The 71,568-nt window shown below is 50.3% G+C and overlaps 2 long non-coding RNA genes across 2 annotated transcripts; both read right to left on the bottom strand.

Annotated features, from left to right (window-relative positions):
- Window positions 1–37,222: 37,222 nt before the first annotated feature.
- LOC113884662 lies at window positions 37,223–50,998 on the bottom strand. Its single transcript, XR_003508964.1, has 3 exons — window positions 50,793–50,998; window positions 47,124–47,317; window positions 37,223–38,426 (listed from the first exon to the last, which is right to left on the bottom strand). It is a non-coding gene; the product is annotated as an uncharacterized LOC113884662 (long non-coding RNA).
- A 9,111-nt stretch (window positions 50,999–60,109) lies between these two features.
- LOC113884656 lies at window positions 60,110–68,249 on the bottom strand. The gene is made up of 5 exons (XR_003508957.1): window positions 68,065–68,249; window positions 67,451–67,551; window positions 65,906–66,202; window positions 62,838–62,943; window positions 60,110–60,589 (listed from the first exon to the last, which is right to left on the bottom strand). It is a non-coding gene; the product is annotated as an uncharacterized LOC113884656 (long non-coding RNA).
- Between the last annotated feature and the right edge of the window lie 3,319 nt (window positions 68,250–71,568).

Below are 71,568 nucleotides of genomic sequence, written 5' to 3'. Positions count from 1 at the left end.
ATGGACTGCAGCCTACCAGGCTCCTCCATCCATGGGATTTTCCAGGCAAGAGTACTGGAGTGGGGTGCCATTGCCTTCTCCAAACACTGTACTTAGGAGATCTGTACCAGGATCTGGCTTTGAAGATCAGCCCTGTACGAGCTTGCTGTGTGACCTTGAGTAACTTACTCAACCTCTCAGCTTCTATCTGTGAAGACCAAATTGAAATAACATGTGTAAAATGCTCAGCAAGCACCAGGCACACAGTAAGCTCTCAAAAACTATTAGCTGCTGTTGTTCCTATTATTGTTTTATCAATATTATTTGTGTTGATGTACACACTGCTATGTTTAAAATGTATAACCAACAAGGACCTACTGTACAGCAGAGGGAACTCTGCTCAATGTTAAGTGGCAGCCTGGATGATAGAGGAGTTTGGAAGAGAAGGGATACATATATATGTAAGATTGAGTATGTATGTATATATGTATATATATTTGTTGTCCACCTGAAACAAAAGATGCTTTACTCCTTGGAAGGAAAGTTATGACCAACCTAGACAGCATATTATAAAGCAGAGACATTACTTTGCCAACAAAGGTCCATCTAGTCAAGGCTATGGTTTTTCCAGTGGTCATGTATGGATGTGAGAGTTGGACTATAAAGAAAGTTGAGCCCTGAAGAATTGATGCTTTTGAACTGTAGTGTTGGAGAAGACTCTTGGGAGTCCTTTGGACTGCAAGGAGATCCAACCAGTCCATCTTAAAGAAGATCAGTCCTGGGTGTTCATTGGTAGGACTGATGTTGAAGCTGAAACTCCAATACTTTGGCCACCTGATGCGAAGAGCTGACTGATTTGAAAAGACTCTGATGCTGGCAAAGATTGAGGGCAGGAGGAAAAGGTGATGACAGAGGATGAGATGGCTGGATGGCATCACCGACTCAATGGACATGGGTTTGAGTGAACTCCAGGAGTTGGTGATGGACAGGGAGGACTGGCGTGCTGCAGTTCATGGGGTCACAAAGAGTTGGACACGACTGAGCAGCTGAACTGAACTGAAACTATCACACCATTGTTAATCTGCTATGCTCCAATATAAAACACATAGGTAAAAAAATATTATTCCAGCTGAGCAAAGACTACACAACCCAGGTCAGAGCTTTGGGTCTGCTGCTCATTAACTTCAGAAGTACTTGGGCTCCCTGACCAGTGCTCTCCCATCTCACGGTTACTGATGTAATTTGGGGATCACTGAACTATAGGGGCCATTTTCTGATCACAGAGATGAACCTGTAAAGCTAAATCTAGTTTAAAATCTCACTCCCTCTCTCCGTGCAGCCAGCGACACTGAGCGTTTCCACCCCAAAATGGAATCAGGAGCAGATTCTTCAAACAACTTTCCTGTTTGCTCTGCACCAGCAAGAAGCCAGACGCATCTCAAGAGCCAGGGTTCAGGGTTTTGCTGGATGCCAACCTTCCTCCATCAGGGAAGGTTCCTCCTTCTGTTCAAGCTGATGCAGATTCCAGACTTAAATAGAAACGATAAATTATTGACTGTTGTGGTGATTGATTCTCAGACTGTCTGCTGACCACCAGATTGCTCCGATCGTCTCCAGAGCGAAGATCACATAAGTCATTAGCGTGAGCCCACCAACATCCGTCATGTTAACTACGTGGCTGCCAGCATTCCTTGACGCTAATTACCTTTCCTGACTAATTCTGAATGTGAAATTTCACTAATGACTGAGACCTACTGTAAAAGGCCCATTTTCTCCACGAGTTCTGTAATCTATGGCACCTTCATGCCCACAATGTAATTATTAACATTACACCCGATTCTGCCTCCTCACCAGCGAGTGTTGTCAGCCTTTAAGTAGAAAACTCTTCATTCTAATGTCCTTGACATAAACATGACTCTATCTCAAGAGTTCCCTGAGAGTGAGCTTCTGGAGAAATGGAGTCTGAGTGGAAAAATATCTAACTCCTAAAGATAATGGTGATTCAGATGGCACAGAATTCACCTGCAATGCAGGTGACCTGGGTTCAATCCCTGGTTTGGGAAGATCTCCTGGAGAAGAAAACGGCAACCCACTTCAGTATTCTTGCCTCATGGACAGAGGAGCCTGACAGGCTACAGTCCATGAGCTCCCAAAAGAGGCAACTTAGCAACTAAACAGCAACAACAAGTGAGTGGCCCTGCCTGACCTCAGTTCATCAACACGTTAGACTGGATGAGATGGCCTCAGGGTCTCTTTCTGCATGAGTTATAGGTTGGCTTAGTGTCACTTTGAGGAATCTGCCTCCACTGTCACTGTCTGTGGGGCCTTGAGCAGTTCTGTTATCCTCCCAGGCAAGGAGATAAAGTTAAAGCTCCTTTTTAGGTACATGTTTGTTAGGCACCTAAATGAGCCAGGTGGGCTTCCTAGGTAGCACCAGTGGTAAAGAACCTGCTTGCCAGTGCCCAAGATGTAAGAGATGCAGGTTCGATCCCTGGATTGGGAAGATCAGGAGAAGGACATGGCAACCCACTCCAGTATTCTTGCCTGGAGAATTCTGTGGACAGAGGACCCTGGCGGGCTACAGTCCACGGTGTCACAAAAAGTCGGACATGACTAAAGCAACTCAGTACACACGCATGCACACAGCGAGCCCAGTACCAGGGCCAGAGATGAGCTAATTCACTCCCCACTCCACAGATGTTCAGAGGCCAGGAAGGGGAGGGAGGCAGGCTCCAGCAGTGGAAGCTTGGAGAATGCTGATGGTCCCCACCAAGGCAAGGGGTGCAGGGCGTGGGGTTGGATGCAAGGGTCATTGAGTGCTATTTTGAACTCTCTGCATCAGCGCACACCCAAATACAAGGAAGTGTCCTTGTCTCACTCAGTTCCCCAGTGCCTTCCATTTGAATGTGGAATCAGGATTGCATTGACATTGATTCTAGAATAGAATTTCTAGAGTCTACAGAAGGGGACCTTGTTTAATCCACTCAAAATCAACAGCCCAAAAGGAAATGAAGGTCAAGGGAAGATACAGTCCCCTAGAGAAAACTCAGATTTGTTTTCTGTTGTAGGCAAAATGGGGGTGAGATAGTTCCTAATGGAGTTACAAATGCAAAAAGTCTGAATGGTAACAAAATTATGAGCAGTGTTCTACACAATGGAAAATAGAGATCTGTGGTTGAGATTTGCTTAAGCTTGGCAGAAAATGACCTAAATTTGAAGCATAGTAAGTACTCAACCAGTGAACTTGGTGTCTCTAGATTTATCCTGCTCAAGGTGTCGTCTGCAGACCAGTAGCTTCAGCACCTCCTGGAAACTTGTTAGAAATGCAGAGTCTCAGGCCCCACCCCAGACCTACAACATCAACACCTGCCTCTTTAACAAGCTCTCCAGATAATCTGTATTAACATTTAGTCCTGGGTCCTGGTTGACTGGAGTAGGAAGATTTGCATGACTCAATCAGGACTTTGGGACCTTTGGAGAACTAGTGATCTGTGACTTCCTAGCTCATTACTCTTAGAAGTTAGTGACACGTTATGGTCATAATTTTTGGACTCAGCTTGTAGGCATTCTGGAATCATTAGCAAAGACTGGAGGTGGTCTAGAGGCAATGCTGGGAGCTGACCCAGCCACGGAGGTGGACACAGAGGGTCAGTCTACAATATATGATGGGCATGACAAGCTCAGGCTTGGCTGTGCTGGCATTAATTCTTGGGGTGAGTCTCCAGACTCTGGGAGAAGGTTCAGTATTGATCCAGCTGTTGCTGGATCTACTTCTTTCTTCACCCTCAAAGAAGAATGAGGGAGAGAGAACGAGTTGCTGCAAATCGCTAGGCAATGACCGTGTGAAGACCCCTAGGACACCAAAGTAACCAGGAGGGGCTCATTTAATCTCCTCTTCTAAGGTCAGAAAACCTTGAAATCATATTGGCATCAGCTACAACCAGCCGGAAACCTGGCTAGGACTGGACATATAGACCCTCTTGAAGGTGAAATCCCCCTTCCCTTGTCTTTCCTGGGCAAAGACCAACACCCATTCGTCCTCTTCTCTCCTGGCAAATTGATCAAATATGCCACTTACATACCCAACAAGCTCTGAAATAGGAAACACATTTGTGGCTGCAATTGTCACTTATTCATTCAATTCTGCAAATATTTATGGAAAGCTGGAAGAAATCGTCATAATAGAGGTCATGGCTGTAGTCGCTGCCACATGTTGAGCATTTGCTCTGTGCTTCACCCCTGCTCTCTGAGTGGTCTTTCAGAATTGAGGGGGTGCTCTGAACCCTACTACTCACCACCTCGGGTTCCTGCCAAAGGCACAACTCACGGGAGAATGCATTGGCAAGGACTCACATTGCCAAATGAATATTGATTTTTCAACAGCTGGCCAAGCACCTTTCAGCCCCAGGTACAGAGCTCCCTGGGAGGGATGAGCTAATGCCTGGGATTGGGGCCTGGAACGGGATTCCTGCAGGGCACTCCTTCAGGACTAGTGTGACCAGGACCACGGGGCTGACACTGAGCACGCTGATTCGGCAGGCCCAAGGATGAAGATGACTGGCTTGCCACCTCACCTGGCTACAGGTGGACCAGAGTGTGGTTGTGACCTGTACTACCTATCCAGAGAATGACTGTGCCTGCCAGTGAAATCCAAAGGCAGCCAATGGCTTCCAAGCAGACCAGCAACTTCTCGCCTTCAAGGAGAGAGGAGTATGTGGATGGGCAGAGGGGTCAGAATCCTTCCATCGTGTCCCCAGCTCTTTGGGAAAAGATGAAAATATGTTGGGATGAGGGACTTCCATGGCAATCCATTGGTTAAGATTCTGTACTTCCACTGCAGGGGGTAAGGATTCAGTTCCTCATCAGGGAACTAAGAGTCTACATGCCAAGATCTTAGTTCTTAAAAAAAAAAAAAAGTCCATGAAAAGTTAAGAGGCTTCAACAGAGTAGGTGGGCCAAGGATGGGGTGATGGTCACTCTTCAAGTTCTGCTGGAAGGAGAAACCCTGGTGATCTGGGGGTCTTTCCCCAAGAGGTCCAGGAGAGGATACCAGGGTTCTGCTTTGCCTGCCAGAAGAAAGACCCTGGGAGTACCAGGGGCTTCCAGAGATGTTGGAAGACCTGGCAGAGCAGGGAGCCAGGGATGAAGTCCAGAAACACTGTGAGTTTCCTGGGGCTGCTGGGAAAAAATTACCCCAAGGTTGGCACTTTAAAACAATAGACGTTTACTTTCTTACAGTTTTGGAGGCCAGAAGGCCAAAATCAGTATCACTGGGTCAAAATCAAGGTGGGGGTAGGGCTGTGGCCCTCGAGGGGCTCCAGGAGTTCCTGCCTCCTCTGGGGCTGCTGCTGCCGCATTCCTTCACTCATGGCCACATCGCTCTGATCCCTGCCTCTGTGGTCACATGATCTTCTCTTCTGGCCTCACATACAACTTGTCTCTCTTAAAATGATGGTGTTGTGGTGGTGGTCTAGTTGATAAGTCATGTCCGACTCTTGCGATCCCATGGACTATAGCCCACCAAGCTCCTCTGTCCATTGGATTCTCTAGGCAAAAATCCTGGAGTGGGTTGCCATGCCCTCCTCCAGAGGATCTTCCTGAGTCTCCTGCATTGCAGGCAGATTCTTTAACAACTGAGCTATGAGGAAAGATCCCTGGGTTGGGAAGATCCCCTGGAGAAGGAAAAGGCTACCCACTCCAGTATTCTGGCCAGGAGAATACCATGGACTGTGGTGTCCATGGGGTCACAAAGAGTCAGACACGGCTGAGCTACTTTCACTGTCACTTAGAAGGATACTGTGATGGCAAGTAGGGCCCTCTTCAATAATCCAGAGTAATTTCCCTATCCCTAGATCCTTAACTTAATCACATCTGTAAAGGAACTTTCTCTAGGTAAGGTAACATTTAAATATCCAGGCCTTAGGATCTGGATATTAAGAGATCTTTAGGGACTGTTTTCAGCCTTCACAGCCATCGATCTTGGATCTAGAGAAAGAACTTTCCAGCATCCAGGAGTTCAAGGTCAGAATGACCTGCTACGCAGCAATGAGCCTCTGCAGTGATGCAGAGACCCACCTGAAGCGAGTTTAGTCCATGAGGAGCTAAGAGAATGAAAAGGTGGAGAGTGAAGGCCCCCAGAAGCCATGGCTGATGGGAGTTGGAGGCTAAGTATCCCAGTGCCCACGCCCCTCTGGGATAACTCTGAACTATGTTCTGTGCAGACAGAGTTAAAGGGCTCCAAGCTGGGAACTGGCTTAATAGCCCACCTTTTGTGGGCTCTGTATCTTTTCTCTCTCACCCACTTTGGGCATTCCCTAAGATCACCTCCCAAATAAACCGCTTACTAGGATCTGCTTCTGGGGGGTCCCAGCCCACGAAAAGTTGTGTAAGAAATGGCCTTAGGAAGGAAACTCTTAGGATGGAATTCTGAACTTGGATTATTCCCCAGGCTGATAGCAAAAGGGCACCATTGTGAGGGGTCAGATGAGCCCTGCTGTGCCGTGGGTCACAATTGCAAAGACTCTTGTGCCTGAATGCTTAGTCACTCAGTCGTGTTAGTCTCTTTGTGACCCCATGGACTGTAGCCCACCAGGCTCCCCTGTCCATGGGGATTCTCCAGGCAAAAATACCGGAGTGGATTGCCATGCCCTTCTCCAGGAGATCTTCCCGACCGGGGGATCGAACTCAGGTCTCCCCCAAATTGCAGGTGGATTCTTTACTGTCTGAGCCACCAGGGAAGCCCAAGAATGCTGCAGTGGGTAGCCTATCCCTTCTCCAGGGGATCTTCCCGACCTAGGAATCGGACCAGGGTCTCCTGCATTGCAGGAGAACTCTTTACCAGCTGAGCTACCAGGGAAGTAATTCGGGAGAAGGTATAAGTGAAAGGGGATGCAGTAATAATTGCTAATCATTATTATTGTTATTGATAATTTATCAATAGCAATTATTTATAACCAACTACAACATAATTATTAAATAATTGTATATTAATAATAATGGAATATTATAATAAGTATGTAATTATTATTTGGTGGTTATTATAGTAACATACTTCATTATTTGTTTCTTATTCATTTTCATTATTATTATTCTGATATGTATAACTATATATATATATAATTATATATTTTTATGTTATAATAATTGATGCTTTTGAATTGTGATGTCTCAATGGGCTGGAGCCTCATCATGAGATTTGTTAGTAAGGCCAATAAAGTAGGAGCAGCTGGATATAAAGCGTTGTTTAATCCCCACTTTCCCAGGGGTTGCTATTCAGCTCAAGCCCCTTCAGTCCGAGAGTAAACCACAAGCTGCCATCCCCAGGCCCCGCTTGTCAGGAGACACATGGATCAGCAGCGGCCACCCTGGGGCCAGCCTGGGCACCGTCCCGAGGTCGCTCATGCCAGGGAATCAGCAGGTCAGTTTGGATGAGTTCTTGAGGTTGTTCCAGGTGACGATCTACTCCCACACCCCCAGATCTCAAACATCCTTAGATCTGCCTGCATTTCGGTCCTGAAGGGATGACCCCCAGTCTGAGATTCACCTTCATTAGCTGCCAAAACCTGTTGGAGGTGAGCTGCCAGCTGCGCAATAAAGCCCGTAGTTGGCTGTGAAATTAATGAATTTCCCTCCTAACCCTCCTATGTGCATAATTTACCTGGTCGGGGAAACAATCAGGAGCCCAGAGGAAACATTATTGCAGTAAACACCCAGGGTGGATCAAGAATCCTGCCTTCTATCTGGATGAACACATTTTTTAAAAACCTACATTTTAAAACCAAAACCATGCAGAACAGGACTGTATCTTCCTGGAGAAGCTGAGAGACTGAGATGAACCGCTCAGGGCCTCTCTGATGGAACCAGGGCAGGATGCAGGACTGTGCCATGTGATGACCTGAGGCCAAGTGGATGCTCTGACCTTTGCCCCCTCTCACTCCACCCACCAGGCCAGCTGCAGCCCTGCTTCTGCCCAGGGGCCTCTGTGTGTCTCTCTCTGCGTTCTCCTCCTGCTTTTTCCCCCTTCCCTTCTCCACTGCTCCCCGCCTCCCCATCTCTCTGCCTCATAAAATTCCTCACTATTTCCTCATGGATTAACTCAGAAATAACACCGACTATAACATAGCCCAGGAAAACGATCCTTGATGGAAACCGTGGCCACTTGCAGTGGCAGAAGCCGCAATTAGTCAAGTCTGAGATGGATTTTTTTTTTTGAAACCTGATTTATGAAGCAAATCTCCACTGTGAAATTCTAAATGCAAAAGAATTGATCTCTAAGAAAATAATTCCAGCAAAATGGAAACGGAAACAACGGAAATGGCTTAACTGAGCTGTATAGAAAATTGACATAGGGATTAACTTGGCTTAATGGAGTTCCCTGTGGAATTCTGGTACTTTCTAGATGAACACTCATCACTGTTGGGTAATTCTGATTAAAATGCTTACGTTAGAAATGTCTTTGGGGTCAAAATGTCCACAGGAGCAGAAGACTTGGGTCAAAATGTCCCCTGGCCCTGACCGAGGGGTTGGGGTTTTATCAGCAGCTCCAGCAGAAGTAGGGGGTGGGAAAAACCAGTGTCCCCGAAGGCAGAGCAGTGGGGGTTGGTGATAGTTCTAGAAAAACACTGTGGAGGAGGGAGTGGGAGGGTGCCGCGCAGACACATCAAACACAGGTCTTCTCTGCAGGCCCCTCCGGAGGCCGGATCGTGGGCTGGTTCCCGCAGGCCGCCCAGCCCAGGGCCAAGCCCAGATCCCAGCGGAGCCTGACCCCTATGGCCCAGTGCCACCCACTACCACATGGACGCCTGAAGCCCCCCGCAGAAGTCCTTCCAACCTCCCCTTCAGGGCCTCTGAGAGCCCCAGTCAAGATCAGAAAATATAAGTGCTCAGCAAAATCTAATTTTTCCTAAATGGCGTTTATTGTTTCAGCCTTTCTGACCTCAAATACAATGCAGCCCAAGGCAGAACTTTGGGAAAACACAGAAAAGTGAAAGGGAAAGACATGGGCTCCAATGTCACAACTAAAGGCATCCTCTGCGGACCGTCTGGGATGTGGGGCCTGCCAGCCTGAGGGCACATGGGGCCAGAGAGCCCGGCAGGGCAGAGCGGGGCTGCCAGCCAGGCTCCATGCGCTATGTGGGCCTTCGGCACCAGGAGAGGGGGCTTCAGAGGCAGACTGTTTCCTGATTCTTCTGCATCATGACTCTCTGAGCCTCATTGCCCTCGTAGGAGATAGGAGAGTAATCATCTGACTGCTATTACTCCCATTTTACAGATTCAGAAAATGAGGCCTGGGAGGTTGCGTTCCTCATAGCTGCAAAGGTAATCAAACTGAGACTCACTCCTCAGTTTCTGAGACCCTGGAGCTCTCTTAACCAACTGGTTATACACTAGCAGGGAGAGAAGGAGCCTAAAGGGTCAAAAATAAGAAGGCTGTGTGTGTCACTGGTCACTGCCCCCATGGGGCTGTGCGTTGTGGCGGGACACCCGGCAACCACGCCTGGCCCTCGGGGACTTCCAGGAGGAAAGCGAGTGGGACCCTGAGCTCGTGATCCCACCCACTGGGTCCGACCCTCAGGTCTTGCTGACTCCGCTCAGACACTTGCCTTCCCAAATCAGGAAGCCGGGCTCCACTGCCTTTAGGAAGCAAAACAAAAACAGCTGCTATTTTTGAAAGGATATTTTTGTAGAACAATCTCTGGTTTCCTTCAGGAATGTCAGCCCCAAGCCCCCCAGAGATGGGATTTCTGGAGGAGTTTACGAACATCCTCTTGGGCAGCCCCCCGGGGCAGCTGACTCCTTCCTCCCCTCTCCCCAGTTTCTGAAGAGGCTGACTTCTCTTCCGGCAACTCCTCAACTCCTCCAACACTGTCAACTGGAGCCATTGTCACCAGCACCGATTCAACGACACAGAGAAGCGAGTGTGTGTCTCCCAGAGCTCAGGGTCCAGGTGGAGAGACCCAGAGGCTCACATCTGTATTCGCTGGTTAACCCGCTGCTGGGTGCCCGCTGAGGGGGTGTCCGCTCAGCCCCACCAGCCCTCAGGCTGTGCACCATCCAGGGGGGCCCAATGCAGGTCCGGTGGCCCAAATCAACAGAACCCCTCCTACAAAGAGCCTCAGAGGAAGCCCAGGAGGGACCCGGGCATTCACACGGAGCCTGAAGGGGCAAGGTCAAGTTCAGCAGGTGTGACTCGTCCAGGCAGGGGACAGCAGGAGCCAGGACAGAAAACGCAGAAGGGCTGGGCATTTGGAGAACTCTGGGTGGTTTCGCTCACCTGGAGGGTGTGGGTGCAGGCTGTGTTGGCCAGAATTGCCCATAACGCCATTTGAAAATGTTCAGGGATGCCCTCCTTCCCAGTTCCTGAACTCCACATTCGGGAGACCTCAAATCCATCCTGTTAGCCAAGAGCTATAACGCTGACTGTACCAAGGACCACAGGCAGCCAGGATTTGCCCACTTTCATAGCTTCATTTTAATAGCTAAACGTGTCAAGGGGTTAATTTATGCAAATCCCTCCTTCAAGCTAGTAAGTAGCAGAGTCCAGGTTCAAGTCCAGGAGTCTGTCATCCTAGCCTACCTATATTCAAAACCCAGGGTGTGCCTGTATGAGTGTTCAGGTTGTGCACTGCACAAGGGTGCCTTATCTGAGGGGGTCTCACTCACATTGTGGACATCACACACAGAAGGCACAGGTGAGTGTGGAGTTCTGGGCATCCAGGCTAGTCTGGGGGTTGGGGAAGGGGCTGAGGGGCCTTGTCTGTCCCATCCCAGCTACAGCAGGAAACAGCTTCAGACATGACATGACTTGGGGGTACCAGTGATGTTGCAGAAGCCAGTAGCATCCCCGCACTAACACGGATGAGATCATGTGCCCGGCACTATGTGAAACCCTGTACCAGCATTCGCGCATTTGCTCCGTCATCCCATGAGGTGAGGGTTTCCCAGGCGGCTCAGTGGTAAAGAATCTGCCTGTCAATGCAGGAGCCGCAGGAGACGCGGGTTCAATCCCTGAATCAGGAAGATCCCCTGGAGGAGTAAATGGCAACCCATTCCAGCATTGTTGCCAAGATAATCCCATGGACAGAAGAGCCTGACCAACTACAGTCCATGGGGTCGCAGAGTCAGACACAACTGAGTGCCCAAACAGGCCGCCTATGAGGTGAGAACCACTCCATCCCCATTTCACAGATGAGAAAACTGAAGTTGAGAGCCTGAGGTTCTTGTCTTGAGCTGCAAGGCAGGGATGAGCCAGGTTCCAGCCCAGGCAGCAGGGGTCCAGGGCAAGGTTCCCAACATCTGGCCATCCTCCCCAGCTGGAGTCCTGGAGGGCAGAGGAGGAAGCCAGCCAGCCTGGTGTTGATGGGGGAAAGCCAGATTGGGCCTCCTCTCTTGAAGACAACTAGACTTTGGCAGAATTTTTTTCCGGCCTTTCTTGCTTCGCGGAAGTTGGACGCTTGACCTGGGGGATTTTGCAGATGGCAAAAATGATGACACATTTCCGCAAATTCCCATGGTCCTGAGCCAGCCAAGAACACTCTTGAAAAGTTCAAGGAGAGATGCTAACAATAACCCTGTGTACAAGACAGCAAAAGAGACACTGATGCATAGAACAGTCTTATGGACTCTGTTGCAGAGGGAGAGGGTGGGAAGATTTGGGAGCATGGCATTGAAACATGTATAATATCATGTATGAAATGAGTTGCCAGTCCAGGTTCGATGCACGATACTGGATGCTTGGGGCTAGTGCACTGGGACGACCCAGAGGGATGGTATGGAGAGGGAGGAGGGAGGAGGGTTCAGGATGGGGAACACATGTATACCTGTGGCGGATTCATTTTGATATTTGGCAAAACTAATACAATTTGTAAAGTTTAAAAATAAAATAAAATTTAAAAAAATAAAAATAAATAAAATAAATAAATAATTTAAAAAAAAAAAAAGAAAAGAAAAATTCAAGGAGTAATTCCAGGGTTTGGCTAAATCTCCTGGCCAGAAAGTTCCAGTATGTATATGGGATGAGGGCTGGTGAGGAGCAGACCTATCTATACAAAGAGCACGGTTGACAGAGCCTCACTCGCTCAGCCCGGGTCAGCTGAGGTACTCGCACCGTGACGGTGAGAGTGCTCCCACCCTCCGTGTGCCTCCACGCACCGGGGCGTGAAGGTGGGAAGTGCAAGACAGGCCCACGGAGCTGTGAAGTCACAGGTGACCCGCCGGGAGGCGTCAGAGCTTCTGACGGGGGACTTACAGTTTCTCCTTCCCTCCTCCTGACAACTGAGAAATCTAGACTATCTCCACAGAGTTTTCACCTCATTTGCCACTGTTCCCCACCCCTACTTTAAATTCTCCTCTGACACACACACACGCACACGTGCGCATGTGCACACACACACACTCCCATACTCATGCTCTGGGCTTCTGGAGCCCTGTCTACATATGTCAAGTTAAACGAGTACTTTTAATGGGAAAACCTGATTTCCTGGAGTAGGGTCCAGCCCTTGGTCCATCAAGAGAGGAGTTTAGTGACTTCCCGAAAGGGCAAGATTCTCCCCGGAGCTTTTGTGCTCCAGGCTGTCGATGAAGGTGGTGTGGGCTACTAACCGGGCCGGGGTTGAGGGGGAGTGTGCCAGGAGTCAGTCACAGCCTGGCTCTCTCCATACTGCATGGGGCATCTCCCTTCTTCGTGTGGCTGGAATGCTGTCAGAGCGGTGAAGTGCTTATCACACCATGTGACCGGGATCGGCCTCCAGAGTCAATGCTGAGAGAAGACGGGTGGCCCCGGAGGCTCCCCCTGCCTGCATCCCCCAGACTCTGGGCTGGTACCTGCTCCCAGAAAGAGAGACTGAGTGAGCACAGACTAAGGACCAGAAGACACAGCCCCAGAGGGACGCCCAGGCTGAGCAAGAGCCTCTGGGTCTACGTGTCCTCCTCCCAGTGATGGTTGGGATTCCAGCCTCATGCACGTGGACGCATATTTGGAAGAGATGCAGAATGGAATTCTAGGAGGCTTCCCGGAGTCACATCCTGAGGTCAGATGTGGCCAGAATCAGAGTGTCCCCAAAGTTCACAAGCCACCCTGTATCTTTCCTGAACATTGAAACTCATATCTGTATGGGCTGAGGCCGTTTCGTCTGTACTAAAGCACAGCCCAGCAGCTTCATCTAGAGAGAAATGTGCAGATGCACACAGCTCAGAAAATAGGTCAGACCCGACTCCTGCATTCACAGCACTGTCTTTCCTAGCGTTTCCCTCGAAAATTAAATTAGCAATGTATGCAAATGAGTTGCAAGAATTCATTACACTAATTCATCTAATTTTAGAGGCAAACCTGAAGCAAACGGCACCTCATTCCCCAACACTTAAGGCCTCACAGAATATTGATTTCTGAGTTCTAGTAGCCTTGCACCAAAGCCCTTTTTATAGCCCAAGGCACACGATTGTCAATTTCCTCATGAATACAAATGGCCCTACTCCCAGGCCCCGAGATGGTTCTTCCAAGGTCATTTCCAGGGGTAACCCGCATGTCAGACCCCCAAAGCTCAGTCTGGCTTGGGGGGTTGGGCTGTGGCAAGTGCCGGCAGGAGCTGAGCCATCCATCTCAGCAAAATCAATGGCTGCAAAAGTCAGGCAATCCTCGCAAGGTCATCTGTGGTGCTGGGCCGTGGAATGAAGTCACCTACTGAGCATCTCCACAGCCAAGGCAGCCAGTGGCAGAGCGATGCTCTCAGCGGAGGCAACCTTGTTGAGCAGTGACGACTTCTTCACCTCCTGCCTCTCGGTGGGCCCAAGTGATGTCTTCAGCCTGATCCATTTCACCATTAAGAGCCACAGTTTAGGGACTTCCCTGGCGCTCCAGTGGTTAAGACCCTGTGCTTCCAGTGCAGGGGGTGTGGCTTCAATCCCTGGTTGGGGGCTAAGATCCCACGTGCCATGTGCAGCCAAAAAATTTAAAATAAAAAACTGCAGTTTACCCCCATGCTACTCCAGAGCCAGCCATGTTAGCAGATCCTGGGGAGGTGGCTGAGGATGACTTTCGTCCTGCTCTTGAAAGGTTACGACCCCTATTTCTTTTGTGGAACTCAAGGAGCCCTCTCTGCCTCCACATGCCTCTTTGAAGACTTTGAAGCTGGAATCTCCTGCCCCCAAGGGCCCACGCCTTCAAGGTCAGCACCGGGCAGAGCACAGACCTTGGAGCACAACAATACTGCCCTGGAATCCTGGCTGATGGGCTAGGAAAACTCAGCAGGTATCTCAAAGACTCAAATCCCTCAACTGGAGACTACAGTGACACTACCACTTGGCAGGGATGATCTGAGGATTGGCAATAATGTCTGTGACCCAGAAAGCAAAACGGGAGTGGTTGTTTGTATGATAGAAACTCTCAGGGCCACAGAGCATGTTGCTGAAGTGAAAGTGAAGTCCTCAGCCATGTCCGACTCTTTGCGATCCCATGGACTGTAGCCTACCCGGCTCCTCCGTCCATGGGATTTTCCAGGCAAGATTACTGGAGTGGGTTGCCATTTCCTTCTCCAGAGGATCTTCCCAATCCAGGGATCGAACCCAAGTCTCCTGCATTGTAGGCAGACACTTTTACTGTCTGAGCCACCAGGGAAGTCATGTTACTGAAGCTTCATGGCAAATGTATGCCCAGACGTGTAAAGAGAAGCTCTCCGGCGGGCCCTCACCCTAGTCCCCGCTGCCTGTCCAGGCTGGAGTATGATGCCGAAATGGATTCTGGTTCAGTGATCACTCACTGCCCCCATACCACCCGCTTAGGATCTGCGCACTTTCCCACTCCATTCATATTAGGCTTGGCCCATGGCTTGCATTGGCCATGGGCGTGGAAGTGACAGCCTTAAGGTACACGGCAAGTTTCCACTTCCCGCTTAAGGAAAGCATGTCCTAGCAAGCCACTGCTTTTTCATCCTTGACCCCAGAACAAACCTAACCACTGCCTTATACAGGCACCCCGTTAAGCCGGGCAGCATCCTTTCATCGAGGGATTAAAGACTTGCTATTGGAGGCCACTGAGCTGGGGAAGGGGGTTTTGCAACACTTTGAGATAATAACAGCTCAGTAGACGCTTGAGCGCCCTGGCTGTGTCTTCGGCCCCAGCCACCACCTACATTTTGCCTCCAGTGTCACTCTGCTGGTTGCGCCTCCCCATCTTTGGGCTCTGCTGGCCGTCTCCACTTCAGCTCCTCCGGCAGATCCCAGACCCAATGCACGGCTACTCCCTTTCCCTCCAGCTCTGACCTGACAGCTGCGGGCCACCTTCCTGCTCAACACCTCATGCCAGGGACAACAGAGCCAAAGCAACAGAGCAGAGCCAAGGCCACAGAGCAGGGGCCCTCAGCACAGAGGGCAGGAACACGGCTGGCCAGCCTACAAATGTTCCTTCGTGAATCCTGGGGGTGGTGGGGCCAGGATCTGAACCCAGGGCCTCTGAGCCCAGAATCAGAGCTCTATGCGCTCTGCCTTGCAGTGGCTGAAGTTCTGACTCCCTGGACAGATCTTCACAGCAGTACAAGGCCCTCATGTTGGAAAGAGATTAAGTAGCTCCCTAGTCCAATAAATAATAGGTGAACCATACAAAATGGCCATTTTTGTAGGCCAAAGCAGTCAGATATTGGCAATTTTACAGAGTTACCAGATTTGTGGCTGATGGAGCAACCAAACTCAATCCTACCCTATCTGCCAACATTCAGTTTGAATTTCCATCTGTGGTTCATGGAGTTTTCAAGCGGGGCTCTCAAATGCCCAGACAAATTCTAAAATAGCCTACAAGCAGCATATCTTCCTGGGACACCCATAGTAACCTCACAGCCAAAGGAAAACAGCATCACCCTGGATTGAGGTCAGTTCTCTTACAAACCTGTGGATAGAGCATCAGCCGTCTTCTCAGCTGTGTGAGTAAACAAATAAACAAAGTAATAATCAGCAAATCCGATTTCTTCAGGAGCACCATTTTCTTCTGTGGTTTATAATGTCTCAGACTTCGTGCCAAGGAGGAACTTGATCAAAAATACAACCCATCAGCCTCAGATTTTGAGAACTACCCTTCTTCTTTCTTATGTATCAGGAGATTTGTCAGTCACCACTCCTGCTCTGACCTAATTTGAAAAACCATCCCCACCTAAATTCCTCCCCACTGGCCTCCACCTTCAGGCCTGCGGATTTCACACTGACTGGAGGCCCTGAAGATAAATTCTCCAGTCCCATCCCCGTGTTTTCACCCCGAGATGCCCTTATTATGGAAGGAAGAGACAGAGGACGGACTCTGTGCAGAGCCAGGCACTGAGTTGGCCCCGTATGTGCTCAGTCGATTCAGTTGTGTCCAACTCTTTGTGACCCCATGGACTGTAGCCCGCCAGCCTCCTCTGTCCATGGGATTCTCCAGTCAAAAACACTGGAATGGGTTGCCGCGCCCTCCTCCAGGGGATCTTCCCTATCCAGGAATCAAACCCAGGTCTCTATGTTGCCTGCACTGGCAGGCAGGTTCTTTACCACTAGCAGCATCTGGGAAGCCCCAGACATCTTGTTATTAATATTTCCACAAATCCCCACGTGACCTTGGATAGACAGATCTGGACCCATCAGACTTCAAGCCCATCCCCATCCTTATAGGAGGCCCAAGTCACTCATAACGTGAGGGTTCTTTTGCAAAAGTATAAGAAAGTGCTTTCCATCCCAGCTGGATCTGGCCTCTGCTCAGCCAATCCCCTCCCCTCTTGGCCTGACTGCCTTCAAGTAGGTGGGGGCGACACCATCTAGCTGCCAAAAGCAGTCTGTTCTTGACGGGACAGGGTTCAAAAAGTCATGTGGCCATGGTTTCCTCCTCTGGTCCGGCTACCTAAATGCCCTTCCTGCCTGCCTTCCCACGCTGGGAGCACAGCATCCAAAATTAAGCTGCCAGAAATAGACGCAGTTGGACCAGAAGTGGCAGGAAGTGCTCTGGGCCTCCTGGAACCTCAGTGCAGCCTGGTTCACCGTGGGGACCTACAGACGGCTAATTACGGGCAGCTCGGACTAAAGGCAGAGAAGGAGACTAGGGAGGTGGCTGCCAGAGGCAGAGTCTGTCCTCTGCTTCCCTCTGCTTCCCATTCTTACCCTCCAGACTTCCTGTTGCTTTATAGGGTTGCTCAGCCTTCCAGCTTCCAGTCAATTTAGCAGAACTGGCTGTCAGGGTCCAGCGGTCAGTGCCTGAGCATCCATGCCCCCCAACAGCCTACATCCCACCCCGGGCAGCCAACATCACGATGCGCCTTCTGTAGCCACTTGCCCCAGACCTACAGTCAGAAAGAGACTAGTTCAGGTGGCGATGAGGCTGGAGGGGTGGGAATGCTGGCACCCCAGCCAAGGGTGATCAGCCAAATGGCAGGTCAAGGTTTGGAGCAGGTAAGAGATGGCTGGATGGCATCACCGATTCAGTGGACATGAACTTGGGCAAACTCCAAGAGACACTGAGGGACAGGGAGGCCTGGCGCGCCACAGTCCATGGGGTCGCAAAGAGAGGGACACGACTTAGCAACTGAACAACAACCACACACGTGTGTGCTTTCAGAAGGCTGCCCTGTTCTCAGTTGGAGGCGGCAAGGAGGGACGTGAGAAGGGGAGGCAGGTGGGGGCTGAGTGCAGGGGTGGCAGGGCCGTGCGGGGCTCCCCCGCTCTGGGCAGCCTTGGTCAGCCAGGGGAAAAGAGGAAGAAACACCCCCCCAACTCCTGCAGGGCTTCCCATAAGCCCTTCCCATAAGCCCTCAGCCTGCCAGGCCTGCCTGAGACCTGGGTAGGCAGCAGCTACAGGCGAGGGCTCCATCTGCACAAGCTCACTGGGGGCAGGCCACCTCTCAGGCCTGTCCAGCTGGAATCAGCACCCCCAGAGCATTACCCAGGGGGCCCCCAGAGTTCTGGAACAGCCACGGTGGTAAAGGAGAGGGAGTGATGACAAGTGGACAGGGGTGGTAGGAGCTGGGTACTGGGAGCTCCAAACCCTGTAAATCGCAGAGGGGAACACAGAGCTCGGGCCGGCCCTGGGGCTTCACACAGCGCCTTCCCTGTGCTGGAAGCTCTCCTCCGCCTGGCTCCCTTCCCCACCCACGGGGCTGCTGGGTGAGCCTATGCCCTGAGCAAGCGCATAGGGTCCCACGCTCAGAGGCCCTCCTGCTCACAAAGGCCACGCACTGGACTTCAGGCTCTCCATTGTCATCTTGAAATTCTTCACCGTTTTATCTTTGAACTTGTATTTTGTAAGTGATGTCAGATGGGACAATAGTGCATGCGTGTGAGCAGAGAAGGTACACCCGATGTGCGTGTCCACCAGGGTTCTGTGCGACTCACCCTCCTGTGGTGCTGTTCACGCCCGCTGCCCGGCTTCTGTAATCCCCTCACCCTGCACCTGGACCACGCTCAGGCGGGCTCCAGGCTTCATTTAATATTCTGCCATCAGCCTCTTAAAATTCTCAATAATTTCCTCTCTGAACTTGTGTTTTGTGAATGAAATCTATCGGGACGATGCTCACAAGTGGAGCAGGTATACTCAGTGTGTGTCTGCGTTCCTTGGGCTCCACCCACACGGGATTCCAGAGAACCCATGACATGTAGAAGGTCAGTGGGACTCAAAGTGAGCTGGAGATGAGCACGTGATGTGTGAGAGTGAGCTCTCCGGTCAACCAGAACTTGCTGCAAACACATGCGCTCATGGCGTTCTGAGACACATGGACCAAGGAACCCTGTCTCTTCCTTCCTAAGACATGTCTGGTCCCTGTGTTGGGCAAAGGATGATGCTGAAAAGTGGCACAGAAGATACGGGAGAGTCAGGCAACCTCAGTCCATTTCCTTTTGGGTCCCTCTTCGCTCCGCAGGACTAAGGCAGAGAGTTTGCTCAGTGGTAAAGAATCCTGCCCATGCAGGAGCCACAGTAGACAGGTTCCATCTCTGGGTTGGGAAGATCCCCTGGAGGAGGAAAGGACAACCCACTCCAGTATTCTTGCCTGAAAAATCCCATGGACAGAGGAGCCTGGAGGGCTACCATCCATGGGGTCACAAAGAGTCAAGATGGAGTGAGCAACTGAGTACGCACAGACGCATCCCTATGAATTCAATTCTATCAAAAAGCAAAGTAAAAAATAGTTGAGCATTGCCACTTTTCTGGTAAGAATGAAATACATGTGCATGCCAGAGCTATGAAATAAGACTTGTGTCATTTCAGTGGTTCTATGTATGAATTAAATGCTCTTATATTTCCATTTAAAACTGGCATTACACATTACAAACATGAATGATAAAATGCATGCCAACGATTTAAATTTTCAATTTTTTTTAGCATATCATTAAATATAAAATTAAAAAAAAAACATTGTAAGTCAAGAGAGAGACTGGGGAAGAAAGGAAAGAGCTTTATATTTTAGTACTTTCCAATGGCACTTTCCCTGCCTTTTGAACAAGAAGCCCTGCATTTTCATTTTGCACTGAGTCCTGCAAATTATGTAACCATCCCTGCCTGGCCAGTTCCTCCTTGTTCATCCTCCAGGACTCTACGTAGGCATCCCCTCCTCCAGGAAGCCCTCCCTGACTTCTCAAGGAAAGGTGGGCGTCTGCCCTGTGTTCCTCCACCGTGAACATTACACCTCCCACCCCTGTGCTGTCACTACCTGTCTACCTGATCAGCTCCTCCACTGAATAGAATGGCAAGATTTACGATCCTACAGAGCTTGCTGCCTATCCCAGAGCCAGCCTAGTGCCTAGCACGTAACAGGTGTTCCTTCCTTGTTTGCTGCATGAATGAATCAGTCAATCCATCAACCAAATAACCAGTTAATCAGTGAATGAAGGAATGAAAAGAAAGTGCCCTGTGCCAGGCACCGTCCTCAGCGCTTTGCACGAATTGCCTGGGCAAATGAAGGAATGGTAGCATTGAGAGGGCAGAGAGGCCAGTGCTGCCCTGGCCAGTGAGCTTCCCCTGTGAGACCCTGTGTGGTTCAGAGCTTTGGGCTCTTGGCCACAGCACTGCTCCTGACTCTTCTCCTGTCCTTTCCCCCATCACGTGTGGGCATAGATGCTGAGCATTTGGCACGTTACTTGAGGGTGAGAACCCCAATTCATCTGTATCTGAGCCCCACCCAAGTGTGGCCCAGAGTTTTGCACAGCATCAGTACCCATGACTGCGACAAAAAAAAAAAAAAAAAAGCATTTAAGAGAAGACAAGCTGGGACTTCCCTGGTGGTTCGGTGGTTACAAATCCACCTGCCAGTGCAGGGAGTTGCATCCCTGGCCTGGGAAGTGATTTTCTCAACCCAGGGATTGCACGCGCATCTCCTGCTTGGCGAGAGGGCTCTTTACCACTGAATCACCAAGGAAGCCCTGTGTTTGTTATAGCGGCTAGCACGATTTGTCCTGACTAAAACAGTATGCCAACATATCTCTTTGTAGGATTGCATCCAAACCCAAGTAACTGAAAAGCCAACCAAAGAGGCATAAACTGTCTAAAGTGGTTTTTCTGCATAACAAGAAGTTTGGGGATAGATAGCCCAAGGGTGGATCAGCTGCTCAAACACAGACTCTATCATTGCGCCTGGCCATCCTCGGTGTTGGCTTTTGTCTTCATGCTTATCAACTCATAGTCACAAGAAGGCTGCCATAGCTCTAACCTTTCGTTCACATCCCAGACCAGAAGAAAAGAACAGGGCAAAGGGCTAACGAGTCATGCTAGCCAAATCTGTCCCATCTACCCAACTTTGACTCACATTTCATTCACCATAGCTGCATCACATGCCCACTTCTGACCAATGGCTGGCCAGTGGGAATGATATTATTAAGCCTACGTTAGTCCAGTGGTGATTCATTTCCTGGGGCTGAGGTTGCAGCTCACACTTCCTGTGAGCAGTGAATCTACTCAACTGCCTGAACAAACTGCAGCTTCTGTCTATGGGAGAAGGAGAGGAGTGAAATAGACGTTAGGTGAGCAACAGTGGCCTCTCCGGTGGCTGGTGTCCTCCTATTCTTCCTTCTTGCTATCACATCCTTTTCTTCAAACATGGCTGCCATTAAGAGAGAGCCAAGAGATGCCTGGCTGGATCCTTTGGCCTTTAAATCTCTGATAACAGGCTAGTAGCTGGGCTTCCCTGGTGGCTCAGATAGTGAAGAATCTGCCTGCAATGCAGGAGACCCAGATTCAATCTCTGGGTCAGGAAGATCCCCTGGAGAAGGGCGTGGAAACCCACTCCAGTATTCTTGCCTGAAGAATTCCATGCACAGAGAACCCAGGCTACAGTCCATGAGGTCACAAAGAACAGGACACAACTCAGTGACTAACACATTCACTTTCAACCAATCAGACAGTAACATAATTCACACTGCAGGCTAGAGCTTTCTCAGCCCCTAACACTCTAGGGCATCTCCTTTCTTTTCTAAAATATTACTGATTATCTTAAACTGGTGTCACAAATTAATGGAGCTATTTAAAAATTAGATCACTCAGCATTTGAGAAAGGGCAATGAAGCAGGGTTGATCATAGGCTGCCTGCAGGAAGGTGACTGCCGCCATACGTTTGGAAAGCAATCTGGCGTTAAGTATCATGAGCCTTAAATATATTCAAACCCTTTAATCTAATAATTCTACTTCTGGGAAATCTCTCCTAAGGAAATAATTTGAATATGGAAAAAGCTTTTTGCACCAAGACATTCCTGGCAGGATTACTTATAATAGTGAAAACCTAGAAACAGCCAAAATAGCCAGCCATTGGAGAACAGCCATTGGAATATATACACAAATTCTGTATAGAATATATTCTACGAAGTGCAGATGCAATAGACGGATGGAGGGATGGATAGGCTCAAAGAATGGATGGATAGATGGATGATAGGGAGAAAAAGGGAGAAAGAAAGGGAGATTCAATTCAATGAACAGACACATTCATTAAAAATGATGACTGCATGGACTTCCCGGGCGGTCCAAAGGTTAAGACTCTGCACTTCCACTGCAGGGGCCAGGATTCGATCCCTCAGCAGGGAACTAAGATGCCCTGCAGCATGGCTCAGAAAAGAGATGACTGCAAAGGGTTTATAATGGGAAAAAGTATTTGGATAAAAGACATGACTTAAACAATGGGTACAATATGATTATTCGTATATGAAAAAAGGCTAAAATGAAATACTCCAAAGCACAGATGATTTTTGTTCCTTCTTTCTTTCCTACTTTATGCCTTTTTAAATTCTTCTCTTTTATAAGCTTATACAGTTTTATAATAAAAATTACTTTAGAAAAATGTGAGGGTTGCTAGGTGAACGTGGAAATTGGATGGGGTTAAGGGACAGTTTGTTCAGCTGGGGCAGCGTTTGGCAAAGTCTTTGCCCAGCTCTGGGCTCCTCTCTGATGACCGCAATACTTGTTCGGCCAACTTCAGGTTCCTTCTCTCCAGGGCCTCCCTCGGGAGCCGGCTTCTCTCTCTCCAGCTTTGGCAGAGCCCTCCCCACTTCACCCCACCTTCCTCACCTACCAAGGGCTCTCTAGGTGGATTATGACTTTCTACAGGTATTTTCCATTCTGTTCATCTTGACTCAACTTGTCCGTGCCCAAAGCTCCAAAGCCATCCTGAGGTGGTCCCCCTGCAAACAGAGACCCACCCTTTTCTGTTGACTTTTGCTCATGCTGTTCTCGAAGGTGGTGGCCTTTGGCCGAACTTGCCCCTAAATGTTAGGACAACTCTTTGAATTTCCCTGGATACTGACTAGGGAAAAAAAAAATCTCAGACTTTTTATTTTCATTCAAATTCGATTGGTAAGAGTCATCCATCTTTTTGTTTGCCTGTTGTTATTCAGTTTTACGGCTCTGTAATATCCCCACATGCAAATATACCCACACGCAATGTATTTATTTATCTACTTTTGTTGACAGAATCTGAGCTGTTTCCAATGTTGATATTAGTGTTGCTAAGAATACTTTTGTACATACCTAGGAGAAGAATTGCTGGTATGTAAGATTTGTGAAGGCTCAACTTTCATGAAAATGCCAAACTATTTTCCAAAATAGCAATAAAATTCTGAGAGGGGGAAAAATGTCCAAAACTCTCTGTATTATCCTCTCCATTTTTCTGTAAATCTAAAATGGTTCTTCTTAAAAAAATAGCCCTTTAAAAAATTACAGTGTGTATTACCCTTTCTAAAGTTAAAAATGACTCCAATTTAAAATATTTGGGAGGTACATTTTGATGTGATAAGATGAAAAGCAAAGGAAGGACAGACACAAGATTTATGGAGTTGGTCCCCTTGGGAGGGAGGGCAGAGCTCCTGGAGGAAAAGAGGGTGGCAAACAGCCCTCGGCGTCCAACTTCCTTGTCGGATGACGATGGACTGCTGTTTATTAGCTGACAATAAAAGAAGGGAGGAAGTGAGGGAGGCAAGAGGAAGAGGATATTTCGGGGAGAGCTCTAGGGGAGCATCATAAACAAGGATTATGTGCAATTCAGTTCCATACACCTGGGGCCAGTTAAACAACAGGAAGCAATCTGAAAGGCATTCACGCTGACTTAGAGAGAGGAACTGCTTTGTCAGATGGGCTGCTTGGCCTGTGCTAGAAAACCGAACTTGCTCATAAATGTTAGGACCACTTTTTGAAGTCCCCTGGATACCAACTAGGGGAAAAAGTCTCAGACTATGTTTTATTTTCATTCAAATGTAATTGAGAAGGTTCATCCATCTTTTTGTTGTCTGCTGTTATTCCGTTTTAGGGCTCTGTAATATCCCCACATACAAATATACCCACATGCAGTGTATTTATCCATTTATCTATTTCTATTGCCCTGGAGAAGGGAACGGCAACCCTCTCCAGTATTCTTGCCTGGAGCATCGCATGGACAGAGGAACCTGGTGGGCTACAGTCCATGGGGTCACAGAGAGTCAGACACGACTGAAGTGACGTAGCACACACTCTACTTCTTTTGACAGGGTTTGGGCTGTCAGATGCCAGCCCAAATGCCAGCCCTGCTGGCCACGTCACCCAAGGCGACCGTCTGCTCCCTGAGCAGCATGGGCGGGGCTGCAGGTCAGCACTCAGATGCCGGCTTTAGGATCCATCACCAGCCACGCCTATTGTGAGCTCTTTCCAAAGCTCAGCATTCTCATCTGTAAAACGGGGGAAAACAAGTAAGATTGAAGTGCTTACTCAGACAGAAAGTGAAAGTGAATATCACTCAGTCATGTCCAATTCTTTGTAACCTCATGGACTATACAGTCCATGGACTTCTCCAGACCAGAATACTGGAGTGGGTAGCCTTTCCCTTCTCTAGGGGATCTTCCCAACCCAGGGATCAAACCAGGTCTTCCACATTGCAGGTGGATTCTTTACCAGCTGAGCCACCAGGGAAGCCCAAGAATACTGGAGTGGGTAGTCTATCCCTTCTCCAGGGGATCTTCCCAACCCAGAAATCAAACCAGGGTCTCCTGCATTGCAGGAGGATTCTTTACCACCTGAGCCATGATGGAAGCCCTACTTAGACAGAGAAAATAGTCATGCGTCTATCATCTCTCCCTCCCCACCCCCAGGTGTGCGTGCGTCTAGATTCCCAGGTCCTTGCCCTGCTACCTGTCCCATACCCCACTCCTTCTGGCCAGGATGCAGCCCGCCCCAGCCAGCTGGCTTGAGCATGGATCCCTGGCCTTGAGCCCCAGTGGGGTCTGAGGCTCTGACTCTGTTCCTCCCATTCATCTCCACCCACCACCTCTGGGACAAACCGAGCCTCTCCCTCAGTCCTCTCAATCCACAGCTCCTGGAGATACGTTGCTCTGACTGAATGAGTATTTCTCAAGCCCTTTCCTCTCCCTGGCCTGGCTTTCTTGGGACTCACATCACCGCTCACTTGGACCATCATCTCTGCCAACCACCTCTCCCTCCAGTCCCCCGCCTGCAGCCCCCCACCTGCAGCCCCCCACCTGCAGCCCCCCGCCTCCTGCCCACCCTATTTCCGAGGCATGAGTCCAACCACCTCACCCCCAACACTGGAGTCCTATAGAGGCTCCCATTGCCCCTCTGCTGTGCAACCCTCGTGACTCAGCTGATGTTCAAGGCCATCACCTCCCCTGGCTCCACTTCCACCTGGCCCCACTCTGACATGTACACCCAAAGTCCAGTCCCACCTTCTCCCCAACTTACCCCTGTCCCCTGCTCCTGACTCCTCTGCAGACTGATGGAGGCTGCTCCCCTGCAGGGAATGCCCTTCTTACCCTGGAGAGTGCTTAGTCCCCTCTGAGGTTCCAGCTGGGGCAGGAGGAGCCTTGCACCTTCATCCCAGCTGCCTTTAGTTCAGTGTCCACCCCCACCTTCATGTGCCCGGGAGACCGATCTGTAGTCAGTATCTCCCTCCACTGGACTCTGAGCATCCTGTGGACAGGACCCCCCCGCCCCCAGCATATCCCAATGCCACACTCAGAAAGTATTCATCGAATAAATGCACAACTTGTTCCCTTTAAAGGGTAAAGATGTTTGACTTCCCACTGCAATTATATTTTCCCTCTCCTGATTCAAAACCTTGCCTTGCCTGGTTGGAGGAAGGACAAGTGGAAAACATCTGTCTGGTGGGTTGATCCGCGTCAGGATGAAGGATGGAAAGAAATCTGGTGTCTCCTGTTTACCATGAACGCTGAGCCTGGAAAGAAAAGCTGCAGCCACAGCAGGACAGATGAGTGGAGACAGCTGCCCCACTGGGGTCATCCCAGGGCTGACCCCCCAGATGGGGACTCCGGGGGACCAGGGGTCTGCGGGCCCCCCACCTTCTCTGGCCACCATGGGGAAGGGCTGGTCCAGACCAGCAGTTTGCTCAGAGACTCTTTTTTCTAAAGGACGTACATAACTTTCCCACCTTTCCAAGAAGGGATGGAAAGAGGACCTGTGTGGGTGAGTCTCTGCTGCCTCCCTGAGTAAGGGAATCTGGGGGCAATGTCCTGTTGGTGGATCACTGTATGCGTAAAAGAATAATAGAGGGTTTGCATAAGGATGGCGCCTGTCCCAAAGTCATCTTACAAAGAGAAAGGTGATCATGAAGAAGCTGGGAGTCCTAGGGGTCTGAGTCTGAACCTGAGATCCCTGGTCGGTGCCCATTAGCACTGGAGCTGCTAACACGGGGCATCTTATTAATGGGGTTATGCTAGTCCTTTGAAATGCTAATTGGAGCCAGGACAGCCCAGGGCAGCCTTAAGTAGTTCCCTGATCGTGTCCTGATTATGTTCCTCCCAAAAAACGCTCAGACCACAAATGTGGTCCCGAGGCCCCAGGGGGAACCTCAGCCTCGCCCAGGACCTGCTGGGTCAGAACCGCGTTTCAAGAAGCTCCAGGTGATTCCTGCTCACAGTCAGGATGGAGAAGCTCTGCTGGAGATGACAGGCCTCCTTGTGGGGTGGGAAGAGGGACATTCAGTCAGTGTGGCTCAGAGAGGGGAAGTGGGCCCATTCTGGGACACAGCAGAACGCCGTATGCTGGAACCAGAACCCTGGTCTTCCGGTCCCAGGTCCACTGCTCTTCTGGGGGAAGTGGCCCCAGAGGAGGAGGAGGCCACCCAGCCCAGGCTGCTGCCTCCTCCTGGCTGGGACCATCACTGTGAGCTCAGGAAGCCGGGAGCCCGTGTGGGATGGGCCGGGGAGGCGTGCCTGCCTTCTTGCCCGCCTCCCTGGAGGGGAAGGTGGGCAAGCACCCCCTCTCGGCTGTCAGCTGCTCACAGGACCAGAAGATGGATAACTGCGGGGGATGAGGGTGTGGTGGTAGGGGGTTTCCGCCTAAATCGCAGGCTCAGCTCCAGAGAATTAACAGGCCATGACCACAGCAGACCCAGGGCCTTTCCAGATAGACATCTCTCGCCTCCATGGAGCCATGTGCCCCTGGAGCTTCCTGCCAGGGGAACCCCCTCAGCCTCGGGGCTGGGATGAGAGGTTTCCAGGCCAAAACAGACCTCCTCGGGCTCAGTGTGGTAGCTTCCTGTGTGTGTCTATCAGGAATGTGTGGGCCTCCCCTGGCAGTCTCGTGGGGACTATATTGGAAAAAAACTCTCCCGTGTTTCTCTGTGACTCACACACTCAAAACGCATCTGACACGAGAAGTATGGGTTTTCCACACATCAAGCAATCATCTGCTACCAGTTTGGTGTGGAGTGGGGGTGGGAGGGTCCCATGATTCAACTCCAGCAGTAACCAGAGTCAGTCCAGACCCCACAGGTAAAGGGCTCTGTTCCACAAGACTGTAACCAGAGTCAGTCCAGACCCCACAGGTAAAGGGCTCTGTTCCACAAGACTGGCCCCACTTCAGAGACCAACTGCCAAGTCCAAGGTTGGCACCCGTCTTAGTTGCCTGGACTAACCAGCTATAAATCGGGGTCCCAACCCCTCCTGGTTTAGACATCTGCTAGAACAGCTCTCAGAACTCAGGGGCACGCTCACACTTACGTTGGCCAGTTTATTATATGATAAAGGATACAGATGAACATCCAGATGGGAGAGATGTGTAAGGCAACATTGGGGAATGGGGCAAGGAGCTCCCATGCCCTCTGGGCACACCAGGCCCCCCACTCTTCCACGATCTCAGCATCCCAGAAGCTCTCCAAACCCCTCCCACTACTAGGAATTTGATGAAGGTTTCATCACATAGACGTGATCGATTGTTAACTCACACTCCAGCATCTCTCCCCTTCCTGGAGAATAGGGGGAGCAGATGGGAGCTGAAAATTCCAAGCGTCACAGCTTGGTCTTTCTGATGAGTAGCTCCCATCCTAAAGCGATCCACCAAGAGTCATCTCATTAGAACAAAAGACACTCCAATCACCCAGCAAATTCTAAGGGTTTTAGAAGCTCTGTGCCAGGAACCAGAGGCAGAGACCAATAAGTATATTTTTCTATTATTTCATAGAAATATCACTCCCTTCCCCCCGACAGAAATCAGGCCACTGTTGGCCCTGGAGTGATCACAGAGATGCCCACCTCCTGTCCTCTGTGGGCCAGAAGAGGCTGTGTGGGGTGGTCCCCACACCCTCCAACCTTCCTACAGGACTCCAAGGAGCTTGCTGGTCTGGGACCTGGTGTAGCCCCAGGCTGAGGGCCCATCCCACCACCACACACCCCTGGGCTGGGGGCTCATAACAGTGCCATCCTCTTAAAGAATTGTGAAAAAATTAAATGAGACTTTCTTTTGATGCTTTGAACAGAGCCTGGCATAGTGTACCCTCCACATTGCTACACTCTTCCATTGTTAGAACTATCTTCCTCAACATCATTTCTCTGCTTCCCAAACCAGAGAAATGGTTTCCCATCCATCATCATGTCCTTCCTCCGGACCCTGCAACAGGAGCCAGGCCACTGTGCTACTCTATGGGGTCACAGCCTCTAAATCAGCCACCAGACACCCTGACCCCGCTGGCCATCACGCCCTGGAGGGTGGACTAATCTTAACAAGTCACTTTCAATGACTAGAACTCAGCAGAAGTGACGGATGTGCCTTTCAGAAAAAAGCAGAGACGTTATTTTGCTTGACAAAAGCTATGGTTTTTCCAGTAGTCATGTATGGATGTGAGAGTTGAACCATAAAGAAAGCTAAGTGCTGAAGAATCGATACTTTTGAACTGCAGTGTTGGAGAAGACTCTTGAGAGTCCCTTGGACTGCAAGGAGATCCAACCAGTCAATCCTAAAGGAGATCAGTCCTGAATATTTACTGGAGGGACTGATGATAAAGCTGAAGCTCCAATACTTGGGCCACCTGATGTGAAGAGCCAACTTCATTGGAAAAGACCATGATGCCGGGAAAGATTGAAGGCAGGAGGAGGAGACGACAGGGGATGATGGGGTTACAAAGAGTCGGACATGATTGAGCAACTGAACAACAATTAAAAGGCTGCAACGTCCGTCTCTGTCTCTCTGATCACTCGCTCTAGGGGAAGCCAGCTGCTACGTCCTGAGACAGCTTTAGGGGAGGCCCAGGTGAAATCACCATTAAGTCTTGAGATGACTGCAGCCCCAGCCAACACACTGACTCATCCTTGTGAGGATTCTGGACTCACAGAAACTGAGATACAATAAAGAGATGCAGTCTTGAGTTTGAGGAAACTTTGGTACACAGTACACATTTACAGAGTACTCCTGTATCTCAGTGAACTCCTATTCATCATTCAAGACCCAGGGGAAATGCCACCTCCTCCATGAAGCCTACCAAAAACTTTGAACTCACTCCATTCTCAGTGTCTGCCTTAATGTCAGTTTATAGGACAGGCTTTCTCCCCCAGGGAGATTGTGAGTCCTTAGAGGGAAGGGACAGGACTTAATCCTACCTAGATTTTCTGGGCCCTGTCATTCAGCTAGTCCTCAGAGTTTATTTAAAAAAATAATAACTTAAGCAGCAGCCACCACCCAACAGGCCTCTAACCTGCACACTTAGCCTTTGGTTTCAAGGTCTTCTTGGATGCTCCATCCAAGGTCACATACTAGCCAGCCAGGACTTGAGCCCGATTCTCTCTTCTCTCTCCCAGAGGTATCACAGCACTTCCCAGTGTCACACCAGGGCACACCTCACCCTCCACCCAAGCTAGCACACCCAGCCACCACCCACCACTGGGTGAGACCACCCAGGGCCAGATTCGGGGGGCAGGAAGAAAGGGTTTCTGTTCCTGCATGTTTGCTTCTGACTCAGCCACCTCCCAAAGCCCCCATCTGCCAACACCATCACAGTTTTTTGTCCCGTCACCTTCGCAAGTTAGGTTTCAACATAGGACACACATCCAGCCCATCCATCGCTCTCAGGATGGACAGGGTCCTGAAGCTGCACTCCAGGCTGCTGGACCCCCTTCAGGCTTTTCACAGCACAGCTGTCGTGAGTTGAATGGTGACCTCTCCAAAAAAAAAGATAGTTCCTATTCCAGAACCTGTGATGTAACCTTATTTGGGGAAAGGGTCTTTGCAGATGTAATTTAAGGATCTCACAGTGAGATCATCCTCACCGTGGACGGGCAGGATCTAAATCCAGTGACAAGGGCCCTTGCAAGAGACAGAAGAGGGAGACACAGGAAGATATGGGTGTGATGTGGCCACAAGCCAAGGAACGCCAGCCACCACCAGCAGCTGGAAGAGGAGAAGGAGACTCCACCCCTGAGAGCCTCCAGAGGGACCTAGCCCTGCTGACACCTAGATTTTGGACATCTGGTCTCCAGAACTGTGAGAGAATAAACTTCTCTTTGTTTTTTTAAGTTTGTCGTAATTTATTGCTGCAGCCCCGGTTTGCTAACACAACAACTTGTGTAGAAAAAGATGCTGTTTTGGCAGCTCAGGTTCAGAGGCACTGGGGTCAGCAGTGATCGTGGTTCTGTGGTTTCGGGGACCGTGTCAGTGGTAGGTTGTCTCCTGCTCTTAATGGCTGGTTTTCCCCATTCGCTTAAAGTGATGGTTCCGGGGGAAATGGCAGGCAGGCCACACACCCCACCCCCATCAGAGGGGGCATCTGGATCTGGCTCTGAGGCTCTGCAGAAGTTGGGCAGCAGTGTGTGTGAACAGGCAACACAAGTACCCAGACTGCTGGCCCCCAGGGATCCCTGAGGCGGAAGTCCCCAGCCAAGGCCTCCTCCAGCTGCCCACCGTCCCAGCCACTTCCTGCCGTGTACGGGGCCTGCAAAGTTGGGAAGCTGGGAGAAAGCTCTGCTCAGGCCAAGGGTGGAGGGTGGGTTGGGGGCTGCGAAAACTCTGAGCAGAGGGTGGCCTGCAGAGACCTACAGCTGAGGACCTGATGGATGGGAGGCTATTAAGGGTAAAGGCAGGAGGCTGGAAGACCAGGGCAGACAACAGGCACGGTGAGTGTGAGGCGGAGAGGCAGATTGGCCAGGGAGGGACCCTTCTGGTTGCGGGAGGAACTAGAGCACGTCCCCACCTGGCGCCGGGCAGAGACGGGGATGCCAAAGAGCAGAGCCAGTGAGAATAAACGCATACAGAACTCCCGAGGCTGACAGGGTGATCAGGAAGCTGAAATCAGGATGCCGTGAGCATGACTCCTGAAGTTAAGAGCCTGGGGTGGTGGGTCCTCAGCGTCCCCAGAGCTGTCCCCGCATCTTTGCCTCCAGGAGCTGAAAGAACGTTCCCTCCGCTGCCGCAGAAGTTGACTGGCTCTGACAACACCCTAGCGTCCAGGCTCGGTTTGTATCTCAGAGGCCCAAGAGACGGGGATGGTTTTCCTCTTTCTGCTGAAATCGTGGGCCCTTCCATCCCCTGTGTGTGTCTGAGCAGCTGTTAGAGACACTTTCCGCAGGACCCACTGCAGGCTGGTGATGCTGCCACCATGTGGGGCCACCTTCGTGCCCTCCAAGGTGTAACCCAGGTCCAGATTCACAAACATGTCACGTCAAACATTTCTGTTCATTTTCACTGAAAATGGAAGAAAACAGTGCTGGGTCTGCTGGGGGGGAAAAAAAGGCAAAGCAACCCCCAGCTGCCCCTTCAAAGCCCCTTTTCAGTGTGTGGGAAGCTGAATGCAGCAACTTCAAGGGTCTCAATTTCCAAAGTTTCCAAGTTTGCAGGAACTTGGGGTTGCTAGGAGCACCCCAGTCATTGGCACAGGAGGGCAGAGTCAGTGACAGGCGGCACTCATCCACGCACACGGGTGCATGGGCACCATTCTTTCTGCTGCTTCCCCATCTCTGCCAGGTGCCAGGTGGAGACATCCTTTCCTTCCTCCCGCATCCAGGAGGGTCCCTCCCTGGCCAGGGAAGATCCCCTGGAGGAGGATATGGCAACCCACTCCAGTATTCTTGCCTGAAGAACCCCATGGACAGAGGAGCCTGGCCACTACAGTCCACAGGGTCGCACAGAGTCAGAACTGACTGAAGAGACTTAGCCCGCATGCACACAAACTAGCAGTGATCATTCCTGAACGGTGGAGTTTGGGATGGGTCCTCTCCAAAGGCCTCACAGGGGCCCCCTCTAGCCCATCAGCCCTTTCCAGGCTGATTGCCTAAACACAGTGGGTACAAAATCACTTTCCAGAACCACACTGCCCAGGTCAACCTGCCAGGTGAGGTGACAACATTCCTTCCACCAGGCATCCTCCACCAGGGCAGCCGCTACCCGCCCACACGAGTATCGCCAAGGGCCAACATCAACAACATGCAGGAGTCTGGAGTCGGCTCCAAAGAGCGAGGGTTTGGGAGAGAGGACCACAGTGAGGACCCCGGCCCCTTCCAGAGGACCCAGCAGGGAGCAGAGGGGTGGGGGGACTCCTGTGAACTGCTGGGCTGGGGCAATGTGGCAGGAACAGCCCCGCCATCCCCACAGGGCACACGCTTGGCCTCGTTTTTGTAAAAGGTGGCTCGTATCTTGAGAAAAGTGAGTCATCATCTCACACAGGCTGGGACAGTAAGAATCCAATCTCTTTTCTGGGACTCAGAAACGGAGACTGCCAGACTCAGGCTCCTCCAGGGTTCATAGCAAGTCTCTTAGTGTGGGTGGTGGGTAAGGATATACCAGGTGGAGCCTTACTGAGAAATGAGCCTGGGGCTCCAAAGGCCTTGCAGGTCCTCAGCCACGTGAGGGGGCAGAGGAGCCATGGCCAGGACCCTGTGCAGGGGCCGGGCCTGCATATCTGTGCACGGGGTCTCCAGATGCTTCAGATGATTTGCACTAAAGGTGGGCTGACCAGCCCATTTCAAAGATTAGGAAACTGAGGTCCACAGAGATTAGCAGTGGGTGACACAGAGGTAAGAATCAGAGCCAGGACTGAGTTCCAGTTCTTTAAAGACCTAGGAAGTTATTTCCTACTTTGGAACTGTGTCGTCCACTGCTGATAAAGCACGTTGGCGCTCTCAGAGATCCCTTTCTGCTGGCAACTGTCTGCTTTCAGTTCAAATTCAAATATGAGGAATTCTCTGGTGGTCCAGTGGTTAAGACTCTGCTCTTCCAGGGCAGGGGGTGTGAGTTTGATTCCTGGTTGCAGAACTAAGATCCCACGTGCCGCAACTAAGGCTCAACGCAGCCAAAAAAAAAAAAAATTAAAATATAAAGGCCTACACAGCTGCTCACATGGCCCAGGTAGAGGGGAGATCGGTGGTCTGAGAAGTGCCCTTCAGAGTCCAGAGCAGAGCAGACCCCAGTTGTGTGTCTTTCAAGCCTGACTGGGTCCTTCCAGCACTACGTAGGGCCTGGGACCACCTGCCTGCCCCACTTCCCCCCCGGGACCAGTTCCGATGTCTCCAGTGTTTTCTCTGCTGATGAACCAAACAGAGGCCCTGTCCAACCCCCTCCGAGCTCGAGGCTAAACAGCAAGACGAGAGGAAGTAAGCAAATGTCACCTCTGAGAGCAGGTGCCAATTTGAGGCCCTGGGGACTCTCAGGAGACGCCTACACAGACCTGAAGAGGGAGGGTCCGTGCCTGGCACCTGCCAGACAAAAATGTGTGACTGATGAGAAAAACGCCAGACAGAGGGAAAGAAAGCCATTCTCAGGATGCTCTCTAGCCGAGTGCCAAGAATTCTGAAGGAAAGATTCTGAGTGTGGCAAACAACTAAGAATTAATTCGTAAGATAATTCCTAAAATAGAACTCATGTCTTCCAGGAAACAAGGACTTCGTGGTAAACTCAGAGATGATCAGAACCTGGAAACCTCTATGACCATCTGAGCTCCCGCCCCCAACATTTGAGGAGGGGGATTAGGAGCCCCCGATCACTCCATTGCTCAGTCGCTAAGTCGAGTACAACTCTCTGCAACCCCATGCACTGCAGCACTCCAGGCTTCCCTGTCCTTCACTATCTCCCAGAGTTTGCTCAGACTCATGTCATGGAGTCAGTGATGCCACCCACAGGTGGATCCAAACTCCCAGATGAGAACAGGAAGCACTGGCTAAGCCCCAGCACTGGGGGAGTCGAGGGGTGGGCAGCGTGCAGCTGAGACGTGGCTGCTTAAATGTTCCTGCAGAGGAAGGAAAACAGTGGCATGAATGAACTGAGGTGGTCCCAGGAGGTTGCAGAGAAATGCTGCAAGTGCACTCCAGCCGATTATAACCTACTTACAGCAGGTGTAGACACTACAGTGATATTTTTAAAAAACAATAATATCCCAGACTTATCACTGCATTCACAAACCCAGCCAGCTGTTCAGGGCACTGCTCCAAGGGAAGAAGGGAATGTCCTAGGATGTTACAATTTTACTGCCCCCCACCAAAAAAAAAGAAAGAAAAACCATGCCAGAAGTGAATGAGTCTGAACATTAGCTCTGGGCTAAGGTGAGACAGGACTCCAGGGCCCTGGGAATGAGTGCATGGCCTCGGAGGCAGAAGACCCCAGCACTGACCGGACTGCCACGTCTAAGCCCCCATTTCTTCACCTGCAGGACTGGGGTAACAGTGCCATCTTAAACATCACTTGCTGTGAAGATTATATTCGATGAGGCATATAAAAGTGTGCTTTGCCAATTGTAAAGTTCCTGCAAATAAATAAATATATTATATATATATGTATGTGTGTGTGTATATATATACATATACATATATATGGCACACAGCATGTGGAATCTTAGCTTCCAGACCAGGGATCTTTGCAGGGAAGGGACCCACATCCCTTGCATTGGAAGCGCAGAGTTTTAACCAATGGACAAGCAGGGAAGTCCTAGAAGGCCTTTTTAAATAAGAAATGGTATCTCCACCAGCTGTCTCAGAGATAACAATGAAAACTGAAACAAAATACAGTGAACCAGACGCAGGGCAAACACAGGGACTTCACATCTTTACCAGAATCCGAGGACCTGAATTTAGATTCCAGCCTCAGCTTGCCAGCTATGCGACCTTGGGCAAGTCATCTTCCTCGTTTATAAATCAAGGAAGTAGGAGCCGGAAAACCTACAGGGTCCATTCTAAGCCAAAAGTTGCATGAATCTGTACCCTGTGCTACCTGGAAAAGCTTCTGAGGAAATGCATCGAGTATTATTTCCACTGAGGGACTTGCCTAGTGGCCCAGTGGTAAAGAAACCGCCTGCCAAGCAGGGGACGTGAGTTCGATCCTGGGTCCGGAAAGACCCCAAGTGCTGCGGGGCAACTGAGCCCGTGCACCACAGCTACTGAGCCCATGCGCCCCAACAACAGAAGCTTGCCTGCCTCAGAGCCCGTGCTCCACAGCAAGAGAAGCAACAAAGACTTAACACAGCCAAAAGCAAATAAATTAATGAACTTTTAAAGTATCGTTTCCATTGAAATCATGATGAGCTAGCTAAAACTGCTTTACGCATTTGCTTTGCAATTTCTTTTACCTTCTACCCTATCTCTATCTGCTGGAATATTGTCCACTATCCACCTAGAGGAATCAAACAATGTAGCTAATAAAGTAAATTAACAGAGGGATGCTGTATGTTGTGTCTTAGAAGAGACTATACCTTTTCCTCACAGGTGTACAAATGATAGAGCATTTGTAAAAAACTTATACTTACTTATCCAGAAAGATAGCTCCTCTAAATTACAAAGAGCAGAAACTGTACAAGCCATTCTCCAAACCACAAAATCCAATAAAAGCTAGGCTGGAATGCTGAAAGTCTGAAAAGCAAAATAGATGGATAGATACATGGATAGACAGACAACCCAGTTGAAAACTAGAAGAGCCTTTCTTTTGGGTTGAGAAAATGAATTATAAATACAACAGAGAATTAGAATATGACTTGTCAAAATTTATCCCATACCACTGGAGGCAAATTCATAGTATAAAGAGGCCTTCATTATTAAAACAGCACAGTTTCCACTTCTGGGATGACTGAGAGAGTAACTTCATGGAAGAAGTGAAGCTGGCAAAAACTATTTTTTAAAAAAAGACAATTTAAAGTCTCTGGGAGCTGCCTTAAGGGCATATGACAAACAAAGAAACATTTACTCGAGAAAATCTACTAAAATTCAGTAAGAACAGCAAGTCTGTGGCATTTCAACCGCAACCTGCACTCTCCCTCTCCACTCCAGCTCAGCCTCACAGAAGCTTCGCTCCACATGTGTGTGGCCTAGAAATCAGGGCTCCCTGACCCCTCAAATCCTAATCAAGGCTTATATATCTCATCAGGAGGGACAAACCACCAGCATTTCTCATTCTGTCAACTCCAAGATGAAAAGGCTAAATTCCCAGTGAGTGTGTTGCAGAAACCAGTACTCAAGAAACCAAGCACCAAGCTCGGAGAGTTGGAGAATCAGGTTTATTAGTCCGGGGGCCCAGAGGAGTTAACACTTCAAGCTCTGAGCCCCGAACAAAGGGGTTACAGAGTTTTTATACCCGGACAGGCATGATTAAGAGGGTTTGTGGGTTCACAGGGGCTGGGCGATTGTAACGAGCAGGACAAGGGTGAGTTCCTTGTCCTGCTCCAGTTCCTAGTATTGTGAGTCCCCACTTTCTGAGACCTACGGGATCCAGACTTTGCAAGGAGCAAACTGAGTTACAGAGGCAGAAGGAGCAGGAGGTTATGTAAAATTTTAACTTTTCGTCTTCAAGCGTGTCATGGGACAGAGGCTCAGCCCAAGCAGGGCAGGCTAAGAGGACTGGGACCCCAACCCCTCTGCCCAGCTCACTCCTGGGTCACAGGTTCCAAGGAAGAGACACGCTGAGGATTGCCTCCAGAACTAGAGGATTTCTCAGGGGAAATGCAGTCCATGAGAAAAGAAGGTTCTCTGAAGTGCTCCCAAAAGAACTGAATTTATTTAAAACAGAATGTGAGAAAGTTCATGCCTAAGGGCACTCTTGAAAACAACAGCCCCTCTTTATTAAGAACAATAAGCTAAACCCAAGCTAGATAGTTCACCAGAGAGAACCAGAGAAAGAGACAGCCAAGAAGAACCCTCCTGAGCTCCAAACAAACCTTGAAACTGGTCTCAAAATCTACCCCTGCCTGATTTTAACTGGATCAGACTGTGGAGGGATTTAAGTCTCTGGGCATTTTTTAAAACAATAGAGCAATCAGCAGGTGGAGTCTATTACCTCCTGCTGGACTGGGCATGTTACCATTTGAAGCAAACAGCTTAACAGAGAAATCAACAGACAGCACTGCTAAAACCACTGTCATCCCAGAGTCCTGGGCTCAGATTCCTGCCCCAGGCTGCATCCTCTGAAGACAACGAAGCCTCTAAAATTGATTGTGGTGGACGCACAACTCAGAGAATATACTAAAAACCATCAGGCTGTGCACTTAGCTTTTTTTAAAAATTTTTATTGGAGTATAGTCAATTTTTAATGTTGTGTTAGTTTCAGATGTTCAGCAAAGGGATTCAGTTACACACACTCATATATTCATTCTTTTTCAGATTCTTCTCCCACATGGGTTATTACAGAATATTGAGTAGAGTTCCCTGTGCTAGAGCTGTGCACTTTCAATAGATGAACTATATGGTAGATGAATTGCATTAATAAAAAAGAATACAAAAAGTCAATGACCTTCATATTCATCGCAATATTATTTCAAAGAATCTGGTCTTAAAAAAACAATGCAATGGAAACAAAGCTCAATGACTTGGACAGTTGAAAAGATGATGGAATTAATTTCTGGACATCTTGCCTCTCCTGTTTCTCTTTAAAACAGTCCGGATTTCTGCCAAATGGTTTCAAGTGCTCCCTGAAAAAGCCTCGTTTCGAAAGATCTTCTCTTTTTTTTATTTTAATTTTTTTAACACCAAAAACATGTTGTGTTGGGTATAGCCAGTTAACAACGTCGTGGTAGCTTGAACAGTGAAGGAACTCAGACGTACAAATGCATGTACCCATTTCCCCCCAGACCCTCCTGCCATCCAGGATGGCACACAGCTTGGAGCAGAGTTCCATGTGCTATACAGCAGGTCTTCGAAAGACTTTCTCTAGTTTGACTCTCCACCTCTGAATGGAAGGCCTCGCGATGCTCCCAGGAGAGCATCCATTCTCTCGGGTCCCTGCGACACCTCTGTGCCCTGAGTCATTCCCTATCAGGTGCCCCACGGGTGGGGCCCCCCATCCTGGGTTTTGAAGCTCCACTGTCAGTATGGCTCACATCCTGAAGTGGTACAAGAGCAGGGGCCCAGACAGCCTGAAAGAAGCCAGCAGTCAGCTCCAAAGGTTTCTGATCAGATCCCAGTCCTGGGAAGGAATCTCATTTTCCCAAAGATCCTTTCAACCAAGTCACCACCACCACTCCTGTGTGATCAGAGGGACGTGGAAGCTACCTGTCTGAAGAAGAAATTCTCTCATTCAAGAACCTCGGGTCCATTAGACTCTACCACTTACCAGGCAGGGCCCTTGGCCTCCCTGAGCCTCAGTCTCCTCATCTGTGCAATGGGTGTACTATTGTAAGAATTAAGTCAAATATTGTGCGCGAGAGAACTTTGGGTTTCTTCTTGTCTTCCTCAACTGCCATGGGCCAGGAGCTCACACCAGTCCATCTCTTGTCCATTCCGTCAGCCCCCTTTGCCCCTGACGAGGAGGGGGACATTTTCCTCTACGCGTCTAGGTTCTTCTGACTGGTCTAAGAATTAAATTGACATGAGAAAGATTAACAGGAGAAAATCAAGCAAAATTTAATAACATGTATACATGGGAGAGGCATCCCAGGTGGCACTGGTGGTAAAGAACCCGCTGCAGGAGACATAAGTGACGTGGGTTCGATCCCTGAGTCAGGAAGATCCTCTGGAGGAGGGCATGGCAACCCATTCTAGTACCCTTCCTGGAGAATCCCATGGGCAGAGGAGCCTGGCAGGCTACAGTCTGTTGGGTAGCAAAGAGTCGGACACAACTGAAGCGCACACACACACACATACATGGAAGAGACCCAGGAAAACTGAACAACTCACCAAAATGGCCAAAGTCCTCACTTTAAATGCCACCTTTAGCGAAAGACAGCTGAGGGTTGGGGGTATTGGAGTGAGACTGAAAGGGAGGAGGGCAATTCACATGCAGTTGGGAAATCAAGTGTTTAGTAAATAAATGTTTGCTGGGCCAAGCACAGACAATGGACATAGAGTGGACTCTGATCTCTAAATGTTTCCCCACCACACCCAGTACATATTCTCTGCAGATGTCTCTGGTGATCGCTCTATGCATATAATAGACCTTCTATCTAAATTCTTCAGACACTTAGGGGGAAAGTAAATTTCTTTCCTGATTCTTTTGGGCCCTAATCGTTTTCAGCACGAAAAATAATCAACATGCCAGAGACATTTAGGGGTGACCAGTTTTGTTCCCTACTCTCCAAGCAGTCACATACAGATGTGAGAGTTGGACTATAAAGAAGTGTGAGTGCCCAAGAATTGATGCTTTCAAACTGTGGTGCTGGAGAAGAATCTTGAGAGTCCCTTGGACTGCAAGGAGATCGAGCCAGTCAATTCTAAAAGGAAATCAACCTTGAATATTCATTGGAAGGACTGATGCTGAAACTGAAGCTCCAATACTTTGGCCGCCAGATGTTAAAAGCAAACTCATTGAAAAAGACCTGATGCTGGGAAAGACTGAGGGCAGGAGGAGAAGTGGGCAATGAGGATGAGATGGTTGGATAGCATCATTGACTCAATGTACACGAATTGGAGCAAACTCCAGGAGATGGTGGAGGACAGAGGAGGCTGGCATGCTGTGGTCCATGGGGCTGCAAAGAATCATACATGACTTAGGACTGAACAACGACAGCAACACTCCAAACAGACTCAATTTCATGCTTAGAGGTGGCCTGGGTTCCAGAGAACCCCAGGGCTTCCAATCAAAGGCTGCTTAGTCTGACTTTAACTTAAATGAACCAAAGGTGAGTGATCCAGAAAGTAACCATCACATCCAATGAGATGGACAGAGACCTTCAGGCCCCTGCCTCTTAGGTCTCCTGTCTGCGTTATGGAACCCAACCTGGTAGCCACAGTGGGACTGGCAAGAGGTGATGGATGCCAGGCACTGGATGCCCTCGACTAAACCCATACCCCCTGGTGTTTATAAACCCAGCTTCTAGAGATCTTCTCTGAAAATCAAAGCTCTTGGCCAGGTGGGAGGAAAATCATCCAGGGTCCAGCCTGAGACCCAGCATCACTCCCCACGTGCACCTGCCTCATCCAGCAGGGCCCTGGCACAGTGGACTGTTTCGCTGCCACTCACCAGTACTCTCTGGATTAAGCAGCAAAGCATAGAAGCCTTCCAAAAGCCCAGCCAGAAACGTTACCCTGGCAAAGCCCAAGTGCCACAAGAGAATGTGGGTGGCAGGGTGGGGGTGGGAATTAGGTGTCAAGATAACGTCCAAGTCACAACTCCTACTGTCGACAGCAGGCCGACACTGTGCCCTCAGACCTAGCCACCGGACAAAGTCAAAGGCAGCCACTTTCCCAGGGAGATCCTGCTTCCACCCCAGGGGCATCAGTCGTGCAGTCAGCATGTTCCTTGTCTACACAGCGTTAAAGGACCCACACCAGAGCCTGGCACCTCCGCACAGTCAGGGCCAGAGAAGGGCCTTTGGGGCACGAGGACACCGGGGAAGGTGAGGTCCCACCAGGAGGGGAAGTCTTTGACCTTCTGACCCTTTGGCTACTCTGGGGCCTCCTCCCCGTCTCACTGGGGGCTCCTCCCTCCTCTGACTGTCAAGGATTGAATCATGCCTCCCCCACAAGAAAATATGCTGACATATTTTCAGTCATGTGAAGTTGACCTGATTTGGAACTAGGGTCTTTGCAGGTGGCTCCAGTGGAGCTAAGATGAGGACCAGGGAAGGCCCTTCATCCAACATGACTGGTGTCCTTAGAAGAAGAGAAGATTGGATACAGAGACACACATGGCAGATGCCATGTGACAGTGGGGACCGCAGCTGCAGGCCAGGGACAGCAGACCGTCACTGGGGATGAGGGAGGTGAGAAATGATCCTTCCCAGGGTCTCAAGGGAGCACAGCTATGCTGACATCTTGACTTCTGGCTCCTAGACTCCAGGGCTCAACATGACCCTCTCACTGGGCCCCAGCACGAACCTCTGAGTCAAGAGACTTCTACTTCTACTTCTACTTTTCCAGCAACAAGAAGGAAAAAAACAACTTGGATCTGAAAAGCAAAGAGAGAATTAAGAAACCAAGAGGCTGGATTCCTGTTGTCTTAAGCCACCCAGTATGTGGGGCTTTCAACCGTGAATATTCACTGGAAGGACTGATGCTAGAGCTGAATCTCCAATACTTTGGCCAGTTCATTAGAAAAGACCCTGATGCTGGGAAAGATTGAGAGCAGGAGGAGAAGGAGGTGACAGAGGATGAGATGATTGGGTGGCATCACCGACTCGATGGAAATGGGTTTGAGCAAACTCTGGGGGACAGTGAAGGACAGGGAAGCCTGGCACGCTATAGTCCATGGGATCACAAAGAGTCAGACACAATTGAGCAACTGAACAAAAATGTGAGGCTTTGCTGCAGCTAATATGGGCCCCCAATTCTGAAGGCTGAACCAAATCACCACCTCCATCCATCTCCCACGGAGGGACAGAGACAGGGGGGCAGGGGAGCTGAGAATCCTCGTTGGAGAAGGAGGTCAGCTGGGGTGGGGGAGGCGGTCCAGGGGTGTGCAGGACAAGAGAGGGTGGGCACGAGGGAGAAAGACAAGGGGGTGCTGTCTCCTGGCAGAAAGGGGCCCCAGGAGAGTGGAATCAGGTCAACAGAGGAAGCCTCCGATCCTTTCCAGCTGTGGGCCCTGAAATGGCTGGGCCTAGAATTGAATCAAGTCTCCTCTCTGCTTTTTGGAAACTCCAGAGCTCCTGCCAACAGAACAAAAAGAAAGCCCCCAACACACCTATCTCCTGTCTCAACATATATATTTGATTGCCCCAGTGTCCTGCCTAACCCCAGACTATAAATGACTCCCCCACCTCCAGCCAAGCTTACACCGGGCTCAAGGCGACCCTCTCGCTGGGTCCAGCCTGAATCTCCAGTTCAGGAGAATTCCAGTCATTTCTACTTTTCCAGCAGTGAAAAGGAAAAAAACAACTTGGATCTGAAAAGCAGAGGGAGAATTAAGAAAGTGCCTCAGCTCCAGGCATCTTTTTTTTTTTTAACCACTAACCGGGCAATGAATAATTTATAGCCAAGAATGTTTGTGGGGGGGATAAAACTGTTGACAAGTCAAGAAAAACCTCTTAGCAGCCTAACGGAGCAATCCATCTTCAAGAAACACGTTTCAAATGCATAGTTTGTGAAGACGCTGGTTGAGGTTGTTTCCTTTCTCCTTTTTTTTTTTTTCCTTTTTTTATCTATATGGAAATCGGTGGGTGCTGAAATATGTTTCACTTCAGCATGAACTAGGGCTGAATGATAGCCCAGGCAAGAATTAAATCATCGCTTCATACTGCAAGAAATAAGCACAGAGCTGGGCAGAGACCCACGGCGCCCACGGGGGGTGGAGAGCAGGAGCTTCTGGGAGCTGAACAGAGGCATCGGGATTCTAGGCAGGACTGCATGGGAGCAAGGGGGTGGTGGATCCTGGAGAAGTTTTCTGGGCGAGGTCCCCCAAGCCAAGTGGTGGTGATTACACATTTGCAAAGAGCAGGCATCCTCCCCAAGTCCTCCTAGATCTGGGCATCAAGAGGGTACGGCAAGGACTTTGTGACAACAGTGGCTATATGGATGACAGTACGCTCAGCAACCTGACGGCTACAGGGTCAAGCCTGTATCAAGCACCCACCACGGCCTAGAGCCAAGCTCCTCCTGAAGATGCTGTTGCTCAGCCCCGATTACTGTGTGGCCCTCTCCCGGCTCCAGCAGGGCCACTTGGGAGCCAAACCTCCAGGAGATCTCAAAATGCTGCTGAATGCCACACAAATACAGATGGTAGAACCTGCCCTTGAACCTAGGTCTCACTCACAGGCTCATTCATCTCCCGTGGTCTTAGGGAGGCTGACTTGGTTTTCCAGAAGTTGGCAGGTATTAGGAGCCCCCCTCATATTCTCAGTGGCCCCCCCTTCCTGCTCTGGGCTCCTGGCTGACCAGGGTTCAAGTGGTCAGCTGAGTGGGTAGGCTGAGACCCAAGTCTAGACCACAGCCAAGCAGCTCCCCTGGGGTCAACACAGGTGAGGCTGTCACCTTTCACGGTAACTGTATTAGTAAGCTACTGCTGGGTAACAAATGACCCCACGCTCAGCAGCTCTAAAGCAACAACATCTGTTGCCTCAAGGTTTCCGTGCACCGGGAACCCAGGGACAGCTTGTCTGAGTCCTTTCACTCAGGGCCTCTCACAGGGCTGGAAACCATGTGTCTGCTGGGGGACTGCAGTCACTTCAAGGTTCAACTCGAGCCTCACACCCAAGGTGCCGTTTTTCACAAGGTGTTGGATCCATGGTCTCCTCATTGGCTGTTGCCTGGAGACGGCCCTCAGTTCTTGGTTCTGGGACCCCTCCATAGGGCACCTCACAGCGTGGCACCCAGCTTCCCTCAGAGCCAGCAAGAGAGTCCTGCCTAGCGGAAGTCAGGGGCTCTCGTAGCGTGCTCTCCAAGTGACGCCCCATCAGATGTGCCGTATAATCTTTCAACCAGGGGCCTTCCCGCTGCCCTGTGGGAAGAACCCCCTTCCTGCTTCTGGGAGATTCAACCTGTTAAATGCACGGTGTGTGCACCACCCCGCCCCTGCTGGTGTGTCGGTCACCTGAGCAGCCTTGTAATTAGGACAGGGGAGAGGCTTGGTCCCCTCAGTCCTTCCTTCTTCCCCGTCTTCACCTGATGGAGAGAAGGGCTTTCAGCTCCACAACTTGGCATGGTTATCCTGGAGGGCCCCTCCCCATGGGCTTGTCTGGGGTGTGCTCCCCCCAAAGAATGAGGTGTCCCAGCCTGGGACCCAGAGTAGCCCAAGGAGGAGACAAGGCAGAACCAGAACAGGGTAGGGAGGAGCTGGGGAGTGGAAAAGAAGAGAGCCCTGGGGCTGGACCATAGGGACCCCCAAAGACAGCCCCTGCTGGAACCAGGGAGCAGGGCTCAGGCGTTCTTCCCATCAACGGCTCCTTTGTGCCGTCTTTCTGTCCCCCGCCCCTCACTCCAGGTCTCCATGGGACACCCTATAAGGTGACATGATTTGGGACCCGCAGAGGTTTGGAATTGGGTAGATCTGGGGCAATGGTATTTTTGTTTTAGTATCTCACCACTCATTTGGATGCACACCAGGTTTAAAAACCTATACTCTGAAGGCAAAGCAACTATCCAACCTCAATCTTCTGATACAATCCCCATTTCACAGAACTTAGCAATGAAGGTAATTTATAAAAAAAATGGGAATCATTCTGTTTTTCTGCTTGTCAAGCCCTTGTGAAAGTGAAAGTTTTAGTCACTCAGTGGTGTCTGATTCTTTGCAACCCCAAGGGCAGTAGCCCGTCAGGCTCCTCTGTCCGTGGGGATTTCCCAGGCAAGAATACTGGAGTGGGTTACCATTCTCTTCTCCAGGGGATCTTCCCAACCCAGGGATCGAACAGGGTCTCCTGCATTGCAGGCAGATTCTTTACCATCTGAGCTACCAGGGAAGTCCTGTTAAGTCCTTGATGTAAATTAAATCACATATTTTAAAATCCGTCAACAAATCTTGTGATCCAATTTAGGGTCTTGCAATACTTCACCACTCTACACCAAGGGTTTCTTGATTGTTAAAAAGAAAATGGAGAAGCTCAGCTTCAGAAGGATTTCCAGAATGAACCATTATAATGGCCTCTTCCAAAACAGATTTACATTGATCCTATTCATTCATTTCTTCTCATTTCACTTCATGTATAATGCCTTCAGAGTCTACAGAGCAAGCTAGAGAATTAGGCCTGAATATCTGATCTCCTACTGGACATCAGCAAGGATGATGTCTGGCGTCTGTGCTGGGCTTGGCCCTATTTCAAAGTGTGTTACCATCCTCTCCCCTAGACCAGCCTCTGAGCGACAGCGAAGGCTGCTTCCTGGCTATTGCTGTTTAGTCGCTAAGTTGTGTCCTGCTCTTTGCGACCCCGTGGACTGTAGCCCGCCAGGCTCCTCTGTCCATGAGATTCTCCAGGCAGGAATACTGGAGTGGGTTGTCATTTCCTTCTCCAGGGGATCTTCCCAACGCAGCGATCAAACATGTGTCTCCTGCAACGGCAGGTGGATTCTTTACCGCTGAGCCACAGGGAAGCCCATCAAGGTTTCCTTACTGTTACGTTCCTCCTGCTTGGGGCAACTCCTGGCATGCAGGAGGCACTCAGGGGTCAGTCCACTTGTGACCCCTGCTGGGACTCCTTGGACACCCACTGCCTCCCTACCTTGTGACCGGGCAATGCCTAACCCCTGACCACGCATGAGACCCTCTGAGGAAAGAAGCAGTCACAGTCCCACCCCGACAGCTTCTGACGGTAAGCCCTGGGGGCTGGTCTGTATGCCATCTGTGCAGCAACTCAGTCCTGGTGAGAACACAGTCCCACCAGGAGGCGGCTCAGAGCACAGAACACCCCACCCCATCATTCCCTCCAAATCCCCTCAGGTGACAGACACCACCCAGACGGGCTGTGTGCTATGCTGAGTCACTTCAGCCATGTCCCACTCTGTGCAACCCCATGGACTGAATCTCGCCAGGCTCCTCTGTCCATGGGATTCTCCAGGAAAGAATACTGGAGTGGGTTGCCCTTCCCTTCTCCAAGGGATCTTCCCAACTCGGGGATCGAAGCAGCGTCTCTTACGTCTAACCTGCGTTGGCAGGCGGGTTCTTTACCCCTAGCACCACTGGCCAGCAAACATTGTACACAACGTTTAGTCGCTAAGAGACCTCATGAGCAGCCATGGTTCCTCCAGCTGGCCCCTGGGAGGAACTCTCCATCCCTAGCAACGGCCTCCAGACCATAGACCTTCCCCACAGGTCAGGGCCCATCCCATGCTGCAGGGGGCTCATCTTCGTGGTCATGGCCTCCGGCTGCCCTTGAAATGTCCAGAAAGGAAAGGGCAACTTTGGCCGGAGGGGAAGTCAGGGCAGATCCTCTCTGAATGTTTGTCCTTGATTCTTGTCTGACCTTTATCCAAGCGGCCGAGCTCAGCGCACCCTCCAAGGGCAAACAGGACCTCCTTCTGTCTTGCTGCCACACCCAGCCCAGGACCAGGTCAGCCCTTCTGACTGTGTCCAGAACTCTCCAGGCCCTTCCAAGCTGGGCCCTTAGCTTCTTAAGACATGCTCCATGTGAGAAGCTTCTACCTTCCTGTAAAGGACCTGCCATGGTCAGGGCGCCAAGTCACGGAAGACGTGTGACACAGACGTGTAACACAGGCCGCCCATGGGGCCCCACAGTCAAGGGTCTCACCTCCAGCAGACATCGGGGTATGCGTGTCTTCCCGTCCCCAGTGCCTCCCCTCTTGAATGCTCTCCTGGGAGCCCATCAAATGAAAACCCTGGATCTGAGGTAGAAAAGCCTCTTAGGAGGTTAATAGCGAGTGGATAGAGCAATAAAAGTAATGATTTAATTCTTCAAGGATGGCTAAACAGGCTGCTGTTTACCAAAGTCTTAGTAGATAATTACTAACAGATAATTACAAAAAGCTGCTGGATTACAGCTGCCCCAGAAACAGCCATAGCCCCAGCCTGCACAAGTCCCTTTCCGGGAAGGACCCAGGCAAGACTCTCCTCTGCTCTCTCCTCCTGCTCCCTCGCTGGCTCTGCCATCCCTGGAAAACTCCCCTGGATGAGTCTCTCCCCAGAGGTGCCCGCGATAGTTTTAACTGGGCTCCTCAAATGGCCCATTTCCCGATTCCTCTGCAGGCAGCAGATAAGAGGCAGTGGGACATGGACTCTAGCTGCACAGCTCTGGGACAAGCTTTGATGGAGGGGCTCGGGGACCCCTGGGGCTCGAGCCCTCCCTGGCAGTCTGGGAAGGTGGCGGGCATGCTGTGGTTGGCCCTTAAGGAACACTGGTCACCTGCCCGGGAGGTTGGTCCCAGAGCCTGAGAAAAGGAAGTAACCCCGACAGAAAGCGGGCCTCCTGGGGCCTCCCCTGTTCTCAGCTCAAAAGGTCACTACACCTCCCCCGCCGTGCCTCTTCCCCACTCAGAATACCCCACCCCTCCTCCCACAGAGAGCCCACCACCACTGTTCCTCCAAATCCCCTCAGCCACACGCACGCCCACCCACCAGCTGTAGGACAACAGCCTCCAAATAACATCATGACCGCTGTGGTTCCTCAAGCTTGTCCCTGGGAGGAGTTCCCCAGCCCTGCCAAGGGTCTCCAGACCAGAGGCCTCACCTGCTTGTCCTGAAGGTCACAGGGCCCAAAGATCCTGCAACACACTCAGGTTCATGGTCATTCCTGGGGCTGTCCCTGCCCTGGCATCAGTGCCATCCACGGGAAGAAGATGTTCTCTGTGGTCACGATCATTGGTCATACTCATCTTCAAGGTCATGGTTAGGGGCTTTTCCTGCCCTGGGACTAGGTCCTACCTGCAAGTAAAGATAGTCTCTGTGGTCATGGCCATTGGTCAAGATCATCTTCAAGGTCACACCTAGAGGCTGTCCTGGACCTGGGTGAAGATGTTTTTTATTGAGGTCCAGTCCAGGCCATCAGCTCCATTCTTCCATGTCCTGTGAGACCCATTCTTTCAGCTCTAGGGACAGGGAGCACCCTGTGCCCAAATGCCTCCATCCTGTGGTAGGCTGCTCCAGAAGAAGGTTTCCCCCACACCAGGCCAAAAGTGGACCCTTGGCCTTTGGAACCAATGCAACAGCCTTAAACAGCACAGGACAGTCTTTCCTTTTCCTCTCACAAAGCTTCAAACTTCAGAAATGCTTCTTAGGACTTCCCTGGTGATCCAGTGGTTAAGAATCCAGCTGCCAATGCTGGGTTCTCAGGTTTGATCCCTGATCCGGGAACTAAGATCCCACATGCTGCAGGGCAACTGAGCCCTGCAGCGAAAGTACTGAAGGCCACATGCTCAGGAGCCCGCACGTCACAACTAGAGAATCCGTGGGCCACAATAAAAGATCACACATGTTACAACAAAGATCCCACATGCTGCAACTCAAGACCCGACACAGCCAGAGAAATAAATCAGAAATGTTTTATAAATGCCCTTTATGTCCCAGGCTTCCCTTGTGGCTCAGCTGGTAAAGAATCCACTTGCAATGAGGGAGACCTGGGTTCAATCCCTGGGTTGGGAAGATCCCCTGGAGAAGGGAAAGGCTACCCACTCCAGTATTCTGGCCTGGAGAATCCCATGGACTATATAGTCCATGGGGTCGCAAAGAGTCGGATACAACTGAGCGGCTTTCACTTTCACTTCCTCTTTATGTCCCACACAAAGTCTACTCCCATCCAGGCAGAATGTATGACCCTCAGCCATTTCTCCAAGGCCAGGGGTCCACGTGCCCTTGACGCCAGGGTCATGCTCCATGAACAGACACCAGCCTGGTCTGTCTTCTGTGGGGATGGTGCCCAGATGAACTGATGGGTCTAACATGGAGGGGTCTGACACGGCTGCGGGACCACCCCTCCCAGCCAATTCCTGCCCCACCTGCTCCTCCTCCCAGTGGCTTCTGCCCTGCTGATGACAACCAGGACACTGACTCTCCCAGAGAGAATCAGATGCCAGGGACCAAAGCCTACCAAGTCAGCTCATAAAAGCTGGACTCTAACACGAGGCCTGAGAATGTATCAGGCCTGAGAATGTGTAAGGGTGGAAAGCTACGGCAAGGAACGTGGTGACTCAAGGCTGGCTGGGACAAGTCAGTGGCCTCCTCCAGCCCAGCCCAGCCCAGCCCATGGCTGCACGGTTTCTCATCACCCCTCACTGGCCAGCAGGTTCTACGTTCCTCCCTCTCCTCCAGAACCCTCTTCTCTGCACCTGCTCAAACACTCAAACGTGGCTGCCCAGCTCCAGGGCCACTATGCATCTCTGATCCCGATCCCAGACTCTGGGAGGGATGAAGCTGATGAACTCATCCTGCCACAAAATACGATCTCCTTGGATCAAGTCTGGTCCAATCAGCTTAGGAGAAGCCAGCCCCAGTATTTAAATATGCCCTGGGCACCCACCCAGGGGAGGGAGAGGGTGAGCAGACCCGCCTCTCCCCCCAGAAATGTGCTACCTGTGCCACTGACCAGCTCCTTCTGTCTCTGCAGCTGGTACTGTACTCACAACTGGACCTGATGCAGAGCTTGTCCGCTTGTTCCTGACGCCTTTCCTTTTCTAAGACTGTCCCCCCCTCATCAACCAATGGGGTCTTGTTTTAATCCAGCTCTGGCTTCGAATATAGATGATCTTCCTCCATCCTTGGGCTGTTCAAAGTTTGATGCCTGTGCCTCCTGGGTCCCCATCTAAGCCAATAACCACCAGACCAACCCAGGCTGAATGGGCATTGGTGGAATGACCTTGGGTTCTTGCCTTGGGCTCTGGTGGCTGGAATCTAACCAACTGGATTACAACAAGTTTCCTGCATCTGCTGCCCCCACCCTAGTCGGGTCCTTCCTGCCCCAACCCTGCCCTCTGATAACCACACACCCCCACACTCAGGGATGCTTGGCCAACCACGAGGAGACACAGAGAATTCACCAGATTTTGAGGACAGGCTTATCTACACACACCTCCCCCAAGGTGAGGAGCATCTCACAAATGCCCAACCCAGATACACCAAGCAGGAGAAAAAAACCTTCCCAGTAACCTGGGAGCCATCTCAGCAGGCTTGGTGGGGCTCATCTTCAGGATTTTGATCAACATTTTCATGACAACCTTTTAAAAACCGGCATTACTGTTTCAATATCTATGGGGGGAAAATATTCCAACTTGAATTTCTAACTTGCGGTTTTTCAGGAAGAATCTGAAGTCAGCGAGTAAATCATTCCTGAGACCCTTCTCAGGAATGTTCTAGTGGTGCAGCTGGCTTCCTGCTCAGGAGGAAGCGTGGGGGGTGCTGCACAGACCACATTTTCCAAAAATGGCCCTTTTAAACTTCTTCTTCCAAGGTAATACATTGTGATGATGGCTATTAGAGGGTAGCTAATGGCCTGCACAGGAAGTGGAGTGGGAATAAGACCACAGGATAGAAGAGTCAGGCTCCCTCTCTTCTCTTCTCCCCGAGCCCAGCTACTTCCTCATGCTCTGGAGACAGGCAGCCACTTCTGACCCAGCCATGCCTTGGGAACAGGGGTCTGGTGACCTCCCACCCCCCCGCCCCCCTGCTGCCCTGATATCCCCCACCTCACACTGCATCGTTCACGGCCCCGCATCATGCTTGTGGACCCCACCTGGGCCAAGTGAAGCCAGGAGGGCAGGGTCAACCCCCTGGGGCAAACCTCTGCAGTGGGCAGGGAGCCAGCAGGTGGCTTGGCCCTGCACCATCATCCCCTCTGACTGCCCACCCCCAGCCTGCGTTTCCCCGTGGCATCAGGCATCACAGCCTCAGACCTACAGTAGCTCTTCTTCTCTGTTCAAGTCGCTCCCCCCCACCCCGTCATCCTGCTCCCAGGGATCAGCTCTCAGCAAACTTAATGGCACCTGAGTCCTCATCTTGGTCTCACAAGCCTAGAACCCAAACTAGACACTGTCCCTCTCCTCATTCCCAGGCCCCACTTGGAACCACCTGATGTGGAGTAGGCCCCCCATCTGCCACAAACATCCTCCAGGATGAAGTAAGGAAGGGTCTGCTTTGTGCTTGGTGACATGAAATTCCCTCTGGGACAGTCACACAAGGAAACTGTCACATACGCTGGGTTTCCTGACATCCTGGCCCCTCCCTGCCCATCCTGAGCTGCATCCCAGCTGAGCACAGTTGCCCCCAAGCTGGCAGCACCTACGGAGCCACAGACCCGGTGCCCACCATGGTGCTGTCCACAGGCCTCGCCAGGAGGCTCCAAGGGGCCAGAGCCAGCCCTCGTCTCATTACCGCCACCGCCCCCCAGACAGGCATCTTCCCGCCTCACCGGCCTGCAAATGGCTCCTTGGGGAACGTCTGGGCCTTAATTGCTTTCTGTCCGGTGTCTGTCTTGGTGCTCAGACACGGCTCTCTCAGCCGACAGGGAAGGACGCATTCATACAGGTCCACACCAGAGGCCTGGACACAGACGGGCAAAGCCCAACCCCTAGTCACCCTCTCGGATGCCTTCCAGAAGAGTCTTTTGCAATTAAAGAGCAGGCCCCTCCAAGGACTGGGGAAATTGGAGCACAGGCAGAAAGCCTGCACAGAAGGCAACCTGCCGGGGGTCCTCAGCCCAGAGTCCGCCGCTGGCTCAGCCAGGCAATTCCCTTCTCTCTCCAGACCTCAGTTTGCCCAACAAAAAAAGGAGGGGCTTTGGGAAGACCGCCCCCCCACCCACCCAGAGGCCAGTCTGGCTCTGACCACTATTCCCTGACCCCAGAGTAGCAGGTCTGGGAGATGGAGATTGATGCTCCCTGCAAAAAGTGTCCATCAGTCCAGTATCCTTGGGGCGCCCTGCACACAGAAGCTCCCTCTTAGAGAGTCTTATGGCACAACTAAAGGTCCTGAGAAGGCCTGCCACCCAGAGACTGTTAACATGTGGAGCTCAGAGTTTTCCTAATTCATGCAACCACAGAAAGACTTTTCTCCAAAGACTTTTCTCCTAGTACGTCTAACACATGTGCTGAGAGCTGATGACCAAGCATTTGATGCCGTCATCAGGGTTCCTCCCAGGAGCTATCTCCATGGGATGTGGGTCAGATGAATCCTCTCTGATAACAAAGGCCCTGGCGTAGAAAGACAGGTGCCTCCAGGTGTGTGTCCAGGACAACACGCTAAAGAACAAAGAAAGGAAACACCCGAAACCCTGAACAGCTGCTTGTTCCTGTTTGTGATCGAGGGTGGCCGGAAGTGGGAACAACAGGCGTCTCCACCTGGCCGGCCCTCAGCCAGCAAGTCCCCGAGCCCCCAGCCGCCGTGAGAAAAGATGAAGTCAGGGGCTTGGGAACAGCCTCCACCTGCTACACAACCCTCTAACCCTCCCCCTCCTCTACATACCCTCCGTCATTCAACCGCAAATATTTACAGAGAGCCGCTCACGTGCAGGGCTGGACATCCGCCCGGACGTCTCCTGTACAAAAGCCTCCACAGGCCCTCTTTGCCACGCTGCCCCCAGAGCCTCTTCCCAAAGGCAGACCTCAGTGGTCCCATGGCCCACAAGGTCACACCCAAACGTGGTCTAGCCATGGCTGCCTGCCTCTCCTGGCTCTCCGACACACTCTTTCCTCGATGCTAGGATGCTCAGGACAGCATCCATTGCAAAGGGCTCCAGTGAGGACCTGCCAAGGGAATCACATGCAAAACAGCACCCGCATCACAGGGTGAAGGGAAGCAGGTAGGACGCCTGGCTTCTGTTTGCATGAAGAGTCTGGCACCCAATTCCCCTACCAGCGAGGCAACACCTCCCTCACCCCATCCTTTCCCATGTAGCCCCCGCCTACCCGATGGGAGAAATTAAGCCACTGAAGCTCTTCACTGCAGGAAGGTGGAAAGTTTGCACCCTGAATTCACCATGCTGACTCTGCTCAGGCCCTCTCCTCAAACAAGGCCCAGTTTGCCTTCCCTGGTGAGACGCAGAGCTGCCTCCAGGGCTGGGGTCTTCTCCACCGGGGACTCTGTTCCCCCAGCCCACGGACTCCAGGACAGGCTGTCACTATAGGATCTCACAGTCCATGCTTTCCCTCCACCCAACAGGTTCCCGGGCCCTGAAGGTTGTAAGCATTGCCCTCATCACAGGTCTCAGCACGAGCCCCCGCTCCCAGAGGTGGCCCCCTCTCCCCTGGGGCGCTGCTCCAACGCATCAGGGATGGGGCTGGGTTGGGGTTGGGGCAGGGCCCAGGCCCCTCTGACCTCCAGGGCCTTTCAAGGCCAATACTCGGTCACCCCTGGAAAGTGCAGAAGAGTTTGTTCTTTTGAGAAAACAAAGGTGCAGACTTGCATTCATGTCCCCTCTGTCGAGACCACGTAGGGGACCCAGACTGCTCTGAGCTGCAAGGGCAATGCCGCAAACCTTGGATGGGGCACACCTCCCCCCTCGGACCCACCGTGGCCTGCATCCTCTTTCTTGCTGGGTGACTCACAAGATCCACGAGACTCTCCTACTTATTTCTGGAACCGCAGACTCTGCCCACAGGTGATGGTGAACAAGAGCAGCTCCAGACCTGACTGCCTCGTCCTTAAGCTACTCGCTACCTAACCTGACCCTGACAGGCCACTCCTTGGGGACACTGGTCTCACTGGGACAGGACCAGGGGTCCTGGGTGGGTGTGAGAAGGGGCTGACACGGTGACTGAGCAAGCATCCCCCACGGCCTAGAGGAACAGTGTATCTCACCCTGGAGATGGAGGCATCTGGGGACGGGAAGTTAAGGCTCGCATCTGAAAGGCAGTGTGTCTATTAGAAGTGCTTCAGCTGCAGTTAACCAGAAGTCTGACTCCTAGTGGCTGAACGAAGCAGGGGTTTATTGTCTCACATTAACAAGAAACATGAAAGAACGTGGCCCCAGACTCTGGTTTAGTGAATGAACCATCGTGATGTCTTAGCCTCCTGCTCACAGTTACAGAATAGCCCTTGTGGGTCCAGGAACCACCAGCACACCCACAGTGAGAAGAGGAGGAACAACAGCCCAGCCCCAGCTGTGTGCGATATCCAAGAAATCTTCACCTAATCCAAGAGTGCAGAAATCTCCTTGTGTTTTCTTCTAGAGGTTTCATTAACTGTAGCTTTTACACTTACGATCTACTTTAATATTCTATATGGTATACAGAATGGATTGCAAGGTGGATTCCTCACCACTGAACCACCAGGGAAGTCCTTAAGCAAAGTATTTGAAAGGGCAGCCTGGATTTTCCTTGTTGCTGATATTTAAATGCAAGAGGAAAGGTTGATTGCAGGAAGAAATATGAAGCAAAAGGGAACCAGAACTTGAAGATTTGGAAAATCATCAGTCTATTCAGCTTGCAAAAGACACTAAAACTGGGAAGTTTGCTGTCAGGAAAGTCTTGTTGCAGAGAGAAAGGAGGGTATGACTGGACAACATTTTGCTAGGACCTTAAAGGAACAAAAAGTCACAGTATCGGGTCACACAGAGTTCTTTTAAGAGACTGAGCCTGTGACTCATGTATCCCTTCAGCCATCTCAGAAGAAGCCAAAAATGGAGATAATGTTATCTAGGGAAGATGATGGGGGAGCCTGGTGGGCTGCCGTCTATGGGGTTGCACAGAGTCGGACACGACTGAAACAACTTAGCAGGAGGGAAGATGCGTGGAAGAGCCAGGTCTATCGGAGTGAGTCCCTGTGATGTGCACAGGAGAACCACAAGGTTGTTAAGAATTTTATACCAACAGAAAGAGCCATCTTAGCCTGAAAGGGGCAGATAAAGGACAGGATGAAAGAAGGATGTCAGGCCCCTAAGATTCTGTAGGCAGGAAACAGACTGATAAAACTCCCCAGTTTTAAACACACGCTACCCTTCATGATAAAGGAAGGATAACTCTGAAGACAGAGCCTTGAGTCCAGAGATTGGAGCCACAAGACCAAAGGGCAGAGCAGAGAGCTACAGAAAATTACTCATAGGTCTTGAAATCTAATGAGGTTTGCCTGGTTGGATTTTGAAATGGCTTGGAACTAGTGATTTCTTTCCCCCCCCCCTTTTATTTTCTCCCTTTGGGACAGAAATGTCTATCTGGTATCTGTGCTTGTCTCCCCACCTCCTCACTGTATTTGGGGAGCAGATAACATGCTTTCTTATTTCACAGGTCCACAGGTAGACAGGGATGTTTTTCCCCAGGACAGATCATACCCAGAGTCTCATCCACACCTGAGAAGCTCAATTTAGATGACTTAGATCATGAGACTTGGAACTTCTGAACTGGTGATAGTTAGATGAGATTTGGGGCTTGGAGTTGGTGCTATATAATGTTTGGTACTTTGGTGATATTGAGATGGGGTAAACGCATTTTGCATGCAAGATTAATATGAATCTTTGGAAGTCAAAGGGTAGATTGTGGTAGGCAAAATGTTGGCCCCCAAAGATGTCCATGTCCCAATCTCTGAAACCTGCAAACATGTCACTTAACATGAATTACCACGTGCAGTTGTGATTAAGTAAAAGCTCTTCTGATGGGAATTTCATCCCGTTATCCATGTGGGCTCAATGCAACCACAAGGATCCTTATAAGAGGAAAATTGGAAGGTCAGAGTCGGAGATATGTCAAATGAATCAGAGATCGATGTCAGGGAAAGCATGAGCCAAGGAATCGGGCAGCCTCTAAAATCTGGAAAGGGAAGGAAATGGATTCTTCTCCAGAGCCTCCAGAAGTTACACAGCCCTGCCGATACCTTGATTTTATCCCTTTGAGACAAATTTTGAACTTCTAACCTCTAGAACGGTAGGATGACCAACGTGTCTTGTTTGTTCTAAGACACTAAGATTGTGCTAATTTATTACAACAGCAATAGGAAGCTGATACAACCCTTAAACATTTCATATTTTTACCCTATTGTAAATAGAAATTTTACAGTTCAATTTCTACTTGTTTGTGTCTAGTTGGCAGGAAAAAAATAATTTTTATATATTGTTCTTGCATCACGTAACCTAATTAAACTCAACTGTTAGCTCCAGTAGCTCTTTTTTAGATTCCACAAGACTTTCTGCAGACACAAAGATGTTGTTTAAGAACAAACACAGTTTAGCTTTTTCCTTTCCAATCAGGATGCCCTTTATTCTTTTTCTTGTCTTTTGGCACTGACTAGAATTATATAACTGGCTACAAATGTTGAATGGAAGTGGTGAGAGTGAACATCTTGACTTGTTTTTGAACTTAGGAAGGAAAAAGTTCTGTCTTTAGCATTGAGTATGACGCTAGCTATAGGTTTTCCACAGATGACTTTATCAGATGAGGAAGTTTTTTTCCTAAGTTTCTGAGAGTTTTAGTCAGGAACAGATACAGGATCTTGAATTCGGCTTTTTTTTTAATCCATTAATATGGTCATGTCTTATGTAACCTACTGGTAGAATGAATTACAATTACAGATTCTCAACTTTTAAAAACCTTGCATTCCTAGGAAAAGCCACTTAAGATTATGATGTATTATTTTTGTTGTTGTTGTCCAGTCGCTCAGTCATGTCCAACTCTTTGAAACCCCATGGACTGACACACACCAGGCTTCCCTGTCCTTCACTATCTGATGGAGTTTGCTCAAACGCATGTCAATTGAGTCAATGATGCCATCCAGCCATCTCATCCTCTGTCACCCTCTTCTCCTCCTTCCCTCAATCCTTCCCAGCATCAGGGTCTTTTCTAATGAGTTGGCTCTTTGTATCAAAGTATTGGAGCTTCAGTTTCAGCATCAGTCCTTCCAATGAGTATTCAGGGTTGATTTCCTTTAGGAAATCTTTTTGGTATATTGTTAAAATCAATTTGATATAATATTGGTAATTTTTGAATATATGAGGATATTGATCTATAGTTTTCTTTTCCTCATTTTTAATCAAGTTCTGCATTGAGATTTCACATTGGTGATGCAAAATGATGGTGGGCAGCCTCCCAAGGTATGACACATTGAGCTTTTACAAGAGGTCCATAGCCATCAGGACTCTTCATTCTGAAAAAAACTTGAAACTGGAAGAATTGTCACAAAAATTTATCTTTTGATCCTCAGTCCAAGTGAAGACAGCAGGTGAACCTTCCCACCAAGGCAGCATCAGGGGCTATTCTAACATTCTTGTAGGCTCATGGAATTTGGAGACTTAGGATTTAGACTGAAATAAGTATATCTTGCTTCATGATAGAAAGAAGTTACTTAAAATACCCTGGGACATCTCCGTGTCTCTTGGTCTCAGAGTGAACTCACATCCCATCAGTGGCTCTTTCATATGGCCAAACACATAACAGCTTGAAAGGATGAGTATGTTCACTACTGTCTCCCCCCATCCTTCATCCCCTGGCTTTACTTAGAAAGGAAAAGAAAACACACATCTGAAAAAGTACAGTTATAGTTACTATTTCCTAAAAAAAACTTACTCTCACTTTAGGGCTATCTCAAAACTTTACAAAAGAGAGATAATCTCCATGGCACATAGTAGGTACTCAATAAATATTTGTTAAGTAAATTAGAAAATAGATACATGAGTAAACGAACAAAAATCACCCACTTGGTGAGGGACCGGTGTCAGTCCATGAATTTTCCAAGGGAGCCATGAATAGGTTCAGAGAATCTGTAACACCCACCCCATGCCTGACAAAAACAAAAAAAAAAACAAAAAAAAAACCTAGCCTGCAAATGAGGTTACATGCATACGTGCAGTTTTTAAATTCTCAGTGTGGTCTATGACCCAGAAAAGATTAATAATCATTTCCTTAAGGCCTCCAAAAACGCTAATGACTGAAACATAAACAATATGAATTTGCTTCCCATGGCCAAGTTCCTGGCTTTTAAGGATGGTCAGACTCTCAGGACAGCCTTGGTGTCTGCAGAAGGGACCCTCCCCCCATCGCTGAGCCCCACAGCAGAGCTTCATTTATCGCATCTCCAAGTGCACAGTTAACTTCCCAGGCAGCAGACCCCAATGAAGCAAACGATTATGGATCCATTAGAGCCTTGCAGAGGCCATTAGTCCTCCCCACAGCCGGCCGCTGAGAGCACGTGGGGTTTTCCCAAGGAAGGGACTGAGCCTGGAGACAAGCGTTCATTCCCTTCAGAGCACTCCAGCCCCCAGAGGTCTCACCTTCCCAGGGCTGTGGGGGTCAAGCCCCCAGGGGTCTCACGTTCCAGGGCTGCGGGGGCAGGGGGCGGGGCAGGGAAGCTTGCACGTGTCCCTGCAGGATGTCGCAGCCGAAGAAGAGGCCTGAGGAAGCACTCAGCTAAACCTTCCACCATGGGGTCTCCTTGTTAGTCACTCAGTCATGTCTGCCTCTTTGCGATCCCATAGACCGTAGCCTGCCAGGCTCCTCTGTTCATGCAGTTCTCCAGACAAGGATACTGGAGTGAGTTGCCATTTCCTCCTCCAGCGGGTCTTCCTGACCCAAGGACCACACTCACACTTCCTGCACTGCAGGCGGATTCTTTTCCACTGAGCCACCAGAGAATCTCTTAGTGCCCTTGGTGGTGGGGGTTTAGTTGCTCAGTCATCTCCAACTCTTTGCGACCCTATGGACTGCAGCCCTCCAGGTTCCTTTGTTCTTAGGATTCTCCAGGCAAGAATACTGGAGTGGGTTGCCATGCCCTCCTCCAAGGGATCTTGCCAACCAAGGGATCGAACCAGCATTTTTCATGTCTCCTTCATTGGTAGACAGGTTCTTTACCACTAGCGCCACAAGCCCTTCAAGACCCAGAACATCCTTCAAATGACCAGGCCACTCATCTGGTGTCTCCAGCCTTGTGCTGGTCACAGAAAGAGCTTCCAAACTGCCCTGTGCACAGCCCCGGGTAGCTGAGGGGCCCAGGGCCTGGCTGAAGCAGAGGCCCCATTCCTCCCAGGGGGCAGCTCGCAGGTGCTGCAGGGGCTCAGCTCAGAACAGACAACGGAAACGGTCTGGTGATTCAGCATGGAGGGAGGAGGGCCAGCCACCACTCTGCACCGGCTTAGAGACTGTTAGCTCCCAGATGGAGCCTCCATCCTGGTTTCCCAGCATGCTCTGGGTTCCAAAAAAGCAGCCCAGCTTATTGGGATGATAAAGGAAATGCTAGGGAAGGAGAGAGAAGCAGATTTAAGTACCTGCAGCGTGAAGTGTTTGGTTCATATTATTCTATTCGCCTAAAGGAAATCAACCCTGAATATCCACTGGAAGGACTGATGCTGAAGCTGAAGCTCCCATACTGTGGCCACCTGATGTAAAGACCTGACTCATTAGAAAAGACCTTGATGCTGGGAAAGATTGAAGGCAGGAGAAGGGGGCAACAGAAGATGAGATGGTTGGATGGCATCATCGACTCAAGGGACAAGAGTCTGAGCAAACTCTGGGAGATAGTGAAGGACAGGAAAGCCTCGGTGATGTGGTCCATGGGGTGGCAAAGAGTCAGACATGACTGAATGCTTGAACAACAACAATCCTATTCACCTTTCCACAACCCTGGGAAACAGGCGTTAATGTTCTTCCCGTTTTCTAGAAGAGGGGACCACCAGTCTGAGACAGGAAGATGCTTGCTGGTGGGCACATGGCCCGTGGTACCTGTGTTTAGACACAGACCTCCGAGCTAGAACACCTTGGCTCAGAGCATAAGGTGGCCTCTGCAGGGAAAGGTTCTGCCAGCGACTGGCTTCACTGCAGGGAAGCTGAGGATGTGCCAAGCTGCCCGGATCCCTCCTCGACCTGTCTCTTTGCTTTGCCTTTGGGGGAGCTGAGTTCCAGGGCTCCAGTTTCACACAGCCAGTTATGGTGTAGCCACCCCTGTGCTCTAAGGAAGGTGACTGAGGGAAGGTGTGGGGATGGCTGACTCCTTGGCCCTGGTCCCCACTATGGACTCAGAGCAGTCTCCCTCTGCCTCCATTTCCCCAACTGGAAACTGCAGGTTAAAGGAGATATTGCAGCAGCCTGTAGCCTTGGCGTGCCACGATCCTCCTTCAGTCTAAAAGGTTGTTGGCTCTGAACCCAATCAGGATAAATCAATTTCAGATGATGCTCATCTCTCTGCGGCTCTGTTCTGCCCCATCCATGTCCCATTTTCCTGTCATCATCTGAAGGAACCACTCACTGAATTCCCAAGAAGGCCAGTATGTCAAGAAAGGGGAAACAGCAAAAACCAATCTTAACAAAATGTATTGATATCTGAGCTCCCAATAAAATGTCATCTCCTTCCCACTGGCAGACTTTATCATTTTTTATTTAACCCCAGGGCAGTCGAGGATGTGGTTAGGAGCTCACTTCTGCCCCAGGTAGAGAATCACAAGAGCCCTGCCACGGGGAGCCCCCAGGAGGGTGGAGTGCCCTCCACAGGCTAATAATAAGCAACAAGCAAGATACTAAGGGGGCTTCCCAGGTAGCTCAGCCGGTAAAGAATCCGCCTGCAATGCAGGAGACCCAGGTTCGATTCCTGAGTCAGAAAGCTCCCCTAGAGAAGGGATAGGCTACCCACTCCAGTATTCTTGGGCTCCCTTGGTGGCTCAGATGGTAAAGAATCTGCCTGCAATGTAGAAGACCTGGGTTCGATCTCTGGGTTGGGAAGATCCCCTGGAGAAGGGCATGGCAACCCACTCTAGTATTCTAGCCTGGAGAATCCCCATGGAGAGATGAGCCTGATGGGCTACGGTCCATGGGGCCACAAAGAGTCGGACATGACTGAGCAACTATGCACATAGATACTATACTAAGAGCCTTATTTGTATCAGTTCATTTAATCCTTATCAAACAGCACTATGAGGAGAGAATACCATCATAATCCCTGTTCCACAGATGAGAAGACGAAGACACAGAGCTATCGAATGACTTACTCAAATCATTATGCAACTAATAAGTAGCAGATTTGACTTTGTGCCTGGAATCTGGCCTAATTACCATGTTACAATGGTGCCTCTCAGTGGAGATTCTATGACTCAGGACTCCACTGGAAGGAAGTGATAGAGATGCAAACAAGCAAGCTCTAGCATAAAGGATAGAATTAAAAATACCTTGGATAATGAAAACTCCAAGGTGTATGTTTCAGGCACAGCTGGATCCAGGTGCTCAGGTGATGTGTGGAATTCACCTCCGTCCATCACCCACTCTGTTTTTCCCCAGGTAGGCTCTGTTCTCAAGCAGACTCCTGCACAAGTAACAAAGAAGGTCCCAGCACTTTAGGCTTGGTGGTTGTTTAATCACTAAGTCATGTCTGACTCTTTGCAACCACATGGGCTCTAGCCCACCGGGCTCCTTTGTCCATGGGATTTTTCAGACAATAATACTGGAGTGGGTTGCCATTTCCTTCTAGGGGGATGTTCCTGACCCAGGGATCGAACCTGTGTCTCCTGTGTCTTCTGCATTGCAGGCAGATTCTTTACCGACTGAGCCACTTGGGGAAGCCTTTAGGCATAGGTTCTCCCAGTCTGGCAACATTCACAGAGCCAGTGATTTCTTTCAGCAAAGCTCCCAGGTTTGAGTCTTCCTGCTCGGGCTTGGACCATGCCTTCATCTCTGAACCAATCCCCGTGATTTGAGGAAGGTCTGAGTCTGAGAGTAGAAGAAGGGGGTTCCCCAAAGGAAAATTCAGAGGCCGTTCCTGAAGAATGAATAATGGTCGCTGGGCAGGTAGAAACAGCAGCAGTCCTTTCACTGTGAAAGTGCTTAGAATTCGGTCAGATAGGGGAATTACTACTACAGGAGACCCCCATGGGTGTGGCATCTGCCACACACCCAGGCTGAGACCCCCGAGTCCACAGAGGGGTGACAGGATGTCACCACTGGCCCAACATCACCACACACTCGGCCGGTCTCAGGAGGAGCCAGGGGCAGCGTGTGTCTGTGACCCTGGGGTCTGAGTTCCCTCCCCGGTCTGCAGTCCCTGGTCGTGTGCCTTAGGGGAAAAGTGGCCTAACTGTGCTCAGCCTCAGTTTCCTCATCTGGAAAATGGGAACAACAGAACCTCGAGTATAGGATCACAGCAAGGATCGCAAGAGAAGAGGGTCTCGGTGCCTGGTGCTATCCCAGCAGACTTCAGGGGCTCGATCAATGACTTTTATTTTTTTAATGTAGGTAATCATTTTAAGATAAATCTTGGTAATTACTGTAATACTCTGCAATTTTTATATAAAGTTTTATTTTGGAATACATTTAGATTTGCCGAAAGGCTGTTTGTCAATACTGAAAACTCAACACTGGTATATTATTATGAGCTAAACTACAGACTCTATTCATATTTCACCATTTCTTTGTTTTAATTTAATTTTTTATTTTATATTGGAGTATAATTGATTTACAGTGTTGTGTAGTTTCGGGTGTACGGCAGAGTGATTCAGTTATACATATACATGTTTCTGGGGTTTTTTTCAGATTCTTTTCTCATATAGGTTGTTACAGAATATTGAGTAGAGTTCCCTGTGCTACATCCTTGTTGATTATTTTATATATAGCAGTGTGTACGTGCAGATATGCAGATGACACCACCCTTGTGGCAGAAAGCGAAGAGAAACTGAAGAGCCTCTTGATGAAGGTGAAAGAGAAGAGTGAAAAAGCTGGTTTAAAACTCAACATTCAGAAAATTAAGATCATGGCATCTGGTCCCATCACTTCATGGCAAATAGATGGGGAAACAATGAAAGACTTTATTTTCTTGGGCTCCAAAATCACTGTAGATGGTGACTAAAGCCATGAAATTAAAAGACACTTGCTCCTTGGAAGAAAAGCTATGACAAATCTAGACAGTATATTAGAAATCAGAGACATCACTTTGCTGACAAAGGTCCATATAGTCAAAAGCTATGATTTTTCCAGTAGTCTTATATGGATATGAGAGTTGGACCATAAAGAAGGCTGAGCATTGAAGAATTGGTGCTTTTGAACTGTGGTGTTGGAGAAGACTCTTGAGCGTCCCTTGGACTGCAAGGAGATCAAACCACTCAATCCTAAAGGAAATCAATGTTAATATTCATTGGAAGGACTGATGCTGAAGCTGAAGCTCCTATACTTTGGCCACCTGATGCAAAGAGCTGACTCGGAAAAGACCCTGATGCTGGGAAAGATAGAAGGTAGGAGGAAAAGGGGACGACAGAAGATGAGATGGTTAGATGGCATCACCCAGTCAATGGACATATGAGTTTAAGCAAGCTCCAGGAGATGGTGAAGGACAGGGAAGCCTGGCGTGCTACAGTCCATGGGGTTGCAGAGAGTCAGACATGACAGCGACTGAACAACAAGTGTATATACATTAATCCCAAACTCCTAATTATCCCTCTCCCTACATGTTTCCCCTTTGGTAACCATAAATTTGTTTCTGAATCTGTGAGTCTGTTTCTGTTTTGTATCATTTTTTTTAGATTCCATGTACAAGTGATATCAATTAACAATTAAGAGCTCACCTGCCAGCCGGTACCCTCGCTCTTGGAAGGCCCTTTGGGTGTCTGGACTTCTGAGGACCAGAAGACTTCAGGAAAGCAATTCCTCTTTGCTTTAGCTGTTGGCAGACTTTAATGGAAAAAAAATTAAATAAAAGCCAATACTGGGACTTTCTTACATCTTTTCCAAGGCACTTGACTCATCAGGGTTGCACAGGCAAAGAGAGCCATTCCTGCCAAAGGCAGTGGATAGCAAAGGTTAGTTCGAGAGTCCCAGAGACCCGGGGCCTGGGATGCACCCCTGCTTCCAGGTCCCCCTGAGACCCTTCTGAGAGGGGGTGGGGGAGACTCCGCTGTGACTGCAGAAGTACTTTGTCACCTGTAACGCTGTCAGGGAGGTGTGGCTCCCAAAGAGGGCACCACAGAACCCACAGCCCTTGGGGACTCACAGGAGTGCGGTGCCTCCTGGGGGACTTGAGCTCTGGAGAAAATGTGGCACCAAAATGTGAAGAAAGCCTCCCTCTGTGCAAAATGTGAACTAATGCAAATTTCCCCTTTCAAATGTTGCAAATGTGTCACGAATTGCATAATTGCCAATCTGCTACTGAATGAGTCATAAACTGGGCTTTCTGTCCTGCCTGCGTCCACACCACCAGAGCTCACACATAGTCACGGCCGCCCTCCGTCCATGCTGCAGGAAGTCAGCCCTGAAATATTCAGGTTGTGGGTGTCACAGTAGCTTAGAGTGGACCCTGTGCATGAAAGCTAATCTCCTGACTTGGGAACAAGTGGCTGTGCTCAAGCCTATTCTCAGCCTGTACCAGGCACCCCATAAAACATTGTGGGGAGGAGCAGAGGGGGATGATGGTTTAAATCGGGGATCCCAGGCCAAAGCCTACCCTCTTCCTGTCCATAAATAAAACATTATTGGAACATTGATTTAGATATTGTCTATGGTTTCTTCAGGGTTTCCCTGGTGGCCCATCAGTAAAGAATCCGCCTGCCAATGTAGGAGACACAAGTTCAAACCCTGGGTCAGGAAGATCCTCTGGAGGAGGAAATGGCAACCCACTCCAGTATTCTTGCCTGGGGAATCCCATGGACAGAGGAGCCTGGCGGGTACAGTCCATGGGGTCGCAAAAGAGTCGGACACAACTGAGCGTATGACAGCAACATTAGTGGCTTCTTCAACACGACAGTAGTTGGGTGGAGTCGTGGTGACAGAAGCAGAGAGCTTGCAAGAAGTCTCAAATATTTACCACCTTGATCCCTCCAAAAAACTTGGCTGAGCCGTGGTTTAAATAAAGTTAAGCATGCTTTGTTCTTGCAGGCCTTCTCAGGGTCTTAAAAGTGTTGTTAGACAATGTGAATTGCTGCACAGGGGATTTCCTGGATTCATTGAATGGAGACCTTCTCCTGGGGTCCATAACCACACTGGCCACACCGTGGCCTAAGAACAGCGTCCTGGACTAGGGTTAGGAGGATATCACCATGCGTCCCCCCAGTGTCCAGGGGACCAAGAGGAGGCTTCTGAGATTCCTGAACTTGCATATCTATCCATCCTGCCTCCCCCGACCATGAACTCAAGGACACCTCTGTCTGTGTACCCCCAAATGTCAGCTCCACTCATGGCAGCCAGGAGGAGAGTGAAACTCAAGGCAGGAGAGGAAGGCAGTTGGCTTGGAATGCCCGCAGCAGCGCCCTGGGAAGGAATCCTTACCCGGTGCGTGCCATGTGTGCTTAGCCACTCAGTCGTGTCCGACTCTTGTGACCCCATAGACTGTACCCACCAGGCTCCTCTGTCCATGGGATTCTCCAGGCAAGAATACTGGAGTGGGTTGCCATTTCCTTCTCCAGGGGATCTTCCCAACCCAGGGATCAAACCCAGGGATCAAACCCAGGTCTCCCGCATTGCAGGCAGACGCTTTACCCTCTGAGCCACCAGGGAAGCCTCAAACCTGAGTTGCTGCTCCTTCAAATAAGCAAAGGAGGCCAAGAGACTCTGGCCCTCGACCACTGCTTGCCCACCCAGGGCCTTGGCCCTGTCTTTCCCAGCCCTGAGGCCCTGAGCTGGCAGACTTGGCAAGTGGAAGCAGCTGCTCTATCCTCCAGCCTTAGACCTCAGGCACATCCAACCACGCACGCCACACCCTGTGCAACCACTGTTCACATCCCTGCTGCAGGCTGGGGCAGCATGGCAGGAGTGCCCACTTGCACCGGGCACAGGATCAGGAAAATTCAACCTCCAGCCTAGAAGGCTCACTGGCCAAGTTGAAAGGAATCATGGGAAGATCTGGTGAAGAGCTATGAAGGAGGGGCAATCCAGGAAGGCTTCCTGGATGGAGTGGCTCCTGAGATGTCCCTGCATACAGGGTGCTGACCAGGGAGACTCCCAGGGCAGAAAGACCTATCAGAGAGCAGGACAAGCTGCCCAGGGCAGGGAGCAGCAAGCCCAGAGCATTTCGGGAGCGTTTTATTCCACATCTGCTTGAAGGCAGCCTTGTGCGTGGGCTTCCCAGGTGGCACTGGTGGTAAAGAGCCTGCCTGCAATGCAGGAGACATAAGAGACGCAGGTTGGATCCCTGGGTCAGGAAGAACCCCCGGAGGAGGAAATGGCAACCCACTCCCAGTATTCTTGCCCAGGAAATCCCATGGGCCGGGGAGCCTGGTGGGCTACAGTCCACGGGGTCACGAAGAGTCAACACAACTGCACGACTTTCACGTTCACACTTCTTTCTCGTGCACGCTGAGAGAGCCTCTGCTGGGCGGCCTGGCTGGGGACGGTGGCTGGAGAGTGGCAAAGGCCCAGAATGGGGGCTACTGGCGGCAGAGAGGGCTGTGACGACACCTGAGCCGGGCAGCGGCGTGACCAGAGCTGGCTGCTCGTGTGAAACTTCCTGATTCAGCCCACAGCGGGTGTGGATAGTCGTGGCAACAGTAAAGTGCCCGCCGCCGTGTGTGTACACACAGTGTCCCAGCGAATGGGAAGTGCTGTGTGCCGTTCGGTCCTGGCCTCCCGATGCCTCCGTGAGGCAGGAGTGACATGTCCCCGCTTTCCTAAAGAACAGGCTCAGAGAGGCTAAGTAACTCACCCAAGGCCAGGAAGCAGCAGGTACCAATGTCTGAATCCAGACTCTTGACTGCTTTTTCCTAACCTCTTCCTGGGAGGAGACAAAAGACCCAGCACATGGACTGTGAGCTGTGCTCTGATGCTGTTGCTGAATCATTTCCTCCGGACGGCCCCAGCGCATGCCGAATCACACCATCGCAAAGGCCCCAGCCAGCGCCGGCTGCAGTGGTCTTCTGGATGACGCTCCTTGGGCGGACTGGGGGTCTCCAGGGACCCACCAATATCAGCCGGTCTCAATCCCTACGGCATGCTGCAGAGCCTGGCACATAGGAAGCATATCAGCAAATGATTGCTGAATGAACCATTGAAAGGTGTTTGGAAGTGACTAAAAAATACACGCCCTGATCATGAGCTTTCCTCTTTAATCACGTGAAAAGACAAAATGAAGCTCTCCAAATATTTGCACGAGCATAATCCATCTTGAAGTTGAAATATGTTCCCCCAAATGACCCACCCTGTCTGGTGTCAAAGACTTCTGCTTCAAGATGGAGCAAGTCAAATCCTGACAGCCAGAAGAGATAGATGTTCAGAGAGACAGCAGCCAACCCCTGACGGCCCTCCTGGCCCCAGAGAGGAGGCAGGAGGGGAGGACCTGAGTCTCTCCCTGGGGCTCATGGGGCTGGCATGGTGGCACCAGCTGCTTGAGTTTCCCCATGAACTGAAGATTCTTTCTGCTAACCCAGGAATCTGATGCAATAAATCTCACAGTGGTTGATGGTTCTGCTACTCTGAGTGTGGGCTTATTGGTCAAGGATTAAGCATCTTATTTAAGGTGATCTAATGACATTTCTGGAGAGAAAGAAAGAAAGAAGAATGGGGGGGCACACAGCCCCCTGTCCCCCTGGAGGACAGGTTCATGGGGGATTTAGGTTCCAGGAAACAAAAAGGCTGCCAGGGACTGTTGGCTGCCCCTCAATTCACCCCCAAGATGGGGCCGCTGGGTCTAGCTGGGCTAGCAATGGCAGGAAGGAGAGGACAGGTGTACAAGGATGGGCAGGTCAGCTGAGGCCCCAGCTTTCAGGGTGTGGGAGATGCTGGGGGTGGGGTAGACAATACGCCAAGGACAGGAGGCAAGGGGAGGTGTTCCCTTGCTAAAATCTAGCCAGGGGTGGTGGCATCTGTGACCTTCCTTTGGTGCCCACCTGTGGCCCACCACCCATTGCTCGGGTCATACCTGTCAGTCTCCCTTCTTTCCTACAGGTCCCTCTGGGGCAGGAGCTGGGTCTGGAATTCTTTTTCTCTCTCCCACGCCCCTCCCAGAATCTGAATGGAAAGGGTGCTTAGAAAAGGCTTTGAATGGAATAGTCATTGGTTTCGGATTGAAAAGACCTGGTACAAAGCCAGAAAGTGGCTATTTGGGGGGACTGAAGTGGGCTTTACCCTGAGGTGTCTACGAGCACACACTGCAGAGCAAGATGGCCTGGATTCAGATTCTAGATCTGCCACCAGCTGACCTGTGACCTTCACTTAACCTCATGTGCAAAATGAGAAGAGTAGCAAAACCCACCTTGCAATGCTGTGGTGAGGCCATTCACATAAATGGCCACTTTTGTGCCTAGTTCACTGTCGTAAGGGCTTCCCTGGTGGCTCAGCTGGTAAAGAATCCGCCTGCAAAGCAAGAGACCTGGGTTCCATCCCTGGGTTGGAAAGATGCCCTGGAGAAGGGATAGGCTACCCACTCCAGTATTCTGGCCTGGAGAATTCCAGGGACTGTATAAGTCCATGGGGTCACAATGAGTTGGACACGACTGAGTGACCTTCACTTCACTCACACCTCATAAAGGCTACAGCCCATCTCTCTTTCTGCAATCTCTGCTGATGTTTCCTCTGCTTAAAGCAGAAAAAAAATACACACAAGTGTCCAATAATACCTGGGCCAGGGAACTTGTGTAGTTATCTTGGGCTATCAGAGAAAATTAAATGGAGGTGGCAAGCACTTTCCACAGAGGACACTCACTTCCACCCTCCAGGGCTGTGCTTTGTGCTTGAGTTTATTCTAAGCCATGCAGACTCCTTTAAGACCTCCCATTTTGCCTCCTATTCTGTCAATAAATGTCAGGAGTTCACACAATGGGCAGCCCCAGCTGACCTTCTGACCGGCTCCCCGCCCCGGCGACTCACAGACAGGGTGTGGGTCCCAGACTTCGGGACCTGGTATGACGTCCAAGATCTCAGGGGACTTTAAGTCCGTTTGTACCGGTGACGCTGCTTCCTCTGCAAAGAGATTGCCATCCAGACCTAACAGGACCCCTCCAGACTCAGAATTCTATTAAGCAGATAAACAGGTAGTGTGGAGTTTCTTCTAAAATGCATATAAATAATGTCCCCTGAGTAAAGACGCTATGCATCCCCGGTAAACCTGCACCATCGCGCCCCTGCCCCTGGCAGCCTGGTCTCCTGGTTCAGTGCCCTGCGGGTGTCCCTGATGCCTAGTCAAGAGCATCTCAGATATTGACACATCTGCTCCCCGTGATAACCCGGGAGGGCAGATGCCCAGAGCACCCTTCTTTTGCAGATGATGAAACTGACGCCCGGAAAAGCAAAGAGGCTTGCCCAAGGCCAAGCCAGGCCCCCCTCCCCCCACGACTTCTCTCTCCAGAAAGGCTGGGCTATTGATCGCTGGTAAAGGGAGGGTCTACCAGGCTTCGGCCAGAGGGGCTAAGTCCATGTCCACCTGCAGGGCCCTCAGGAAAGGGCATGTGGCTCTCACACCTCCCCTCTGTGACCCTGATCTATCCTGCTTGACAGTGCAGGGGCCGCCCCCCTCAAGAGCTGATCTGGAAAAGAGCTAACCTGGACAGTGAGAGGGGCCGGGGCTTGCAACGGAACAAGGAAGGAGGCCTCCCCCTCACAGGATGCCGGAGTTTGCAAACACCAATACAGGATGCCTGGTGAAATTTGCACTTCAGATAACATATAAATTTTTAACCTAAGTACGTCAATGCAGTATTGGAATTATAGCTCTACCGAGAAAGTATTCATAGCTGACCTGAAATTCACACGTAACCTGGTGTCCTTGATGTTTTCTGGCAGCCCTACCCCGCATCCCCACTACTCCCAGTAGTACTGGTGCAAGTTCAGGGTGGAATCTGGGGCCTAAACTCTCACTTTTTCCGACCTTAGGTCACGGTGACTGAATATAATCCCATGGGAGGATGGGCAGGGAAGAAAGTCATGGCTTTCTGAATATTATCATCAGATCGGAGAACGTGTCCTAGATTCGGAGCAGAGCAACCTGGGTCGATGGTGGCTTCTGTCCCCAGCAGTGTGACCCGAGCACATCTCTTAATGTCCAAGCCTTGGTTTCCTTTCCTGCAATTTGGGGCTGATGATGAACCTGCCCTACCTGCTGCCAGACTGCTTGAGGAAGGACCCTACAGTTCATAAAGAAGTGATCCAGCAAAGCTGAAGTCCTGGCGAGTCCTGCTGTGTTACAATTTATTCGTGTCACTTCACTAACAATAAATGAACAGTTTGATTCATTGCTGACTCCGAGGTTCTTCCCTAGCTTTCTCCACCAGCCTCGTTTTCTGCCTGTACAGAGTTCACGGAGACGCTCTGTTCTGGAGGTGGTTAAAGACGAAGCGAAGCCGTCGCAAATGTGATTTACATCCCTAATTCCATTTGAAACGACTTCGGCAGTAAATAAACCACTCTCTTTGATTCTTTTAACTCAGCAAATTTCAGCAGCAAGTGACACGTTGGAATCAGCAGTCTGCTCCCTCTTGCTCGGTTGGCCCAGGTGTGTCCACAGTGAAGGGATGCTGAGGCCTGGCCCAGTGCCAGGCTGCCGGCCTCTGCAAGAATCGGGACTTCCCCCTGCCACCTGCTTCAGTCCCTGGCTCCGTGGGGCAGTGACCCAGACCTGCACGAGGCCTGCCCCTGGTGTCTGCCTCCCTCGGTTCCTCTGTGCTTGCAGGGCGCCAAAGGAGGTTTCACTGTGTTGAGTCTATGAATTGATGTCAGATGTTCAAGAAGGACAGGGAGGTTTGGGCAGAGATGCCAGCCGAGGCAGAATTCCAGGACTGGCATGCGGATCAAGGGTCTTGCCCTTGAGCCTGAAGCAGTTACCCAGGGATCCTTGCTGGGTTGGGGATACTGTGAATTCACGGCAACAGGTAAGCATGGAGCCTTGGAGTCAGCCCAGGTCAGCTCCCTGCTAATCAGAGAGGCCAGGGAGCTCCTGAGTTCCTGGAGCTCTGGATAATGGGAATGATACAGGCATGCAACTCTAAGCTGACATGAAAATGACCTCATGGCATCTGTGTCCATCACCGTGTAAAGCACTTAGCAAGGGCCTGGCAGCTGTCAGCTCAATGCAACAGACAGGGAGGACTTCTTACCAGTGGGTAGGACACGGAGTTCAGAGAAGCTACGCACTTCCTGACACCCAGAGACCCACACAGCCTGACACCCAGACACACATACACACACACACACACACACACACTGACAGAGGGCTTGGGGTGAGGCCCTGACACATAGATGTCACAAGCAGATCAGGTGACTCTAGCCACAAGGAAGGCTGAGGCACCACCCTAAGGGAAACCAGGCTCCCCAGCCCTTGGCAGCATCAGAAACACCTGGAAAGCTGGTTATACCACAGCTGGGGCCCCAGCATCTGCATTTCTAACAAAAGCCCAGGAGATACCTGAGGCTGCTGGGCAGGGACCAACCCCCCTTTAGTGGGGGGATTGCTGCCACTGTCCAGGGACATGCAGAGCTCTTTGAAGAGAGGCCAGAGGTGGTGATGTTTGGGGGAGGGAAGCAGACATTGGCCACCAGGAGCTCCTCCACCTCCTGGGCACCTCAAGCCAGTGAGCACAGGTCCCTCCCACCCTGCAGGTGCAAAATGATCGAGAAGCACACATCTTCTCTGATGCCAACTCCAACCAGTTTATGATCATAATTAGGTGCAGACCAATGGTTCTCAGTCTTGGCTGCACACTGGAATCCCTCAGGGAGCTGTGACATATACTGATAACTGGCTTTCACCCCCCAGACCTTCTGATTTAGTGAACTGGGTGCAGCCTGAGCATGGAGACTTTTAAAATTCCCCAGAAGATTCTAAGGTACAGCTAAGGTTAAGAACTGATGATATAGAGATTTCCCTGATGGTCCAGTGGTTAAGATCCCATGCTTCCACTACAGGGGACGATTCCTGATTGGAAAACTAAAATCCCACCAGCCCCACATGGTGGTCAAAAATTAATTAAAAAAAAAAAAGTGTGTGCTCGATTTACTTTAAAAAAAAAAAACAACTGCTGGTATAGACCAACGGCTTACAATGTGGCTGCACATGAAAATCACTGGGGATTTTTAAAAACACCTTTTATCCAGGGTCCTGCCTCAAAACCTATCAAATCATAATCCGTGCGGGTGGGGCCCAGATGACAGCATAGATCCTTCTTGACACCTCCCCCAGATGATCGTGTAGCCAGGATAGAGATACAGTGTGCACAGGTCTAGCTCTCACTCAAAACAGGACATCATGGGGCATGCTCAAAATCGTAATCTAATTTTCGGTTTGTAGATGATCTTTGTCCTAGAAATGTACAAATCACATCTGTTGGGTTTTTATAGAATACATCTCAAGGCACTTTCCAATTTTAAAACCAATACGTG

Source organism: Bos indicus x Bos taurus, chromosome 26, assembly GCF_003369695.1.
Source record: "Bos indicus x Bos taurus breed Angus x Brahman F1 hybrid chromosome 26, Bos_hybrid_MaternalHap_v2.0, whole genome shotgun sequence".
NCBI classification, from domain to species: Eukaryota; Metazoa; Chordata; class Mammalia; order Artiodactyla; family Bovidae; genus Bos; species Bos indicus x Bos taurus.
This window is presented reverse-complemented; position numbering and strand designations above follow the sequence as displayed.